This window comes from Heterocephalus glaber, unplaced genomic scaffold, assembly GCF_053883595.1.
Source record: "Heterocephalus glaber isolate CG9 unplaced genomic scaffold, H.glaber_assembly_v1.0 deba00001503, whole genome shotgun sequence".
In the NCBI taxonomy this organism is placed as follows: domain Eukaryota; kingdom Metazoa; phylum Chordata; class Mammalia; order Rodentia; family Bathyergidae; genus Heterocephalus; species Heterocephalus glaber.
Window position 1 is genome coordinate 145,093 of NW_028258323.1, and position 72,089 is coordinate 217,181.

Below are 72,089 nucleotides of genomic sequence, written 5' to 3' on the forward strand. Positions count from 1 at the left end.
ATCTGGAAATGGCCTTATTAGGAATTAAGCTGCAGCATAAGGAGAAACAGCACACAAATTGAACCCACTAAAGGTATGACACAGTTCCTTATTGAGGAAAAAAGGAGGACTTGTGTATACATGGTGTCAGACTTTCTGTTGGTTGTGGGTATAGGCAGGACCCCTTATGGACCTAATGGATGTGGACCGCAGAGGGGTAGAGTCATCCAGAAATGCTTTAGGTCAGATGCATCACAGGAATTTTAGGGTGGAGTCCTCTGGGGTGAGTCTGCATCTACAGCCTACTGCAGACAAAGCTAATATCTCCTGGAGTGGCCAAGGGCCACTTGTTATAACCATCCTGGCTGCAAGGCATCTGAAGCAGCTGCTGAAGAAAAATGAAAAAGTACTTCATGGGGATCCCTGGGCCCTTCTCTCCTATCTCACGGATTGCTATCTGCAGGACAGGCAAAATTGTGAGGTTTTAAATTTCTGTCCATGGCTCTGGTGTTTCAGTGTTATCTCCAGGGCACTTGGTCACTTGATGTACCTAAGTTCTGAATTGTTTTACTCTCTGCATCCACACTTCCATTACAAAAGATTCCCTGTTCCATGTCTTATCTTCCTGGGTCACTTTTCCCATTATCTAAAATAGCAGCTTCCTATTTGCTATCCATATCAAAAGAAGAGGCAAGTCTTCCTGACCTCCTCCTTTGGGGAACACAAAAACCCAAGGGAGTTGATTTGGAGTACTGTAGGAGAGGTACGGACTGGCAGTTTCTTTTTTTTTTCCCCCATTAAGTTTATTGGTACATTTTTGGTATAAAATACAGTTACATTCATCACTGGGATCTTGTACCATTACATGAGTTATCTTGGTTCTTTTTTTTTCCCCTTCCTTTACCCTCCCTTTGCCCTCCCTTCACCTCCTCCACCCTTCCCTATTTGCAAAGACTTTGCTTCCATTATTTTCCTTTTCTCATATTTTTTCTTTTCCCTTTTTTCCTTTCCCCTACCCCTCCCACTTCCCCTGCACCTTTAGACCTTATCTTCCTGTTACACAATATCAATTATACATTTTTAAAATTACAATATCTAGATCTAGGAGACATTACCACAGATTTTACAGAATTTAAAAGGATATAGAAAGCATATTTCAAAAATCTGCTTTGAAATAAATTTGACAACTTTTAAGAATTACCTTGGAAGACAAATTAATGAAGCTAACTCTGGAGGAAATATAAAATTTGAATAGCACCTATTAAAGAAAGTATATTCCTAGCTTGAAAACCTACCTATATGACAACAGCAGGCTCATATACATTTTAACTGATAAACTATATCAAACAATTAAAGCAGAAAAAAGAAGGAACACTTCTCCCCTCATTTTAGGAACTCAACATTGTGCTAATCCTAAAACTGGATAAAGATAATAGAAGAAAAAAGTATGAATATAGATAGAAATTTGTTTAACAAAACAAACTCTTAGAAGTCAGATCTGGCAGGATGTAGAAAGTGGTTTTGTTATAGGGAAGGCACTGTTGGCTCAGCATTGGAAGATCCACCCCCAAAAGTCATCATTTTAACAGAGGAAAGGAAAAAGCCATATGATCCTGTCACTAGTTGGAGAAAAAGTATTGGACTAAATTCCACAGCTGTTCATGGTAAAAGCTATCAGGAGACTAGAAGTAGAACAGAACTTTCTCAACAGAGTAAAGACACGCACTCCATACTTCCAGCAAGAACGCCTTATATGAATGGAAAAGATACAGTACTTTCTCCTTAAGGTAGGGAAAAAGGGCAGATATGCTCACTCTTTATCTGTCCATTAAACTTTGAAACCTAGGCTCCACCAAAATAGTCTGGCTATAAAATGACACAATTAGGATAGGATTGGCATGGCAGAAGCAAAATCTTTATATGTAGATGAAATGATCATCTACAGAGAAAGTACTAAGAAATCTCTAGGAGCCCCTAGAACTTGTATTTGAATTTAGCAGGATTAGAAAACACAAGGTATATATAAAAATTCAGGTCTGTGTATACTTGCTATAAATGAAGAATTGGATATTGAAATTTAAAAGTTATGTAGGAGTACAAAGGACCTGGAAAAGTTTTGAAAAAAAACCAAAAACAGTGTTGGAAGACATTTAGTACCTAATTTTAAGACTTCTTCTAAAGCTACAGTAATCAAGGCAGTGTTGGTGTAAGGAAAGACATATAGATCATTTGAATAAAACAGAATCTAGAAATAGAACCACACATATATGGTCCTCTGAGTTTTGAAAGATTATTTAACATTAGCATTTTATAGAATATAAACTCAATTCAAGAGCCGAGGAAGAGATAGTGTTTTCAGCAAATGGCACTAGAACACCTGGTATCCATATATAAAAAATTAACCTTAACCCTTTATTTCCATACATGAAAATAACTTGAAGGGATCTATGAACCTAAATAAGAAAGCCTAAAAGTATAAAACTTTAAGAAGAAATTATAAGGGAAAATGTGTATGAATTCAGGGTAGGCAAGAACTACCTAGGATACAAAAGACATGATGTATAAAAGAAAAAATTGATAAATGAGATTCCATCAAAACTTAGAGCTTTAAATGACATCATTAAAATGAAAAGTAGTCCTTAAACAGACCATATTTACAATGCATATAACCTATGACCAGAATATATAAAGAATTCTTAGAGCTCACTAATAGACAACCCAATTAGAAAGTAGACATAAGAAGAAGATAAATAGCCAGTACAGCACAAGGAAAGGTGTGCAACTCTAGAATCAGAAAAATACTAATCAGTACAATAACAAGATTGAATTATACACTCATTAGGGAGATGAAGTTAAAAGTTTTAAAAGCCTTGTCATGACTTTTTCTTTTTGTTGGATTCTCCCCCTTTGGGTTTAATTTGTCATGCCCAATGGATTCATTCAGCTGGGTTTCCTGGGGTTGTGATCCTCATTGTCTTTTCCTAGGGTATTGTCTAAAATTTTTTGGAGTGCTGGTTTGATATTCATGAAGTTTTTGAGGTGCTCTTTATCATGAAAGTATCTTATTTGTCCATCAATTTTGAAAGATAGTTTTGCAGGGTACATGAATCTGGGTTGGAGGCTGTTTTCCTTTAGGGCTTGAAATACATCACTCCAAGCTCTTCTTGCCTTGAGGGTTTGCATTGAGAAGTCTGCTGTGATTCTGATGGGCTTTCTTTTGTATGTGATTTGTTTCTTTTCTCTCACTGCTTGTAGAATTTTGTGCTTCTGTTGGATTTCTGGAATCCTAACTATTATATGGCTATGTGTAGATTTTTTTTTATCAAGGCTAGTTGGAGTCCTATATGCCTCACTTCTTTGTATGTCAAGTTCTTTTCCCCTGCTTGGGAAGTTTTCTGCCATCACTTCTGTGAACAGTTTTTTTATGTCATCTGCCCTCTCTCCTCTTTCTTCATTGACTCCAATCAGTCTTATGTTCTTCTTTGCATCATCTAGGAGCTGCTGGATTGATTTCTCGTGGTCCTTTACAATTTTAAAGCAATTTTTCTTTTCCTAGTCACTAATTGCAATCTTTTCTTCTATATCTGAAATTCTATCCTCACATTGGTTCATTCTGCTGCTCAGACTTTTGATGGAGTTTTTAATCTCCTGGAAATCTGTTTGCATCTGTTTTATGGATTCCATTTGTTTCCTGTGTTGGGATTCCATCATGTTCCTCAGATCCTCTATTTTTTTATCTGTGTCCTCTCTAGATTTATATCATGTCTTGCACCATGAGCAAAATCTTTGCTGTTATCTGAGTAATTATTTCTGATTTCATTTTTCCCAGATCCTCTTTTGTTGCCAGTTCAGAGAGTCCAAGTGGTTGAGTATCAGATTTTTCCATCTTGTTTCCCTTTGGGGTTGCTGTAGGTGATCTAGAAGTCTGTTTTTGAGGCTTGTTTACATGTCTTCTCATTTCCACAGGCGGGGAGGAGGTGCTTCTGGCACCTGCACGGCTCACCTTCTCTGCCCTAGGAGCTTGGGATCGCAGTGGGGGAGCTTCCTTCCGGTTGCTAGGACCGGCTCAGCTTTTCTGCCCTATGAGCTTGGGATTGTGGCGGGGGAGCTTCCTTCCGGGTTCTGGGACTGACTCACCTTCTCTGCCCTAGGAGCTTGGGATGGTGGTGGGGGAGATTCCTCCTGGCAGTTTCATATAGCTGATTGTCACTTTATGTATGACAGATGAACATATGCATTATACTTGATTTTTATTACAAAAATTAAGACCACCATCCTGACCTTAAAAACTAATTTTAAAATGACAAACCTATGACATACTCCTTTCACTTTTCTAATATAAGTGAGGAACAAAATATTATAAGTAGAAATACACATATGATAGATTTTATGTAATAATTAGGACTTCAGTTTTGTGAAATATTCTTTAGTACACTGGCAATCCTTTTTTTAATAACGTAATTTTTAAAATTTGGAAAAGAGCAATAATTATTTCTACCTGTTCCCAGATGTTTTAATCTGTACTGATTTATAAACTCAGACGTGATTCCTGACTCCTTATTTTGTTGCAGGCTCTGAGTTAGCATAGGAACCATGGAAACCTCTCATGAAGAGAAAAATTAAACTAATCTTTTGGAACCTATGAGTTGCTCACTAGTTATATAAATTTTACCTAATGAAATTTTGTTGAAATGAAAGATGGGCAAAAACAAGTGCAGTGCACACACAATAAACAACAATAGCCACAAAACAACCGTCAGCAAAAATGTAACTAGAGTGTGCAGTTATCAGCTTTCCAAACTCCAGAGCCCAAGCCAGTCCTCAGACAGACGCTTGCATCTGTTACATGACGTCCTTATTTACATTATCACCTTGTGGACCTCAAAGAACTGGTTATCTTAGTGTGCTCATCTTGCTCTCAGCCATCCTGCAAAGCAGATGGCACATTTGCATTTAACCCCACCCTAGAAAGCTCTTTTGTGGTTGTTATCCAGTCAGTGGTTTCATTTTATAAGACAGCACGGAGTGCCTATTAACTGCAGTGAAGTGTTAACCTAGATTAATTTTGGTCCTTATTGAGAAAGTTGATTCTGTTGCTTTAACCCACAACACGGTTTCAACTTCATGGATGCTTGTAATTGCAATACATAAATTCCTTGTTTTCTGTGTAATGGCATGTATAATGGCAATCTGTAAGAAATTCTTACATTAGTCATGTTTGCCTATTATCTCTATGGTTAAAATTCTGATTGAAGACCATGAGAATACAAATGGCAAAAGAAAGATGTCAGTCAACGTGGAATAAAATTAGGCTCAGTAGTATTAAAAATTACTTTCATACAATGTTTTCACCCTCTTCCTGGAGTCATCAATAGCTTTTTTCTTCTGAAACTTGTTTCCTTTGTGCTAATCATGCTATTCTAATGAACTGTTGTTTATGATCAGTTGAGAATTTTAATAGATAGGAGCAAACCTATGTTTTTTGTTTTTGTTTTCTTTGAGGCAGGGTCTCCCTTTGTAGTTCAGGCTGGCCCTGAACTCACTATGTAGCCCAGGCTGGCCTCCATCTTGCAGCGATCCTCCAGTTTCAGCCTCCTGAGTGCTGGGATTACAGGCATGTGCCACCATGCCCAGCTTGAGAAAACCTATGTTTGAAACCAAATTGTTTTAATTTTATTTGCCAACAGTATTAACAGTCATCTGTCCTCTATTATAGTGTTGGTCAGTGTGTGACTGTGAGGCATTAGTCATAAGCTTGTGTCCTTGGGACTACAAACTATTGTTTTACCAACTCATTGTTTTTATTTTTCTTTTTAATTCAGTTTGTGTATTTGGGGGCAATTATGTACTTTTCAGTTTTCCTATAAACCTCAGCAATCACTTTTATATACAGACTATTTGTTTTAAATGCATTGAAGTTTGTGGGACTAATGAATTCACAATAGGAAGCAAGAGGAAATGATCACCTGCTCCTTGTGAGAAGCACTGAGCCCTGCAACTGTTAAGAAAAGTGATTGTCGACCCTGGAAATCTTTGTGAGGCTGGAGGATCCACATCAAAGTTGAACATTTATCAGCTTAATGTACATTCAGAAGATAGCTAAGAGTCCGCTGGAGGAATTAAAAGCTAAACACCGCTAAAGTGGGGTAGATGATATTGCTGCTGTGAGTTACAGCTAGCTCTGTAGGTTCAAGGCCTGTTTGCATCTGCACAAAATCAAAGTGAAGAGGGAGGCTGCAAGTACCCATGATGTGCTTTCTCACAAGAAACAGAGTTCTTCATCCAATAAAGATGCCATTAATCTATTTTGGGCAAAAGATGCCACCAGAATGTATGAATAATGTATGAAAACTAAGAATCCTGTAGTTATATTTTGGTATTAAAACTTTGTGTTAAAATTTCTTTTGCATTTTAAAATTTGTGGTTAAATATACCTAACATAACATTTACCATTTTAACCATGTTGCAGTGTACAGTTCTGTGGCATTGAGGACATTCATATTGTGTGACTAGCTTCATGGTCCATCTCCAGAACTTGTCCAACTTTCCCTACAGAAACTCTACCTAGACACATAAACTCCTTATTCTTCATTCTCCCTCTCCCTGGCAAACCTTGTTTGACTTTCTTTTGCTCTGTATATGATTACTATAGGTGTTTCCGACATATTTGTTCTTTTGTAGATGGCTTATTTCATTTAGAATAATGTTTTCAAGGTTCATCCATTTAGCATGAGTCACAATTTTCATCCTTTTAAAGGTTGAATAATATTCCACTGTAAAGATATGTCAGATTTTGCTTATCTATTCATCAAGTTGATGACACTCGGGTTGTTTATACTTTTTGCTGATAATAGTGACTAATGCAGCAATGAACATGGTGTATCAATAATCTCTTCAATTCTTTGCTTCAGTTCTTCTGTGTATATTCGATTATAGAAGTGGAATTTCTGCATCATATGATTTTTTTAATTAATTTTATTGGTACATTTGATAACAATATAGTGACATTCATCATTGGAAATTTGTACCTTTACATAATCTACCTTGGTTCTTATTTTTCTTCCCCCTTTCCCTGCCCTCCCTTCATCCCCTCCACCCCTCCTGATTTACAAAGTCTTTGTTTCCATTTTTTTCATTTACTCATATTAATTCTATTTTTCTATTAATTCCCTTTTTCCTTTTCCCAATTCCTCCCATTTCCCCTTTCCCTTTGGACCTTATCTTCCTATTTCACAATATCAATTATGCCTCTTGATTCTTATTTACACTTTCAGTTTCTCACACCAGAGAAACTATTCGGTATTTACATGTATCCTATTTATTTCACTTAAGAGTATCACCTCAATGTGCATCCATTTAGCTATAAATGTCTCTAATTTCTCACTCTTTATGGCTGAGTAGTACTCTATTTTATTAAAAAAAACCCCACATTTTCTTTATCCAGCCTCCAGTTGATAGGCAATTGGGCTGTTTCCAAGTTTTAGCTATCACAAACTGTGCTGGTATGAACACGGGTGCACATATATCACTGTGGTATGATTCTTTTAATTTTGGGGGAAGATACCCAGTAGGAAATATCTGGGTCAAATGGGACCTCTAATTGTAGTTCTTTGATAGGGCCGGGATTTAGCTGAGTGGCGCTGCACCTGGCTCACAAGCACAAGGTTGAGAGATTGATCCCCCGTACCAAAAAAACAAAAAAAAAAAAGAAAAGAAACCTAGTTCTTTGAGGTATCTCCATACTGATTTCCACAGTGGTTGCACCAGTCTGCATTCCCACCAACAGTGGAGAAGGGTTCCTTTCTCCACACAGCCTGGCCAGCATTTGTTACTGGTTGATTCATAATAGCAACCATTCTTTCTGGGGTGAAGTGGAATCTCAGCATTATTTTCATTTGCATCTCTCGAATGACCAGTGATGTTGAACACTTTTTCGTATGTTTATTTGTTGCTTTTACTTCTTTGTCTGAGAAATGTCTGTTCATTTTTGATGCCCATTTTTGGATTGGATCTTTAAGTTCTGATTTGGAAGTTCTGATTTTTAAAGTTCTTTATATATTCTAGATAATAGTCCTTTGTCTGAGGAAGAGCTGGTATAAATTTTTTCCCACATTGTGCGTTGTCTCTTCATGCTGTTGGTGGTTTCTCTTGCTGTGCAGAAGCTTTTTAATAAGAAGAGATCCCACTTATTGATCGTTTGTGGTAGTTCATAGGCAACTGAGGTTTTGTTCATGAAATCTTTTCTACGCCATTGTATTGAAGAGTTCTACCTAGGCATGATCTTCTATTTTTAATATTTTCAAAGGCAATCATGTAATTTTATATAGTAGCTGTATTATTTCACATTTCCCCCAGCAATTCACAGGAACTTCAGTTTCAACACATCCCTATGAATGCTTGTTCTTTCCTGTTTTGTGATAATAGCTATCCTAGGGGGTGTGAAGTGATACTGTCTTGTAGTTTAGATTTGTATCTTCCTAATTATTATGTGATGTTGAACACTTTGTCATGTGCTCTTATTGGGTATTTGTATATCTTCATGGAGAAATGTTTGCTCTCATCCTTTGTCCATTTTTAAACAGGGTTCTTGTTTGTATTTATTGTAGAATTATAGGTATTCTACATTCTGAGTACAAATCCTTTATCAGACAGATGATTGTAGATATTTTCTATCATTCTGTAGGCCATCTTTTTGCTATTTTGATAGCGTCTTTTGATGCACAAACTTAATTTGATAAAGTTCATTTTTCTGTTTTAACCTCTGTTGTCCATACATTTGACATTGCTCAAGAAATTATTGCCAAATTTAATGATACAAAGATTTTTTTAAAATTTAATTTTATTGGTACATTTTATACAATATACAATATAATTTATACAATATATACAATATACAATTATACAATATACAATATAATTATACAATTATACAATTATATAATATAAGGCCATTCATCATTGGAAATTTGACCTTTACATAATCGCTCTTCTTTCTTATTTTTTCCCCGTTCCCCTGGCCTCCCTTCAAGCACTCATCCTCCCTATTTATAAAGGCTTTTTTTCCATTTTTTCATTTTCTCATATTAATTCCATTCCCTTCTTTCCTTTCCCCTATCCCTCCCACTTCCCCTTCCCTTTTGCTCCTTTTCTTCCTATTTCACATTATCTATTATACTCTTTAGTCCTTATTTACACTTTCAGTTTCTCACACTAGAGAAACTATTCGATATTTACACATATATGTCCTATTTATTTCACTTAAGAGTACCGCCTCAATGTGCATACATTTAGTGATAAATATCTTATTTTTTATGGCTCAGAAGTACTCCATTTTATAAAAAAACACATTTTCTTGAACCAGTCTTCAGTTGATGGGCATTTGGGCTGTTTCCAAGTTTTAGCCATTACAAACTGTGCTGCTATGAGCATGGGTGCACATATATCACTGTGGTATGATTCTTTCGAGTTCTTTGGGGAAGATACCCAGGAGAAGAATAGCTGGATCAAATGGGACTTCCAGTCCTAGTTCTTTGAGGAATCTCCATACTGATTTCCACAGTGCTTGCACCAGTCTACACTCCCACCAGCAGTGGAGCAGTGTTCCTCTCTCCCCACAGCCCTGCCAGCATTTGTTACTGGTTGATTTCATGATAGCAGCCATTCTTTCTGGGGTGAGGTGGAATCTCAGCATTGTTTTCATTTGCATCTCTCGAATGACCAGTGATGTTGAACATTTTTTCATATGTTTATTTGCTATTTCTACTTCTTTGTCTGAGAAATGTCTGTCATTTCAGATGTCCATTTTTGGATTGGGTCTTAAAATTTGGGAGGTCTGATTTTTTAAAGTTCTTTATAGATTCAAGATAGTAGACTTTTGTCTGATGAACAGCAGGTGAAACCTTTTTCCCACATTGTGGGTTGTCTCTTCACACTGCTGGTGGTTCCTCTTGCTGTGCAGAAGTTTTTAGTAAGAAAAGATCCCACTTTTTAATTGTGCTAATTCACAGGCAACTGAGGTTTTGTTCATAAAATCTTTTCCAACACCAGTGTCTTCAAGAGTTCTACCTGACCTCTGTTTCAGCTGGTTCAGCATTTCTGTTTTAATACTGAGATCTTTAATCCATTTTGATTTTAGTTTAGTCCATGGTGAGAGAACTAGGTATAGTTTTAATCTTTGGCAAGTTGAAACTCAATTTTTCCAGCACCATTTATTAATGGGGCTCTCTTTCCTCCAGTGAGGGTGTTTTGTTCCTTTGTTGAAGATGAGGTGGTTGAGTGTGTCTGGAGTTGTTTCTGCATGTTCTAATCTGTTCTACTGGTCCTCAGCTCTATTTCTTTGCCAGTACCATGCTGTTTTTTTTTTAAATCACAGTAGCTTTGTAGTATAGTTTCAAATTGGGGGTTGTAATATCCCCTGCCATATCTCTGTTACCTAGAATTGCTTTTGCTATTCTGGGTCTCTTCTTGCTCCAAATGAATTTTTGGATTGTTTTCTCAAGGTCCATGAAGTATGTTGCTGGAATTTCAATTGGGATTGCAATGAATCTATATATCAATTTTGGAAGTATGGCCATTTTCACTATGTTGATCTTTCCTACCCAGGAACAGGGGATGTCTTTCAGTTTTCTGAAATCATCTTCAATCTCTTTTCAGAGTGCTATAGTTTTCAGAGAAGAGTTCTTTGATTTCTTTTTTTAGATTGATTCCTAGGTATTTCAGTTTTTTGGATGCTATTGTGAAAGGAATTGTTTGCCGTATTTCTCTCTCAGTGACTCTGTTGTTCCTGTAGAGGAAAGTAATAGATTTTTGTGTGTTCACCTCATATCCAGGTACTTTACTGAATTTGGTTGTTAACTCTGGAAGACTTTTTTGGTGGAGTTCTTGGGGTCTTCTATATAGAGGATCAGGTCTTCTGCAAATAATGACAGTTTGACTTATTCATTTCCTATCTTTATTACTTTTATTTCTTTGTCTTGTTTAATTTCTGTGGGTAATGTTCCCAAGACTATATTGAACAGAGTGGTGATAGTGAGCATCCTTTTCTTGTTCCTGATTTTAGTGTGAAGGATTTCAGTTTTTGACCATTTAGTATGATATTGTCTGTTGGTTTTTCATAGATGGCTTTTATCAGATTGATGTAGAGACCGTGTATTCCAATATTTTGTAGGGTTTTTTTCATAAATGTGTGTAGGATTTTGTCAAATCCTTTTTCTGCATCTATTCAGATGGTCATACGGTTTTTGTACTTGGCTCCATTTGATAGTGTATTACATTTATTGATTTCTGTATGTAGAACAATCCTTGCATCCCTGGAATGAATACCACTTGGTCAGGGTGTATGATCTTCTTGATGATATTCTGCATTCTATTTGCCAGTATTCATTAGTGAGATTGGCCTATAGTTCTCTTTTTCGGTTGGGTCTTTCTCTGCTTTGTGGATCAAGGTAATGCTTGCTTCCAGGAATGAATTTGGAAGTATTGCTTCTCTTTCAGTTTCATTGAAGAGTTTAAACAGTAGTGGCAGTTGTTCTTCTCTAAATGTCTTCCAGAATTCAGCAGTGAAGCCATCAGGACCTGGGCTTTTCTTAGTTTTAAGGTTTTAATTACGCTTTCAATTTCATTGGTTGATATTGGATTATTTAGAATTTTTAGGTCTTCTTCATTCAAATTGGGTAATTCATATGTATCTAGGAATCTGTCTATTTATTCTGGGTTTTCCATCTTGTTGGGGTATAGGAAGTAGGTATTGATGATCCTCTGGATTTCTGCTGGGTCAGTTTAATTTCATCCTTTTCATTCCTAAGTGCATAGATTTGGCCCTTTGCTTTCCTTTTCCTGATAAGTTTGGCTAAGGGTTTGTCAATTTTGTTTATTATTTCGAAGAACCAACTCTTTGGCTTCACTGATTCTTTTGTGTCATTCTCTTAGCCTCCATTGCATTGATTTCTGCTCTGATTTTTATAATTTCCTCCCTTGTATGTGCTTTGGGTTTGTCCTGCTCTTCTTTTTCTAGAAGGTTGAGGTTAAGCATCAGGTTGCTTAATTGGGCTTGCTCTGTTTTCCTCATATGAGTACTCACTGCTATGAATTTCCCCCATAAGACTTTGTCCCATAGATTCTGATATGTTTTATTGTCATTTTCATTTAATTGAAGGAACTGTTTGATTACTTCTTTAATTTCCTCTGTGATCCATTGGTTATTCAGAAGTGTGTTGTTCAGTTTACATGCGTTTATGAAATTTTTGTAGTTTCTTTTGCTATTGATCTCCAATTTTACCACATTACGGCCGATAATATACGGGGGATAACTTGAATTCCTTTATACTTCCTTAAATATGTTCTGTGAGTGAGTTTGTGGTCTATTTTGGACAACAACCCATGTGCAGCTGAGAAGAATGTGTATTCTGATTTTGTGGGGTGGAACACTGTATAAACATCTATTAAGTTCATTTGTTCAAGTGTTTGATGGAGTTCTAGTATTTTGTCGCTTATTTTTTGCCTAGTTGATGTATCTGTTTGTGACGGTGGGGTATTGAGGTCCCCCACTACTATTATATTAGTGCTTATTCGGTTTTTCATGTCTGTTAGTATTTGTTTTATATAGTTGGGCATGCTAGTGTTTGGTTCATATATGTCTATGATTGTCATCTCTTCCTCTTGGATTGTTGCCTTTACAAGGATGTAGTGTCCTTCTTTGTCTCTCTTAATCAGTGTTGGTTTGAAATCCACTTGATCTGCAAAGAGGATAGCTACTCCTGCTTTTTTTCAGGTTCCTGTTGCATGGAGTATTGTTTTCCACCCTTTAAGTTTCAGTCTTTGAGTTTCTTTTTGAGTTAAGTGTGTTTCTTATATGCAGTATATTGTTGGATCTGGTGTCTTGACTCATTCTGCCAATCTATTTCTTTTGATTGGTGAATTGAGACCATTAACATTGATGATTATAACTCATACATATTGACTTATCATTGTCATGACTTTTTCTTTTTGTTGGATTCTCCTCCTTTACATTTGATTTCTTGTTGCGCCCAATGGGTTCATTCTGCTGTGCTTCCTGGGGTTGTGATCCTCATTGTCTTTACCTAGGATATTGTCTAAAATTCTTTGGAGTGCTGGTTTGGTATTCATGAAGTTTCTAAGGTGCTCTTTGTCATGAAAGTACCTTATTCTCCATCAATTTTGAAAGATCATTTTGGAGGTACATCAAGCTGCATTGGAGGCTGTTTTCCTTTAGGGCTTGGAATACATCAATCCAAGCTCTTCTTGCCTTGAGGGTTTGCATTGAGAAGTCTGCTGTGATTCTGATGGGCTTTCCTTTGTGTGTGATTTATTTCTTTTCTGTAACTGCTTGTAGAACTTTGTTCTTCTGTTGGGTTTCTGAAATCTGAACAATTATATGTCTATGTGTAGAGTTTTTTTTCATCAAGGTTAGTTGGAGTCCTATATGCCTCACTCATCTGTATGTCAAGTTCTTTTCCCCTGCTTGGGAAGTTTTCTGCCATCACTTCTGTGAACAGTTTTTTTATGTCATCTGCATACTGTCCTAGTTTCTTCATTGACTCCAATCAGTCTTATGTTATTCTTCTTTGCATCATCTACCAGCTGCTTGATTGATTTCTTGTGGTCCTTTACTATTTTAAAGAAATTTTTCTTTTCCCGATCACTAATTGCAATCTTATCTTCTATATCTGAAATTCTGTCCTGAAATTGGCTCATTCTGCTGTATAAACTTTCAGTGGAGTTTTTAATCTTCTGGAAATCTCTTTGTATCTGTTTAATGGATTTCATCTGTTTCCTATATTGGGATTCCCTCATGTTCCTCAGCTCCTCTATTTTTTATCTGCTTCCTCTCTAGAGTTATTAATCATGCACTATGGGCACAATCTCTCCTGTGATCTGAGAGATTACTTCTGATTTCATTTTTTCTAGATCCTCTTTTATTGCCAGTTCAGGAAGTCCAGGTGGTTGAGCATCAGAGTTTTCTTTTCGTTTCCCTTTGGGCTTCTTGTAGGTGGTCTGGAAGTCTGGTTTTGAGGCTTGTTTATGTGTCTTCTCATTTCAATGGGGGTGGTGGTGGGGTGCTGCTTGCAACCATGTGGCTCACCTCCTCTGTGCTGGGAGCAGTGGTATGGTGGCCTGAAAGCCTCCTCCTCTGCTGATACAAAGATTTTTCTGCATGCTTTCTTCTACGAGTTTTAGAGATTTCATTCCCATTTTTATATCATTATTTATTTTGAGATAATTTTTGTATATGGTAGAAGAAAAAGATTCAATTTCATTTTTTTGCATGTAGATATATAGTTTTTACAAGCTCATTTGTTGAATACTTCACTTTCTTTACTCAATTAATTTTATTTGTATATTATTGATGTAGATAATGATCACATCCATTATAAAGAATTTACAGCTATCCATGATATATTTTGATTCTTCCTTTTTTCCCAATCCCCTCCCCTCCCTCCCTTCAACCCTTCTTCTCCTCCTTATTTACAAAAGCTTTGTTTTCATTTTTTCTTTCTTTTCTCTTTTTTTCTTTTCTCCCTCCCCCCTCCTAGTTCCCCTTCTCATTTGAACATTTTCTTCCTATTTCACAATGTCTATTACACATTTTGGTCCTTATTTACACTTTATGTTTCTCTAAATACTCATTTTTAAAGAAAAATTTTGATCTATTTGTTTTTTGGCCACAATTAATGCTTGTTTATAGTTTATACTTTAATTGGAAAAAAACAGTGCATCCACTACTGGAAGGTCTGAATGAACACAGAAGGACACAGATACACACATCAGTAGACATAAAAAACCATAAAGTCTGTGTTTATACAAATGTTCAGTAGAGAAAATATAGCAAATAAAACATCACTGGACACACACACACATATATATGTACATATATATATGTATATACATATGTGTGTGCATATATAAATCATTGATTTTAGAGAAAAGCTTTTTTAATGTTTTGAAAATTGAGAAATTTACTTTAAGGTTAGAAAAAGCAAAGGTAAGCCTTAGTAGTATGGTTTAATTTCTAGTGTACTTTTTTGTGGCATCAGACAAACAATTATTTCTGAAATCAAAGTATTTTAAAAACATAATACAGTGGATCCCAGATTGCTATAATTTAATGCACAAGTCTATTTACCACCAACTCTATTATATTTTATAATTGAATATGAAATTTATTATACATAAATTAACGATAATTGTACTTTTGTCAGTTTTTATGAGTTTACAAATACTTTTAGATACTTTTAATTCACATTTTATTATGATGCTATAAGTTAACTATCAATGACTGCTTTGTAAAATTGAGTATTCTGTAAATATTTTATGAATATAAATTTGTAGTAAGGAACTTTGGCTCAAGTTTAATCACATTTACTATTTGTGACCGTTAATCTTGATTAACTGTGATTGGCTTGAATGATTTCAAATGATTAAAGTACATTCCTGGTTCTGTTTTGGTAGGTCATTGAGGCAGGAGCTTGGGATCTATATCTCGTTCATAGTCTCTCTCTCTCTTCCCCTGTGCTCTGCTTCACAGTCACCATGAGGTATGCTGCTTTGCTCCACTATGCTCTTCCTCCATGATATTCCTGCCTTAAAGCCAGCCATGGACTCAAACCTATTAAACCATGAGCCAGTATAATCTCCTACTTTAAGTTGTAGGTGTCAGGTATTTTTTTCACCAGGAATGGGAAAGCTGACCAATACACTATGATTATTCTTTCTTGTGGACAGCTGACACTTCTAGACTTCATCATTCATTTTAAATCCAATTTTATATAGCCATAATTTTGCTTCATAATTAAATATACTTAAAAAAATAAATTAATAAAAAATTATTTTTATGTGCCATAGCCACATAAAAGGAAAATTTCTCTTTTTCTTTATAACTAGAATTGTAGGCACTTTATTACTATTGCAATACAGATTAACAGTGCATGTTGAAACCAATAAAATGAAAAAAGTTATAAAGAGTGACCTTTATTGAGAGTCCATTTTTGGAAAAATAGAATAAATGCACATATTTCACAGTTTTAATTTTCAGGATTTGTGTCATTTTTCTCCATGTGTATAATTTGACATGAATAATAAAATATTTGAAAGAATAATGCAGAAATTTAAACCATTACAATACAATATTTAGCATGAATATTTGGGCAAAAAAGCCAAGCTAATCAAAGAATTCTAGAAAAATAGAATGAAAATTATTTGAGGATTTTTCACTAGCTTTTGCTATCAACTAGGATTCTTTGTTCTCAGCAGAAACTTACTGTACTGTTTCATTCAAATAGTATGTTGTTGATAATTTATAGCAGAAAGGAATATTCAAGCATTTTTAATAGAATTAGTCCATACTTGTTAAGTTTTAGACACATTTCTTCATAATTTCTTAACACATTAAAACATGTCTGTTTAATGTTTATTTTTTGTTATTTTTACAAAAGCTTATTGAATTATAATGGTTTCTAATCAAGGTTTTAAGCTCTTAAACTAAATGTAGAAATAAAACTTCTCACCAAATTTTAAGCTACTATAGGACTATGCCTAACAGGTACAAAGAAGTAATTCACATAATATCTATGTCAGTCACTGGGTTCAGTCCTTGGGATATGAAGATGATATTAGTCAGTGTAGGATGTTATAACAAATACTACAAAATGGAAGGCTCACACACGGACATTTACTCTCTTACAGTTCTAGGGATAGAAGTCTGAAATGCATTTGAATTTTCTATTGGAGCCTTCTTACCTTCTTGCAGACTATCACCTTCTATCTGTGTGCTCACATGACTTCCCTGGTAGTGTGGATTCGAGGAGAGTGGAGGAGACTGCTCGTGCTTTCTCCTTTTCTTTCAAGAACACTGAACCCATCGTGAAGGCACCATTCTCATGACCTCACTTAGCCCTAACTCCCTCCCACAGACCTCACCTCCAAATGCCATCACACTGCAGTAGGGCTTCAGTATGTGAATTTGGGAGGGCACAGGCATTCAGCCCATAACAATGGAAACTTGGACTCAAGTGATATTAACAACAAAAAAAGCAATTACAATATGGTGTATGTTATTAACAAAAAGAATTGAGATGTGTGAGGTACATGTACCAATTCCCTACAATGAATGTAATCATTATGTACTGCAAACCTGTACTAATAAAAATTAAAAATAAGTTCTTTTAGAAACTTTTTATTTAGAACGTTTTATACATCTTTTCATGTTTTGCCTAAAACTATATTCTTATCCATACATGTATTAAAAAGCAAAGAATAATTTCTGATTTTAAAACATTACACTCAAAATTTGCAAGGAGTTTTTTTTCCTATTCTTTATGAAATGACATATCTGTCCTTTAGGAAATGAGCTATGCTAGGCACCTGTATCTGTGGTCAGAAGAGGACAGAAGAAGGCCTATTGTTTGTAAGATGGTAGATTTTTGTAATGCATTCAAGCCCTGGTTTTAGTTAGCATTAAATCCTTCCTTTTTTGTACGTTTTTAGGAGAGTAAAGAAAAATGAAATAGACTGATGAATATTCCTTATACTTCCCAGTAATTGCAGAGCCAATATGTGTTTATCACTTAAAAAAGTAATTGAAGAATAAGTAAAGGGTCAATTAAATGTTTTATTTTCTTTAGAATATATGAATTAGCTCTAGGACTCCTTCATGTAAGAAAAGTAAGGATATAAAACAAAACTTTCAAAAATCCTAGAAAGTAATCCAATTCCTTGAAATGAGACATATATGAATTTTAAAAATTCAGAGCAATGAAAGAACGAACTAGTTCTTTTAGATCTTATTACTGAAGCCATGCAACAATGTAGAAGTTTGATTTTAAATTTAGAGATTTTTAAGTTTCTGGTTGTGCTGCAAGAAAATGGTGTGACTTTGTTATACCTTAGTTGCTGTTTATAATAAAAGTAAAAATACCCACTGGGCTGCTAAGAAATGAAAATAAATAGTAATCACTCCTTGATCTACTTGGGGAAATTTTCCTTTTCTCCTGTGTAGCTGTAAAATATTATTGATTAAACTAGTATATGAAATTATACATTGAGTAGAATAATGTTAAATATGCTACTTGGAGCTATACAGTGGATAATATTAGAGAGAATGGATCCAGGTTAGTTGCAGAACCCAAGTTACATTTTGTGCCTGTATAATATAGAGAGAATGCCTTTTGCCAGTTTTGTTAGCCTGAGAATTTATGCATTTAGTTTTTAAGATTTTAGGGATTATTCTTTATAACACATTTAATAAATTAAAAGTGATTCAATATCTCTATCCTTTTCCCATAAAGAAATTAAATGCTTTAACCCTGACCCTTCACCTTTTAGTTTCAATGCTCAGTGTATTAGGTACACCATGCTTTCTGACCCCCTATAGTCAGTGAGTATTAAGATTATTATTATTATTTTCATTAAGTTTATTGGTACATTTTAGGTATACAATACAGTTACATTCATCATTGGGAACTTGCACCTTTACATGATATATCTTGGTTCTTATTTTTTCCCCATTCCCCTGCCCTCCTTTCAACTCCTTCACTCCTCCATATTTACAAACACTTTGTTTCCACTTTTTCCTTTTCTCATATTTTTTCCTTTCTCTTCTTTCCTTTCCCCTACCCCTCCCACTTCCCCTACCCCTTTTGACCTTTTCTTCCTATTTCACATTATCAATTATACATTTTGGTCCTTATTTACACTTTTGGTTTCTCACACCAGAGAAACTATTTAGTATTTTTAACAGTTATTGTTTATTTAAATTTCCATAGCAGTTTCCTTGTTTATTCTTAATTCTTGTATCTCAAACTTTCCTTTTTGTTCAAATTTCCTTATTGCTGACGTACATATTTAGTAATTTTTTCAGCAAAGATATGAGTGATATGTGTATCTGATTTGTCATACAAGAAAATATTTTGATTTTATTCTTTTTCATAAATGATAGTTTATCTGGATATTGGCTAGCCCAAACCGCTTAATCTTTCAGTATTTCCCATGTATTTTCCCCTCTGTTTGCATATAAATCCATCCTATTCAATAACTTTTTTTCACTCATATCTAGTCAGCTCTTCAACCTATCCATTGAATTATTCATATCTATGAATTATTATTCACTTTGTGTTTGAAAATATTTCTTTCAAATCTTTTTCTCTTCTTACCTCCTGGCTTTTATTTCTACTTTTCATAGGTTGCTGTACTCATTTTGGGGCTGTGCATTCTGCCTTGCTTTAGCTGACTCTTTCAGTTTTGTCTTCCTGTGTTCTCTGCATCCTCGGTGAGCTTCTCTTACAAAGGATCTAGCTTCCTGGGAGCCAAGAGTGCTCTGCGTTATGAAAGGAAGGAAGAAAAGGTGGTCAGTTGTTTCCACTTTGCTTCTGCAGAGGCCTCAGCTACATTGTAGACAGGCAGAAAGACCCTATCATCTCCTTTCTTCTGTGTTCCTTTTCATGGTATCAGTTTGCCAGGCTTACCATAAGAAGGTACCCCAGGCTTAAACAACACCAATTTGTTTCTGTAGACCTGGAAGTTTAAAACAAGGTGTTGGCAGAGCTGGTTTACTCTGAGGTCTCTCCTCGGCCTGTGTCTTCACATGACCTTCCCTTGTGTATGTCTGTGTCCCAATCTCTTGTTATAAGGGCACTAGTCATATTGGATTAGGGCTCACCCTTTGACCTAATTTCAACTAATTACCTCCTAAAAATCTTTATCTCCAAAGTCCCTCACATATTGGGGTATAAGGCAGTAGGAGATCAATATATGAATTTTGGGAGGACAAAATGCAACCCATAACTGGCATCACTAATTTTTTAAGCATGAAATCTGAGCAGTGCCTTTCACTTCTCTTCCCTCGCTTCCAGTAGCACCATTATTTTACTTCCTAAACAGCTACCGAATGTATTCACTTCTGTGAATCTTTACTGCTATTTTCTAACTTTTGGCCATTGTGATATTTTCCCCCAGATAACAACAGTAACCTCCTTACTTGTCTCCTCCCCTCAATACTGTGTATCCCTACTCTTTCCCATGACATAAGAGTAATTATAAACACAATTCTCTTTCTTCTTTTGGTACCAGGAATCAAACTCGGGACCTTGTGTTTGCGAGGCAAGTGGCAGAACCACTGAGCTAAATCCCTGGCCCCACAATTCTCATGGTTATATTCTTGGCTATCCCTGCTGAAAACCCTTCAGAAGTCTATAGCCTTCCCCATTGTTTATGTAGTTTTGATTGAATGGTGCCTTCTTTTTATCTTCAATCTCATTTTTTGTCTCTTGCTTTTCACTAAATCACTTTCAACTTTCTGGGGAGGACATGTTCTCTCCAGTCTCTTGCCATTTGCATCTTTTTTTTTTTTTTTTTTTTTTAACTTGAAGCAGTCTCCTCCCTTCTTCATTTCTCAATTTTAATAAATCCTCTTTGTCTTTTAGATTTTGGCATAAACTTTAAATAATTATCATCATTTAAGTCAAGGAAGTGGCCATTTACAGTGTTTTATCTTTCGTATCTTATTGCAATTGCCTGTTAACTGGCTGTGTGGTCCTCTACAAAATAGGCACTATCACAAAAAGATTATTTGTATTTTTACAAAAGTTTTGTCAATAATGACTAACCCAATAAATATCAGTGTTTATCATACTCCATGATCATTTCATAATTTCATAATAGAGTGGATGAGAACTGAAGGCTCTATTTATATTTTTACAGGTTGGGGGATTGAAAGAATTTTTGTAAGTTAATTTCTTAGTGGCAGCTTCCATAGGACATATTTATGTTACTATATTTTGTACAATCTCTGTCCCCATGCCTGTGTATCATGGTGCTGGGAGAATTGGCACAATGAGTGATGAGAACATTCCTGGAAGCCATTCCTGAATTGGGTAGCTAGCAGTAGTTCCACTGTACATAGAAATGACTGTGACACTCAAATATATGTCCCACCAACCTAAATAAAATTATCTCCAGATTTCTCTGTAACCTCATCCCCTTAAAAGAGCCCATGGCCACTGCAATGCCTTCTGACATCAAAGGAGTATAATATAATAATGGAACAGAGCAGAGCAGCTCAGTGCTATAACCAAGTGTTACAGCTCAGAAGGCACAGCTGAGCTTTACAGCTCAGTGTGGCAGCTCTAGGTCACAACTCTCGAAATTTGAAAACTCTATGCTTGATCTTAGCCAAAAGGCAGAGAAGCGATGAAATTTGAAAACTCCAGAATCCGATGGTCACTTGAAGAGGTGGAGTAAAACCTTTATTACACCAGTGGGCTCAGAGGAATTTCTACTTGGAGTCTGAGTGATTTACCGAAAAGGAGAGACTCCTTATATAGGGATCTACAGCGTAGGCGACCATGCTCACTGAAGCACAGGGGCAGAGTTACAGAACATTCCTGTAGGGCGGAGCAGGTGAGCATGCTCACAGAGGCAAGGGGGTGGAGTTACAGAACATTCTTGTGAGGGGCAGAGTTTAAAGGCCACACAGTTCAAACAGTCACAGAACATTTTGATACATTGGGGTGGAGCCCAGCAGCAGAAACTGTTACATTTCTGGAACAAAACATTTTGTGGAAAAAAAAAAAGCATGGAGGCAAGGCAAGGGAAAGGCAGGAACCAATCTTATTGTGTAGTATTTCTCTATCAATGAGAGTTGTATTAATCAATTTCACATTACTGTCATGAAATAATAACAGAGGGAATTGACTTTTATTGTTTTTTTTTTATAAAATGGAGTACCACTCAGCCATAAAAAATGAGAAATTAGAGATATTTTTTGGCTAAATGGATGCACATTGAGGCGATACTCTTAAGTGAAATAAACAGGACACGTGTGTAGATACTGAATAGTTTTTCTAGTATGAGAAATTGAAAGTGTAAATAAGGACTAAAAGGTATAAGAGATAATGTGAAATTGGAAGAAAAGGGGCAAAGGGGATGGGGAAGTGGGAGGGGTAGGGGAAAGGAAAGAAGGGAATGGAATTAGTATGAGAAAATGAAAAAGGAAACAAAGTCTCTGTAAATAGGGAGGGACGGAGGGGTTGAAAGGAGGGCAGGGGAAGGGGGAAAAATAAGAACTGAGAGAATATGTAAGGTGCAAATTTCCAATGATGAATGTCATTATATTGTACACTTAAAATGTACTAATAAAATATGAAAATGTTAAAAAAAAAAAAAAAAGAGTAAGGGTTAGCCAGGCATGGTATTGCACACCCATAATCCCAGCACTTGGGAGCCTGAGGCAGGAGGATTGCTATGAGTTTGAGGCCAGCCTGAACTATAGAAAGACCTTGTCTCAAAAAACAAGGAGAGAATTTATTTTGCTCATGGTTTGGGAGGCTCCATTGCTTTATGCCCCAGCAAGGAGGCATAAGTAGGAGGAAGTGCATAGTAGAGTAAATTGCTTACTCCACAGGCGAGCAAGCAGAACAAAGAATAAGACCCCTGAGGCATGATCCCCTGAGGCATGAGACCCCATCACCTGAGGACATCCTATAGGACTCAACCCCCAAGATTCTGCCACTTCCCATTAGTGCCTCTGTGGGCACCAAGTCTTTAATACATTGTGCTAGTTAGCATTTTGCCACTGTATCCAAATACCCTGGAAAAACAAGAAGAGGAAAGGTTTATTTTGACTCAGTTTCAGAGGTTTCAGACCATAATCAGCCAGCTCTGCTTTTAGGTCTGAGGTGAGGCAGAAACATTGTGGCAGAAGAGGCTGGCAGCTTTCCTCAAACTGCTCACCAGGAAGCAGAGAGAAGAAAGAACCAGAGTACAAGTGGCCAGGAACAAGATACAGTCCCCAAGGTTACACCTACATGGCCCACTTCCTCTAATGAGGCCCCATGCCCTATGTTTTCATTTCCCCCAGTAATTCCATCAAATTGTGATCTCATCAGTGGACTAACCCAGTGATGACATTGTGCGACCAGAGTGACTCCATTTTGCCAAAATGCACTAGTTTCCTTTGTCCTCTCAAATTAATGATTAAAATATGCTTGATCTGGGACAAAAGACACAGTCTGTAACACAAGATTCCTAAGTTTATTACTCAGCCATCTGTTTACCCAGGAAATGAACATCCTGGGCCCACTATCTGTAAGAACAATCTGTTAATGTGCTGACTGTCAGTACTGGGTGGTCGTGACCATTAGTCACCGTGTCTGCTGGCCATCAATACGTGACAGTCGACCACTAACCTTTGTCCCTCTTTCCCTTCGTAAGACCTACATGTAACCACCCCTTACCCCCGATAAGTTTAGCCAATCAGAAATATACACTTCATGCATGTTAAGCGCTGACCAATCATTGTAACTGCTAAGTGGAAAATCTCCAAACCTTGCTGTAACCTCTATAAAAACCCTGCTAATTTAGAACTCGGGGCTCTCAATCTCGATCCGCTGTTTCGGTGACAATTGAGAGTCCCTGCCTAAGCTAGAATAAACAACCCTCATGTGCTTACACTGGAAACGGCCTCCTGGTGGTCTTTGGGACTTCGCAATCTGGGCACAACAACATTAGAGTTCTTGTGATCCAGTCATCTTCTGATAGCCACATCTTTGAACATGTGAGACTTTGGGGTGATATTTTAGATCTAAGCAATATGATACATAGAATTTGGGGAAAACTATTCATATTAAATCATAACAAAGGGTAAGTTAGAATGGAGAGACAGTGAACTTACCCAGTTGTGTTTATTTTTTTATTGCTTTTGCAAATTTTATAAAATTTTTGACCATGTGAATATATTGCTAAAGGTCTTGGAAGGATTATTGCAAGTAAGGGTCTTGAAGCTCAGTTTTAGTCCTTTTAAGGTAATTCTGCAACTGAAGGTAAATCTTCCTTGGCATGGATATTGAAGAAATCCATCTACCCAATCCCTCCCATTTGTAGGAAGACCTTAAGAATCCCCTGAGGTATCTCTGAGCAAGTTGAAAACAACTACCCTACCATTTTACTTTCTGTATCCTTTCCTTCATACCTTACGGGGACATTCATTTTTCAAGTATGGAGACAAAGCACAATTCCTTTCAGCACAAAAGCTCTTTCATGTTTTTAACAGTAGTCCTGTCATTTATTATCAAAAAAATTATTTGAATCTTTACTTCTGTTCTGGTGGAAAATGGCCAGAATTTCAAAATCATATCAAAACAAAGCAGCAAAGACCTTCTTTTGAAAGAAAAAATGATGAATTGGTACAGAGTGCTGCTGTGAAAGCATTGAGCAGTGGTGCAATCAGGATGTGATTATAGATGTAATACCTCTGGCTCCCAAGCCATCAGACCAGAAAGTAGTGATTAGATTGCACAATATAAATACTTGCCCATATGAGCACAATTTGGTAAGCAGTTCAGGAAAGTTTCCACCCATAGCCTAGTAATATTATCCAAGAGAGAATTGACATTGTAACAATTTTGTGTTTTCTAGTCCATTACCATAGATTATTTCTCAACTTATTTAGGTCTTCTTTATTTCAAGAATGTATAGTTTTCAATATATAAGTATACATATATTAAATATATCCCTAAGTAGTTTATTTTTGGGTTGTTATTATACATAATGTATTTAAATTTTCACTTTCCCAATTGTTCATTGCTAGTTTATAAAAATACAATTGAATTGCACATACTGACTTTTTGCCCTGACTCCTAGATAATTCATCAATTAGCTTTAATAGCTTTTTCTATATCTTCATTACATGTCTCACTAATTATGTTGTTTTTGCATAAACAAGTTTTAAATTTTTTCTTAATCTGCCATGCCTTTTTTTCTTCCACTATTTTTATTTGTGTTGATCAGAACCATCAGTGCAATGTGTAATGAGAAGAAAGAATCCTTACCTTGTTTCTGACCACTGGCAGACCACATTTAGTCTTTTGCCATTAAAAATAATGTAAGTTGTAGTTTGTTGTAAATACCCTTTACTAATTGAAAACATTTCTAACTCTTCCTAGTTCCCTGACAGTTTTTACCATGAATTGTGGTTGAATTTGCCAAATGTTCTTTCTGCATCTATTGAGATGATCATATGCATTTTCTCCCATATTCTTTTAATGTGGTGAATTAAACTGGTTTTCAGAGATTAAACCAATCTGGCGCTATTGTGGTAAATCTCACTTGGTCATGTTTGTATATGTTCTATTTTTAATTTTTATTTATTTTAATGTAGTTTTATTAATACATGTTTGCAGTACAGAATGAGTATATTTTTCATGGGGGTTTTCGACGTATTCATAACATCTTAATTCTTTTTTGACCTCCTTCCTCTCCCATGCCTCCCTAGTCACTCCAATTCTTAATCCCCTTCCCATTTGAAAAAGCTCTATTTGCATTTTTTTCTTTGATTTGCCTTTAGAAAAATCTCTTTCCTTTCCTCCTCCCCCTCTTTTTCACCTTCCCCTTTGTAAAAGATCTCTCTATTTTCTTTTAGCTATCCTTTATTTTGTTCTTTTTCATATTTTGGATTTCACATATAAGAGAAACATAAAATATTTAAACTTGTGTGCCTGATTTATTTTGTGTAACATTATGGTCTTGAAGTAATCCATTTACCTACAAATGACTCAAGTTTATTCTTCTTTATGGCAAAGTAATGCTCCATTGTGAATAAATGCCACATTTTCTTTATCCATTTATCTATTGAATGGATAGGCTGTTTCCAAGATGTAGATATTGAGAGCTGTGCTTGTATAAACATGGCTATGCATGTAACACTGCAGTAGGATGTCTTTAACTCTTTTGAAACAATGCCTAGAAGGGTCAAATAGAATTTCTAGTTGTAGCTTTTTGAGAAATCTCTATACTGATCTCCATGGTGGGTGTACTAGTTTACATTCCCACCAACATAGTCCTCTACTTACAAGACCCCAAAAATGCCACTAAAAGACTCCTAGCTATGTAGCAGAATACAAAATCAAAACACAAAAGTCAACAGGATTCCTATACACTAATAATGAATTCACTGAGAAAGAAATTAGGAAAATAATACTATTCACAGTAGCATCAAGAAAAAATAAATACTTAGGAATTAAGCTAAACAAGGAAGTGAAAGACCTGTACAATGAAAATAACATTACTCTGAAAACGCAAATTGAAGAGGACATCAGAAAGTGGAAAAATGTCCAATGATCCTGGATAGGGAGAACCAAAATAATCAAAGTGGCTGTGCTTCCAAAACTGACATATAGTTTTAATGCAATCCCAATTAAAATACCAACAGCATTACTCACAGATATAGATAAAACAATGCTAACATTTGTATGGAACCAGAAGAGACCCAGAATAGCAAAAGCAGTTTTAAGTAACAACAGCAAAGCAAAAGGCATCACAATCCCAGATTTGAATTTATATTGCACAGCTACAGTGATTTAAAACAGCATTGTACTGGCACAAAACCAGAAATGTGGATTAGTAGAATGAAATAAAGGAAGCAGAAATAACCCAAGACACATTCAACTATTTGATCTTCAACAAAGGGACCAAAAACATACTTTGGAGGATAACCTATTTAACAAATGGTGCTAGGAAAACGAGCACTATCCACATGAGAAGATTGAGTCTCTACCCAAATCTCTCACCATATACTAAACTAAAATAAAAGTAGATCAAATATCTGAATGTTAAAACAGAACCACTAAGCTCTTGGGTATATTGCTCAAACTCTCTACTCATCTGTAAGGTGATATTATCACTATAATTTATCTCATGGAATTGATATAAGGTTTAAATGTTCTAACATGTCTGGAAAGTAACTTGGCCTGTTTCCTCTTTATTCTCCTCCTCCTTTCCTCCTTATCACTTCCTCCTCTTCATTTTCTTTTTTGGTTTCCTTTCTTTCTATTTTGGCTATTATTGTCCTCCACACTGGAATGTGAGCTCTGGAAAGAAGAACTTTCTAAATTCTGTCTACATCTTTTGTTTTCTTTTCCCAGAATCTACAAAAGTAATCAGTACAAGAAAGTCTTTACTAGATAAAGTAAATGAAGTTATGTGTTAGACATAAAATATTGTCCATACAAGAACATGTATATCCACATTTGGATAGTGTCAAAACTGACCTATCTTTGAGAAAATGTCTAATAAAGTTGAGCGAATGTAATTACCAGAATATTGTTCAAATGAAGCCAAATGAATTATTTTTGTTGGAAAAGAACACAATAATTTATTTAACAAATATTAATTGAGTGCCAACTCTACGTGAGGTATTTATCCCCAGTAATTGGGAATGCATGGATGAAAGACAACCTCTGATTTCAAAGATTTAATTTAATGTAAAGAAGTTATATGGTCTTCAAAAATTGGATAATGAACTTGATACCCAAACTCCCTTAAATCTAACAGTTTGTGATAGTGTATGAAAGAATAAAAAGGTTTTCTATTCTGTAACTTTATTTTGTTTTGCAGTTAATAGGGTGGTCCTTTATTTTTTATTTCTTCCAAAAAATGTTAAATGACTTATTTCCTTACTTTTTCATACATTAAAAATGGAATTAAATGGATAGCTGGAGATCAACATTTTCTTTAGAGTGTCTGAAAACAACTCAGGGTGTTTGACACTGGCTTTAGCATTTCTTACATTAAATCGATATTTCACTGAATTTGGTTTAATTTTACTTAGAAGTAATGCAAGTTGTTTTACTGAAATTTGAACCCTGGATTCCTAGTTCTCCCCATAGATTTTACTCAGCTTTCTAGTACATAAAAGTTGCTCTAAAATAAACCCAGTGGTCTTGCGTTTATGTTGTGGTTCAAAAACAACTGTACCCATGAGTCTCTTTTTTAAATAAAGAAAGTCCTTTGATTTTTGTGTTGGAAAATGTTTTCTTGAGAGATATTGTTAGTTTTTCTTTCTTGAATATTTATTTATTTATTTATTTATTTATTTATTTATTTATTGGTACCAGAGATCGAACTCAGGTCCTTGCGCTTGTGCAGCAGGCAGTGAAACCACTGAGCTAAATCCCCGGCCCATTTATTTTTTATTTTAGTTCTCTATGTACTTTAATGTTACTCCCAAATGTTAGACACTATGATTTCTCCTATTTCAAGGGATAATTCTTTCAAAATAAGTTTTATGTACCAATCCTAATTATGAGGAAAGATTCCATCTCCTGGACATAGCTATCAAATCTGTTATCACTTATGATCTACCAGTTTTGCTTTCTTCCACTTATTTGACCATCTGGCCATATACTCCCACACCTTTAACATTTATGAATCATTGGCAATATTCACACTTGATTGTAATGACTCACTAGGAATCCTGGCCACAGTTCTCAGCATTTAAAAGATATTTTTCTATTTTACCGTCTCTCATTTTAGCAGGACAACTGACACATGTGCTTGATTTTACTGTAATTTCAAAAATGGGTGCCAGGTTAGCGATGTCCATATTAAAGTCACTTACACATGCAGCCGTTTGCTCTAGAATCACACAAATAAAGATGTCTTCTATAGCTGCTTTTGGCCAGCATGGATGTGAAATTTAAATGGAGTGAACTTTTAAAGCACTAGAGCAAATAAAAATTTATTTTAGTTCTGTAGGAAAGTTGTGCATGTTCATTATCTTTAGACAAATTATATTAGTACAACCTAGAGAAGATATTCCATAGCTTGAAACACTATTTCCACATCTGTAAATATTTATATCTATGAAGTTTCTCTCAGTAAAGAATTCATATTTTAAGATTTTATTGTGTTAAGAACATTTAGGATGAGATCTGCCCTCTTTTTAAGTGCATGATACATTCTTGTTGACTATGAGTACAATATTGTATAGCAGATCTCTAGAGCTTACTTGTCTCTATTGACCATTCCACTCTTTGCATCTATGAATTTGACCATATTAGATACTCCACATAAGTGGAATCAGGCAGTATTTGTCTTTCTGTGACTGGCTTATTTCATTTAATATAAGGTCCTCAAGCTTCATCCATGTTGTAGTTTATTGCAAACATCCTACTTTACAAAAGCCGAGTTGTATTCCATTGTATATATACAGTGGATTTATATACAACACATTTTCTGTTTCCACTTTCCTGAACATTTAGGTCCTGGAGATCTCAGGTATTATGAATGGTACTGCAACAAATATAGAAGTGCTAATATGTCTCTAGGATCCTGATTTCAATTCCTTTTTTTGGATACTGGGAATTGAACTCATGACCTTAGCACTGAATCTGAACTATATCTCCAGCCCCTCACCTTTTTTGACAAGGTATTGCAAGTCACCAAGCTTCTCAGGCTGTGCTGTAATTTGTGATATTCCTGCCTCAGCTTATGAATTTTGTTTATCTTCTCACAAAACAGCTCTTAATTTTATTAATTTAAAGATGTTGTTTCTTTTATGTAAGTTTATTTTCTAATCTTTGTTGTTTTCTTCTTTCTGTTAATTTTGAGCTTAAAATGTTCTTTTTCTACTTCCTTGGGGTATACATTTAGGCTGCCATTCTTTTTTTTTCATTAAGTTCATTGATGTATTTTAGGTATACAATATAATGATATTCATCATTGGGAATTTGTACCTTTGCATGATATATCTTGGTTCTTATTTTTTCCCCATCCCGCTGCCCTCCCTGCAACCCCTCCACCCATTCCTTTTTACAAAGGCTTTGTTTCCATTCTTTTCCTTTTCTCATATTTATTCCTTTCCCCTGCCCTGTCCCTTCCCCTTTGAACCTTTTCTTTCTATTTCAAATTATCTATTATATATTTTGATCCTTATTTACACTTTGTTTCTCACACCAGAGAACCTATTCAGTGTTTACACTTGTGTGTCCTATTTGTTTCACTTAACAGTATCACCTCCATGTGCATCCATTTACCTGTAAATGTCTCTAATTTCTCATTTTTTTTTGCGGGTGGGGAGGTGGGAATCGAACTCAGGACCTTGTGCTTGTGAGGGAGGCGGTGGCACCACTGAGCTAAATCCCAGGCCCCTAGTTTCTCATTCTTTATGGCTCCATTTTATAAAAAAAGTACTCCATTTTATAAAAAATGGCCACATCTTCTTTATCCGGTCTCCAGTTGATGGCCAATTGGCCTGTTTCCAAGTTTTAGCTATTACAAACTGTGCAGGTATGAACATGGGTACACATATATCGCTGCGGTGTGATTCTTTTAATTCTTTTGGGAAGATACCCAACAGGTGAATAGCTGGGTCAAATGAGACCTCTAATCCTAGATTTTTGAGGTATCTCTATACTGATTTTCACAGTGGTTGCACCAGTCTACACTCCCACCAACAGTAGAGAAGGGTTCCTTTTTCCCCACAGCCTGGATAGCATTTGTAATTGGTTGATTTCTTGACAGCAGCCATTCAGATGACATGGCACTCTATATAGAAGATCTCAAGAACTCCACCAAAAGTCTTCTAGACTCAATAACCAAATTCAGTAGGGTAGCTGGATACAAGGTCAACACGCAAAAATCAATAGCCTTCCTGTACATGAACAACAGACATTGAGAGAGGAAACAACTCCTTTCACAATAGCATCCAAAAAATGAAATACCTACTAGGAGCCAATCTAAGGAAAGAAATCAAAGACCTCTACTCTGAATAGTACAGCACTCTGAAAAAAGAGATCAAAGAGGATACCATAAAATGGAAAGACATCCCTTTTTCCTGAGTAGGAAGAACAAATACAGTGAAAATAGCCATACTTCCAATACTACTATATAGATTCAGTGCAATCTCAATTGAAATTCCAACAGCATACTTCACAGAACTTGAGAAAACGATCCAAAAACTCATTTGGAACCAAAAAAGACCTAGAATAGCAAAAGTAATTCTAGGCAAAAAAGACAAGGTGGGGGCTATCACAATTCCCAACTTGAAACTATACTGCAAAGCTATTGTGATGAAACATCATGGTACTACTGGCAAAGAAAGAGACCCGAGTATCAGTGGAACAGATTATAAGATGCAGAAACAACTACAGACACACTCAGCTCTCATCTTTGACAAAGGAGCCAAACACCCTCACTGGAGGAAAGATAGCATTTTTAATAAATGGTGCTGGAAGAATTGGATTTCAACTTGCCAAAGATTAAAACTAGACCTATATCTCTCACCATGCCATTCTTTTTTTAATGTAGGTGCTCACTGTAATAAATTTCCTTTGTAGTCTTTCTGGGGTCTGAATGTTTATTGCCTCCCTCCATTGATTGAAATTTAATCCCAAGTGTGATGGTATGAGAGGGTGAAGTCATAGGGGTGGAGACTTTGTGAGTGAGATTAGTGCCCTTACAAGGGCTGAGGACAACAGAGCTCTTCCTTTCCACCATGTGGAGATAGAGGGAGCAGGTAGAAACTATAGACCCATAAACAGGCTTTTATCAGATTCCAAATCTGCCAGTACCTTGACCTGGGATTTCGTAGCCTCAAGAGGTATGGGAAATAATTTTTTTTGTTTATAAGCCATTTAGTTTGCTCTTTTGTTATAGCAACTTAAGCAGAGTAATATAGTTCTACTTTTGTTGTACCCCATAATTTGGGGGATGTGATATTTTGTTTTCATTTGTCTGTAGGTATTTTTATAAGTTCCTTCTAGTTTCTTATTTCACTCAATGGTTAAGAGCATATTTTTTTTGATTTCCATATGATTGCAAACTTTTCTATTGATTTCCAGTTTCATTCTATTGTGGTCAATAGATGGTAGTATTTCAATCTTCTTAAATTCATTAAGACTTGTTTTGTGACCTAAAATGGGATCAATCCTGGAAAAAGTTCTGTGTGTGCTGAAGAAGAATATTTGTTCTGCTGTTTTTGACAATGTATGTCTCTTAGGTTAATTTAGACTCTAGTATTGTTCAATTTCTGTTCCCATTTTAATCTTCTGGCAAGATTATCCATTATCAAATGTGTATTCTTGCAGTTTGCAATTATTATTGTAATGCTGTTAATTTGTCCTTTCTGATGTGTCAATATTTACTTTATATACATAGCAGCTGCTATGCTTAGTGCAAACATATTTACAATTTTTATGTCTTCTGGGTCTATTGACCCTTTTATCAATAACTTCTTTGTCTATTATGACAAATTATGACTTAAAGCCCATTTGGTTTGATGTAAGTAAAGCTACCTCTGCTATACTTTTGTTGCTGTTTGCATGAAATATCTTTTTCTAGTCCTTTATTATCAGCCCATGTGTGTCATTAAGTCTAAAGTGCTTTACTTTTCAGAGAGAGCATAGAGTTAGGTTTTGTTCTTTTTTATTAATCCATTCAGCATTCTGCCTTTGATTGGGAAGTTTAATCCATTTATATTTATATTGGTTATAGGAAAGGTTTTACTATTCTGTCTTATTGTTTGTGTTAGCCTTGTAGCTCTTTTATCTTTCTTTGTCTTCTATTGAGTTTTATATTGATATGCTTTGATTTCTTCAGGTGTAACTTTTATAGAATTTTTTTGTGGTTGCCTTGGGGCTTACATAAACTGTTTTGTAGTTGTAATAGTCCACCATAAGCTAACAGCAGCTTAACTTCAACCTGATACACTCTACTTTATTATCTTTTTATGTTGTTGCAGGGTACACAATCTATTTTTATCTTTTTTCTCTTGACATATTTTTAGTTATAGCTATTTTTTGCTTTGCCTTTTAAATTTGTAATAAAACTAATTCTAATCTAATCTAATCTGATCTAGTGGCATTATAGTAATACATTATTGTTTTCATTTATATATTTACCTTTATCAAGAAATTTCAGTTTCTACACTATCATGTTGTCTGATGTTTTTTCTTTTTGACTTGAAGAACTCTAGTATTTCTTGTCAAGCAGGACTGACTCCACTAGATTTTGTGTATCTGCAAAAGTCTTTGTCACTCCTTCAATTTTAAAGTAAAATTTTGCTAGATGTAGTATTTTTTAAAAAATAAGCTTAACTTTTTAGATCAATTTCAGGTTCACAACAAAACTGAGCAAGAGTCCAGAGATTTTCCACATGCTTTCTGTCTCTACACATATGTAGCTTCTCTCATTACCAACATCCCCTACAGAGTAGTGCATTTGTTAAAATTTGAATTTCATTGACACAGCATTATCACTGAAAGCTCATGTAACATTAGGGTTCACTCTGTGTTGTACACTTATTCTGGGTACAGCTTTCTTGCTTGCCAGTTATTTCCTTCCAGATCTTTGAACATATTATTTTACTCCATACTGGCCTTTATGATATTTTGTAACAAATATGCTGAGAGCCTTATGGAGGTTTTCTTGCATGTGACCAGTCACATTTCTCTTGCTGTCCTCAAAATTCTTATTTTGACTTTGGTCAATTTGAAATGCCTCTCTGCATGGATTTCTTTGGGTACATACATCTTATTCGCTGTTCTCCAGGCTTTTTGGATTTGGATGTCTGCTTTCTTTTCCAGATTTACAAAGTTTGTTTTGTGCGTGCTTTACAGTTTCCTCTTTGTCTTATTTTTTGGTACAATTGTTATTTTTGTTTTTGATTTTGTGTAGATTCTCTAGTTTTCTGTTTTCTTCTGATGTTCTTGTAATTCATACATCAGTCTACTTGATGTTGTCCCATAAGTCTGCTCTGCTTCCTTCATTCATTTTTACTTTCTTTTTGCTCTTCTGAGTGAATTCTTTCTAATGACCTCTTTTCAAGGTCTCTGATGCTTTCTTCTGCTTGCTCTAGTCTATTGTTTAACCCCTTTTAGTGAATTTTTTAGTGCAGTTATCTATCTGTTGTCCAACTTCCAATTTTCGCTTTGCTCATGCATTATTTTTTTGACTTTGTAGTATCTCTATGAGAATTATTTTGAATTCTTTGTCAGGTGAGTAATGTTCTGTTCCATTTGGATCAATTTCTGAAGACTTGGCTTGTTTTTGTTTGGAATATCTTTTCCTGATTCTCCACTTTCCTTGACACTCCGCATTGGTGTCTGTGCAGGAACTTCTCTCAGCTTTCACTAACTCACCTCCAATGAGGCTGGCCAGCAATTCTGCAGGCCTCTAGCAACTCTTTCCTTATCCGGGAAGAGGCAAGTGGGTGTGGCTTCTGTCTGCTCATTGTGGAATGATCCAGGGAAGAAACTGTGACATCCTACAATCAAGCAATCATCCTTGCTGTCCTCTTGGTAACAAGATTGTGCTGGACCCTTCACAGCTCCAAGAGTGATGAGACCCTGCCAGTTCTTTGGGATTCCTGAGAAGTGGGTTTGTTGTTTGCACAGATCAATTCTTTCTCTCCCCAAGGGGTAGCTGAGGCTGGGGTTTTCATCTGCTCACTCAGTGCAGAACAAAGGAAAGGATACATGTGGTGTCTACATCCCAGCGGCCTTCTCCGTTGTCCAAGTAGCTAGAACAGATCAGTCTTGTCAAATCCCCAAGACCAGAAGCCAGCTCTCTGGGCAGCCTTCTCAGATTGGCTGGGGTTTGAGATGTATGAATAAATCTCCTTCTTCCTTGGGAGAAGCTGGGTGCTATAGGGGTTTATTCTTGATCACGTGACACCATGTTGGGCTTAGGGATCTTGGATACAGTGTGTCCCGAATATCCTTACTGGTTTGGCAAGTTCGGTTTCACATTCACCCAGGGTGCAGGACCCTTTCACTTAGTTTCTGGATTTTTCAACAAGGGAAACTGTGAATTTGTGTTGAATTGGTGTATTTGTTGGGAAGAAGAAGTGTTTGGGACTTTCTTATTCCACCATCTTCTGTAAGACATCTGTCTATGGAATTTGTTACCTGGAAAGTAAACTGAGTACCATTCTGGCCATTCTTTTTAGACTACTATTTCTTTTTGTTTTGTTTTTTGTTAGTGGGAATTGAACTCGGGACCTTGCGCTTGTGAGGCAGGTGGTGGTGCCACTAAGTCCCCTGCCCTGGCCATTATTTTCAGATTATGGTACACGATGTATTAACTATTTGTATTCTCTATTTTGTTATGAAATTTGGGGTTTTTTAAAAATAGAGTTAAGAAGAGTGCTTTTTAATATTTTCTTTATTAGCATCTACATGTATTACATTGAAATAAAAAGTAACCAAAAAGATGTTTATATAAAATATGGACATATGGAAATAAGATCTATGACTAATATATTTTTTCAGGTGTAAGAATATATGTATTACCTCATATTTCTTTGGGGGGGAGAAGAATGAGTAAAGCATTATTACCTTAATTATATGAAAAGAGATTTTAATTTAACAAGGAATAATATCCTATTAATATGCAAATGCTAAAGGTGTGAACAAAGAATTCCTGTCTACAATATAGATATAAAAATTATAATTTGATTGATAAAATGTTGACTTGCCACAATAATCAAAGAAACAACATAAATAATAAAAATACATTCTGTTTCAAAATTTGGTATAGATGTAAAATAATATGAAATGTTACCATTGCTTTAAAAAGTGGACATTCCTATACTTGCTAGTGGGACTGCCATTATATTATTTCTGTAGATCAAATTGGCATCCTATCTCAAACGTGTTAATATATTTCTAATACACCATGAATAGGAAATTTATTTCTAGAAATGTATTCTACATAACCAAAGTCCTACATATATATCTTATTATTTATGTAATGTTATTTATATTAACATGTTAATTGCATACTATCATTAACAGTGGACATTCAAAATAATATAAATCTCCATTAATAAGATATTAAGTACATTTATTATGTTACCAATTAAGCTGCTTCTTTCTGATTTTTCCCATTTCCCCATTTCAGTTAAAAGGAATCACTTGCTCAGGTAAAACACATAGGATTATTTTTTTTCTTCTCTTACCTTATGCCCCACATAAGGTCTTTCTTCCTTCCTTCTCTCTCTCTCTTTCTTTCTTTCTTTCTTTCTTTCTTTCTTTCTTTCTTTCTTTCTTTCTTTCTTTCTTTTATTCCCTCTCTCTCTCTCTCTCTCTCTTTCTTTTGCATTGGAGAGAATTGAACTCAGGGCCTTTGCATTGAGCTACATCCTCAGCCCCTTAATGTTTTTGTTTTTTTTTTTTTTGAGACAGGATCTTGCAAAAAGCAAATTGTGTAGGGTGGACTTGAATTTGTGATTCTACTTCCTCAGCTCCCAGGGATTATAGGTATGAGCTACCATGCCCAGCTCCCAAATCTAATCCTTCAAATTAATATCTTTTTTTATAACATAGTTCAGGGAAATACTGTTACTTAATATCAAAAACCTCACTAAATTTGGCATGAGAACACCTGAATTCAGCTATAGATATTTGACCAAGCTATTTGGTCAAATACACTACACTTCATTTTTCCACATCTAAAATCGAGACGTTATATCCATCTTACTGACTGCTGATACAGATAATGAATGTGAAAGTTGTGTGCAGTGTGTCTAGGCTTACCTTCTCCCTGCCTCTTTGTGTTGCAGGTCAGAGGGGCCAGGGTCTAGCAGGGCTGAGTGTTCCCACACAAGCACAGATTGCCTGGTGCCTTCTGTTTGTAGGCAAAAACTAAGATTCATTCCCTCAAGGGAAAGGGGGAAAATAGTAATGTGTTAAATATAGGTAATAAAGGACATAATGCATAACCTCCTCTAAGTCAATGAAATGATACAGCTAATAAAATGGTTAAATAGCTTCAAAACAGCTAAAATAAAGCCGTATGTCTACACTTGTGCACACAAAGGTGTGAGTTGGACATTGGCCCAGAGAGAAGAAATACAGAGCAGGGAGTTTGGATATAAACAACTTCTTTTTTGGTGTTCAACTAGTATAAGGAATTCTCTTTTCTAGTTTCCAGGGTTTTAAAAATACTGAATTTGAACTTTGGATCACAGAATCACTTTTACCTAAGTGAAAGTAGTTAGGAGAAACTTCTCTATATGAGGCAATAGCAAGATGGAGCTGTATGTAATAGACTTATCTCTGTCTGGAATGTTTACAACAATGCCTCACTTTGTCTTCATTACTTTGTTTCTGTTGTTGTTGTGTTAATATTTGAAGATATTTTGACCCATCTCATCAGATCTTTTCTTTAACAGCAACTGAAGACATGTAGCTCACCTTTTCTCTGTTGGCTATCCTGGCAAAGACTCCTTCAAGATAGTTTGGAATTTTTGTTGACAGAGTTTTCAATTCTGGTGAAATTAATTATCACTAATTACCAATATTTTTAAAAATTGGAAATATATAGTGGAACATGGTTAAGTGAAGCATTGAATAAATTCATTTAGTAAGATGGGAGGGCAGGGAGGAGAAGGGGAAGAAAAAAAGGATCTACCAGTACCTCACAATGAATATATTCATTATGAATCACAATATACTAATAAAAAATTTAAAAAAGAATCTGTATCTGTGTGTACATGTACATATACCCACATGCATAGAAAGACTTCAGCCACACTGCATGTGTGTGTTTGTCCCTCTGGGCTCCCTGAGTCTGCAATCCTGTTTCACTAAGCTCACATGAGATGTGGCTGCGGGCAGGAACATGACACCATTTGCTAGATGTGTTGTTTCAGCACAGTTGTCACCATGGCCTAACAGGTTTGATTAGCTTCATTAGCAGGAAAGCCCTATGGGGAACTTTAGATCAAAAACAATAAAAACCGGGATTGTCAACAAACTCCTTAGTCCTTGCTAGGCCCAGTAGCCAATTTAGAAATTGATTGTCTCCAGTAATTGGATTTACTGGGGTTACTGTTTCAGTATCACATTAGAATTTTGCTGCTTTCTCTTCAGTTGCACATAGCTGACTTTTGCTGTCTCCCTTACCACTGTTTTGAGAGAATAATCTGGATTCCCACTGAAAACATTGTTTGGTAATGTGAAAGAAGGCATTATGACACTGGATATGACTAATTATATTATTTTTAAATTTTATTATTAGCTGAATTGATGAAAAGTTCAAGGGAAAGGAGGGTATTGTGGGTTGTAACTAGATACCCCCAAAGCCTCATGCACTCATAGGTGGGGTTTTTCAGCAGTGGCTAGTTCTAGGGTGAGTGATACTGGGATTAAGGGTGTGTAGTACTTGATTTGCCCACTAATTGGTTTATCATAGTTCTGGGTGTGGATAATGGACCCAAGATGGATGTGAGTGGCATCACCCAAAAGGCTTGTAGCCTGGATGAGATAAAAAGGAAATGAAGGCTGCTGCTGCTATTTGCTGCCTCCTGCCTGCTGCTGGACTGTTTCTCCTCTGCCATGTCCCTCAGCCATGCCGCCCTGACTTGGACCCAGCCGACTTTGAACTGAAACTTCTACAAACTGTGAGCTGAAATAAACCTCTCTTCCTTTAATTTGTGGGTGAAGGTATTTTGTCTTAGCAACAAGAAAAGTAACTAAGACAGAGAAAATGAAATGGCTGCTTATAGTTAATGTAATATTGTGATTCTTATGTTATTTGCATTCCTTAAAAGTCCGTGCTTTCTAGGTTAATACTTTTTATAGAAGTGAGAAAGAACCATTTCATTCTATGTCTATTCTCAGGGAAACGTGTTCTAGACATTGCACAAGTCATAATCTCAGATTAACAAAGGTCTTTTAAAAAAATTATCTTCCCATAAAAATTCTATTTGATTTATGTTATCCTCTCCAGATTTAATTAGAGGTTTTTCTCTTGGTCTTGATGAAAAATCTGAATATTTTCTTTAGATTTCTCATTATTCTAGTGGCAATAATAACATTTTTCATAGATAGCTTGAATGGACTAAATTAAGTGTGTGTATGTTAATTATCTCAATACTTGAAACAGATATTCTCATTTATTAGTGTCTTTTTTCCTCTGGTTATTGAACCAGCTGTTCATTCAAGACAAAGCATCTTTTGTACCATAAATCCACAGTAATTTAAATTTTCAAGGTGGTCTTCGTTAATTTATATTATACTGTCAAAAATTTCCAAATAATTCATATAAATAGAAAATAAAGTTTCCCTTCTTTACTTATACTTCTTGCTTCCTTCCTTTTTTCTTTAAAAGAATAATGGCAGATTCGATGAACATGAGTATCCTTTTCAAAGTTCTGATAGCCTCTCTTGATTAGTAGTTCATATCTGATTAAATGTTCCTTGTCGGGGATACCATCAACTTGCCAGCTAGGAAAGAGAAATTTGCCTTATTTTAAAGGACAAGTTAGGCAAAATGTAGTGAACTTGCTCTTGTGCCATTTGTCTTAAATATAATAACCAAAAAGACAGGCAAGTTTCTTTATTGCATTCAGTCTGTGTTTTGCATCCTTTAAATGGGTCTGCTGTTAAAATTCTTGTCTTAATTTCCATTAGCCTGCTAGATATTTTCAGTCTTGTTATCAAAGTGTATGGTTTCAGTTCCCTACCATGTGAATTAGTTGGCTTCTGTGACCTAACTTGGGCCATTTCCCCACCTTAAATGTTGTAATTCCTTCTGCTTATTGATCCTGATCTTAGAGGTCCAAGGCAAATGCCTGATCCTATCAAAGTCATTTCAACACATACAAGAACCAAGGACTTTCCTCTGAGTCCCTGTGGCACTCAATGTTGCCACTTTTTGCCTCATGCTATGACTCCCTTGCATTGTAAATGTTGTTCTTAGGGTTGGAATTTATCATCTTTCATGCTGAATCTGTTCTTCCTTCAGGGCACCTATCAGGATAAGTGCCCTGCCATCCAAATAAATGTCCAGCCACAAAGAGGGGCATAATCTGTGGCTCCCCTATCCGTCCATCTTTTTCCATGGTATGCACGAAATCCTGTGCCATCCCAGTACCTCTGCCTTCTCCATTTAGTGACATTCAGTTCCTTAGCTCCAGTGCGATCATCTTTTTGCCTGGATAATCATTACAGTTTTCTTCAACTGGATGCATTCTAGTATTGCTGACATTTAATCCACGCTTCCTCTTGTGGCCAGAAAAATATTTGTTAAGATGCAGCTGTGACCTTTTGCTCAAAACTTTTCAAGGTTCTGAAATACCTTTAAGATAAAGTCAAAATTACCTGTCACAGCATACAAAATCCTGTATTGATCTTTCAGGCCTGTCAAGGCATAAATGTGGGAGTTTCCTATTGGCCAGGTGGATGCAGTGGAGGGAGTATCCAATGCCTGGGGATGTGAGGGGGATCCATCCCTATGCTCCAGATGAGGTGTAGCCCCAGAGGCAGAAGCTTGGAGGTGTAGCCCCAGGGGCAGGGGCAGGGGCAGGATGGGTGGTGGGGTGGAGTTGTCAAAGACCAGTGGAGGGGGTGTGTTGTCTGCATGAAACAAATGCAGTGCTGAGATCTCTGCAGAAGTCAGGTAAGGTCTCTAAAGGACACAGCAGCATCTCATGGAACAAGTAGACAGTAGTCGTGGAGAGTATGGTAACCAGTGGGAATCAACCAATAGAGACCTGCAAGCTCACTTGCCACACAGATCTCCACCCCTGCTTTCTAACCTCTTCCTTCCCTTATTCCCTCCATAGAGAACTAATCCATTACCTTAAAGTAATAGGGAGAAGACGGGCAGAAAGAGTTAAGAAAGGGACCAAGCTCTCTTCCCACTGCAGTCTAAATGGCTTGAGCTAGGGAGAGAAAGGTGGCTGGGAATGAAATGTGATTAACTCATTTCTTTAATGAACATATATTTTTGGCCTGGAACTGCTCTAGATACAGGAAACGTAAAAGTGAACAAAACACACAATGGTTTTTGCATTTATGGCCATTATTATCTAATAGAGGGGGAGAAATGAATGAAGTTCAATAGTAAAAGATATATGTAGAAGGTGATGTGTTGTGGAGAAAATATACAGTAAGAGAGAAGAGAGGACACATCAGAGGGTAGGGTATTAGATGTGCAAGAAACAAGAAATGTTTCCCAACTAATAAAGACAACTGGATATGCTGATGAATTGGATGTGGACTGTGAGAGTTGGGGATGCAAGCATGATTTTGGGCCTGAGCGTGGGAAGGCGAGAGCTATTAAGTGGGAAGGGCCTCACTGGAGGAGGAGCATGTGAGGGTGTGTCACCTTTGAGGAATCCATTACACTCCCTAGGGCAAATGACATGGAGGCCTTGGCGTCAAGGAGAGGGTTGGATCTGGAGCTAGAAATCGGGTACATGATCAGTGTGTGGATGTTATTTAAAGCTGTGAGATTGAGTGAGGCTAAAATTTTTATTCATATGGGGTGGAATTTTTGATATCTGAAAGTAAAATTACTTTTAGCACTGAAAATGACCTAAAGTGGTGGGTTTGGTCCAAGATGGTGTTAAGAGGCTGGGGGTAGAGAGGATCCAACAGAGCGTGTGAGGGTCAGAGACAGGAGAAAAATCTGCTTCCTGTTTGTGTCCCATCAAAGGTGGCAAACCACATCCACCCTGAGTCCACTTGCTCTCGCTAAACTTCCCACACTTGCATATGACGTTCCCAGCCTGGGATTTTCCTACAGTAATGTGAAGTTTTCTAATGGCCACTCCTGGTGAGCATTTATTTATTCTCAGATGACTGAATCTGTTCTCTTCCTATGAGGTCACAGGTCCTTTTCTAACTGTAGGATTCCTTGAGGTCAGGGACTCTGTCTTATTGGCCTCCTTCTCTAGTGCAGGGCACATGCATACTACATGCCCAGTGAAAAATTACATGTTAGCAAGCAAGTTAAGTGCAAAGACCATGTTTTTTTGCTTTGCATTTCCTGTGGTGCTTGGGTAACAGGTGCCACACTTAGGAGTTAAGTCTCAGACACTTGATATTGAACAGGTAGACTTGAGTCCCTATTAATCTTGGTGAGTTTCTCTCCTTTTTTCTGCTTTTGGTGCTAAGGTCTGAATTCAGGGTCTGGAGATTGATGAACATATACTTGAATATTGAGCTACACTTCCCCTGGTGACTTTCTTTATTTCTAAACTTTCAGAAGGTTTTAAAAAAAGTATTTGTTGAGAATGACGGAACTTACATTCTAGAACAAAAAATACATAATTTACTACATGTTTATTTTACATATAAATGTATAATGGGTTGCTTTTTTATTGATTTTATTGGTACATTTTAGGTATGCAATATAATGACATTCATCATTGGAAATCTGCACCTCTACATAATCTCTCTTGTTTCCTATTTTTTCCCCATTCCCCTGCCTCCCTGAGAATGTGGATTGTCTCTTCACACTGTTGGTGGTTTCTCTGGCTGTACAAAAGCTTTTTAATAAGAAGAGATCTGACTTGTTGATTGTTTGTGCTAGTTCACGGGCAACTGAGGTTTTGTTCATAAAATCTTTTCTTACACCAATGTCTACAAGAGTTCTATGTAACCTCTGTTTCAGCCGGTTCAGTGTTTCTGTTTGTTTTTTTTAAATTTTATTTTATTGGTACATTTTAGGTATGCAATATAATGACATTTATCATTGGAAATTTGCACCTTTACATAATCACTCTTGGTTCTTAATTTCCCCCCTTTCCCTGCCCTCCCTTAAACCTCTCCATCCCTCCCTATTACCAAGACTTTGCTTCCATTTTTTCATTTTCTCATATTAATTCCATTCCCTTCTTTCCTTTCCCCTAACCCTCCCACTTCCCCTTCCCATTTGCCCCTTTTCTTCCTATTTCACATTATCTATTGTACCTTTTAGTCCTTATTTACACTTTCAGTTTCTCAAACTAGAGAAACTATTTGGTATTTACACGTGTGTCCTGTTTATTTCACTTAAGAGTATTGCCTCAATGTGCATCCATTTAGCTAGAAATGTCTCTAACTTCTTATTTTTTTATGTCTGAGTAGTACTCCATTTTATTAAAAAAAACCCACATTTTCTTTATCCAGTCTCTAGTTGATGGGCATTTGGGCTGTTTCCAAGTTTTAGCTATTACAAATTGTGCTGCTATGAACATGGGTACACATATATCACTGTGGTATGGTTCTTTTAGTTCTTTGGGGAAGATACCAAGCTGGGAAATAGCTGGGTCAAATGGGACTTCCAGTCCTAGCTCTTTGAGGTATCTCCATACTGATTTCCACAGTGGTTGCACCAGTTGACACTCCCACCACCAGTGGAGCAGTGCTCCTCTTTCCCCACAGCCCCATCACCATTTGTTATTGGTTGATTTCATGATAGCAGCCATTCTTTCTGGAGTGAGGTGGAATCTCAGCATTGTTTTCATTTGCATCTCTCGAATGACAAGTGATATTGAACACTTTTCATACATTTATTTGCTATTTCTACTTCTTTGAGAAAAGTCTGTTCATTTCAGATGCCCATTTTTGGATTGGGTCTTTAAATTTGGGAGGTCTGATTTTTTAAAGTTCTTTATAGATTCTAGACAGTAGACGTTGTCTGAGGAATAGCAGGTGAAGATTTTTTCCCACATTGTGGGTTGTCTCTTCATACTGTTGGTGGTTCCTCTTGCTGTGCAGAAGCTTTTTAATAAGAAGGGATCCCACTTGTTGATTGTTCGTGCTAGTTCATGGGCAACTGAGGTTTGGTTCATGAAATCTTTTCCTACACCAATGCCTTCAAGAGTTCTACCTAACCTCTGTTCCAGGTGATTCATCGTTTCTATTTTAATATTTAGATCCTTAATACATTTCAATTTTAGTTTAGTGCATGGTGAGAGACATAGATCTAGTTTTAATGTTTGGCAAGTTGAAACCCAATATTTCCAGCACCATTTATTAAAGAGGCTATCTTTCCTCCAGTGAGGGCGTTTGGCTCCTTTGTCGAAGATGAGGTGGCTCAGTGTATCTGGAGTTGTTTCTGTTTCTTCTAATCTGTTCCACTAGTCCTCAGGTCTGGTCTGTTTCTTTGCCAGTACCATACTGTTTTTATCACAGTAGCTTTGTAAAATGGTTTCAAGCTGGCGGTTGTGATACCCAATGCCATGTCTCTGTTGCCTAGAATTGCTTTTGCTATTCCAGGTCTCTTCTTTTTCCAAATGAATTTTTGGATTATTTTCTCAAGGTTCATGAAGTATGCTGCTGGAATTCCAATTGGGATTGCATTGAATCTATATAGCAGTTTGGGAAGTATGGCCATTTTCACTATGTTGATCCTTCCTACCCAGGAACAGGGGATGTCTTTACATTTTCTGATATCATCTGCAATCTCTCTTTTCAGAGTGCTATAGTCTTCAGAGTACAGGTCTTTGATTTCTTTTGTTAGGTTGATTCCTAGGTATTTCAGTTTTTTGAATGCTATTGTGAAAGGAATTGTTTGCCCTATTTCTCTCTCAGTGAGTCTGTTGTTCATGTAGAACAAACCTATTGATTTTTGTGTGTTGACCTTGTATCTAGCTACTTCACTGAATTTGGTTATTAAGTCTGGAAGACTACTGGTGGAACTCTTGGGGTCTTCTATATAGAGTATCATGTCATCTGTAAATAATGACAATTTGACTTCTTCATTTCCTATCTTTATTACTTTTATTTCTTTGTCTTGTTTAATTTCTGTGGGTAATGTTTCCAAAACTATATTGACAGGAGTGGTGATAGAGGGCATCCTTGTCTTGTTCCTGATTTTAGCATGAAGGATTTCAGTTTTTGACCATTTAGTATGACATTAGCTGTTGGCTTTTCATAGATGGCTTTGATCAGATTGATGTAGAGACTGTCTATTCCTATTTTTTTAGGGTTTTATCATAAATAGGTGTTGGATTTTGTCAAATGTTTTTTCTGCATCTATATAGATGATCATATGGTTTTTTTCCTTGGCTCTATTCATATAGTGTGTTACATTTATTGATTTCCATATGTTGAACCATCCCTGCATCCCTAGGATGAATCCCACTTGGTCAGGGTGTATGATCTTCTTGATGATCTTCGCTTTCTATTTGCCAGTATCTTAATTAAGGATTTTTGCATCTATGTTCATTAGTGAGATTGGCCTATAGTTCTCTTTTTCAGTTGAGTCTTTCTCTGCTTTGGCGATCAAGGTGATGCTTGCTTTCAGGAATGAATTCAAGGGTATTGCTTCCCTTTCAATTTCATTGAAGAGTTTAAACAAGAAAGGCAGTAATTCCTCTCTAAATGTCTTGCAGAATTCAGCAGTGAAGCCATCAGGACCTGGGCTTTTCTTAGTTTTAGGGTTTTAATTATGTTTTCAATTTTATTGATTGACATTGGGTTGTTTAGAATTTTTAGTCTTCTTTGTTCAACTTTGGTAATTCATATGTATCTAGGAATCTGTCCATTTCTTCTGTGTTTTCCATCTTATTGGCAGATAGGTTCTGGAAGTAGGTATTGATGATCCTCTGGATTTCTGCTGGGTCCATTGTAATTTCATCCTTTTCATTCTAATTGGATGGATTTGGTCTTTTTCTTTCCTTTTTCTGATAAGGTTGGGTAAGAGTTTGTCAATTTTGTTTATTCTTTCTAAGAACCAACTGATGGCTTCATTGATTTTTTTGTATCATTCTCTTAGTCTCTTTTACATTGATTTCTGCCCTGATCTTTATAATTTCCTCCCTTGTATGAGCTTTGGGTTTGTCCTGCTCTTCTTTTTCTAGAAGCTTGAGGTTCAGCATCAGGTTGTTATTTGGGCTCACTCTGTTTTTCTCATATGAGTATTCACTGCTGTGAATTTCCCTCGTAAGTCTGCTTTCATTGTGTTTCATAGATTCTGTTATGTTATATTGTCATTGTTATTTAATTGAAGGTTCTGTCTGATTTCTTCTTAAATTTCCTCTGTGACCCATTGGTTATTCAGAAGAGTGTTGTTCAATTTCCATGTATTTATGAAATTATTGCTGTTTCTTTTGCTATTGATCTCCAGTTTCATCACGCTATGGTCTGATAATATACAGGGGATAAGTTCCATTCCTTTGCACTTACTTAAATATGTTCTATGAGTGAGTGTGTAGCCTGTTTTGGAGAATGATGTGTGTGCAGCTGAAAAGAATGTGTATTGTGATTTTGTGGGGTGGAAAACTCTTTAAACATCTGTTAAGTTCATTTGTTCAAGAGTTTGATTGATTTCTAGTATTTCGTTGCTTGTTTTTTGTCTAATTGATCTATCTATTTGTGACAGTGGGGTATTGTGGTCCCCCACTACTATTGTATTAGTCCTTATATGATTTTTAATGTCCACCTGTATTTGTTTTATATTTTGGGGCTCACTAGTGTTTGGTGCATAGATATTTATGATTGTCATCTCTTTCTGTTGGATTGTTCTCTTTACAAGGATGTAGTGTTGTTTGTCTCTTAATTAGTGTTGGTTTGAAATCCACTTGATCTGCAAAGAGGATAGGTACTCCTGCTTTTTTGGGGGTTCCTGTCACATGGAGTATTATTTTCCACCCTTTAAGTTTCAGTCTATAAGTTTATTTTTGAATTAAGTGTGTTTCTTGTATGCAGCATATTGTTGGATCTTGCTTCTTGACCCATTCTACCAGTCCATTTCGTTTGATTGGTGAATTGAGACCATTAATATGGGTGGTTATAACTGATACATATTGACTTATCATTGTTATGACTTTTTTGTTGTTGTTTTCTCCTTCTTAACTTTAATTTCTTATCATTCCTGATGAATATATTCTGCTTGAATTCAGGGGGTTGTGGTCCTCATCATCTTTTCCTAGGTTATTGTCTAAAATTTTTTGGAGTGTTGGTTTTGTATTCATGCAATACCTAAGGTGCACTTTGTCCTAAAAGTGTCTTATTTCTCCATCAATTTTGAAAGATAATTTTGCAGAGTACATCAATCTGGGTTGGAGGCTGTCTTCCTTTAGGGCTTGGAATATGTCACTCCAAGCACTTCTTGCCTTGAGGGTTTGCATTGAGAAGTCTGCTGTGATTCTGATGGGCTTTCCTTTGTATGTGATTTGTTTCTTTTCTCTCACTGCTTGTAGAATTTTGTGCTTCTGTTGGATTTCTGGAATCCTAACTATTATATGCCTATGTGTAGATTTTTTTGATCAAGGCTAGTTGGAGTCCTATATGCCTCACTCATCTGTATGTCAAGTTCTTTTCCCCTGCTTGGGAAGTTTTCTGCCATCACTTCTGTGAACAGTGTTTTTTCTTTTATGTCATCTGCACTCTCACCTGTTTCTTCCTTGACTCCGATCTGCCTTATGTTATTCTTCTTTGGGTCGTCTAACAGTTGCTACCTTGATCTTTTGTGGTCCTTAGTATTTTGAAGCAATTTTTCTTTTCCTAGTCACTAATTGCAATCTTATCTTCTATATGTGAAATTCTGCTCTCACATTGGCTCATTCTGCCGTGTAGACTTTCAGTGGAGTTTTTAATCTCCTCGAAATCTGTTTGCATCTCTTATATGGATTCCATTTGTTTCCTATGTTGGGATTCCATCATGTTCCTCAGCTCCTCTATTTTTTATCAGTGTCCTCTCTAGATTTATTAATCATGTGTTGCACTTTTGGCCCAATCTCTGCTGTTATCTGAGAAATTATTTCTGCTTTCATTTTTTCCAGTTCCTCTTTTGTTGCCAGTTCAGGGAGTCCAGGAGGTCAAGTATCAGATTTTTTCATCTTGTTTCCCTTTGGGGTTGCTTTAGGTGATCTGGGAGTCTGGTTTTGAGACATGTTTATGTGTCTCATTTCAAGGAGGGTGGGGTGGAGGGGTATGTTTGCTGCTGGAACATGGCTCAGCTCCTATGTACTGGGGCTGGTTTTACAATGGCCCGGAAGGTTCCCTTCCTCTGCACTGAGGGCGGCTCTGCTCAGTGGCTTGCTTTTGTACTAGTGAGCTTCCTCATCACTGAGACACAATACCTAACACCCACAGCTTAAATGAGAAGAGGGTTTTATCCCATGATCAGCTGACTCCTTGGCAGAGACATCATGATGGAAAGGCTTGGCTGATCAAAGCTGCTGAGTCCCTAGCTGTCAGGAAGCAGAGCAAGGAACGAATGCACGCAAAAGGAGCGGGCCAGTAGAGAACACAGGCCTCAAACCCTATCTTGTGAACCATGAGGCACACCCAGAAGAGCACTCCACCAGTGTCCAGAGTGGATCCCAAAGCCAGTCAACCTGAAACTCTACCGTAACCCACACAGCTCTAAATGTGTACTTAGACATTTCTTGGTGACAACAATATCTATCAAGACAACAGATTTGTTTCTCAGCTCTTTGCTCTTTTCCCAATTATGCTGATGTTCACCTGTGTGCCTTCCAACATTACTCTCCTATGGGGTCTGTGCTGAGATTGCTGTTGTTATATTGTAGGATTCAGTGGGCTGAATGTTACAGAAAACCTAAAATAGCAGTCATTTAAAATGCAAAGTAAAAAGCATGGTCCTTGCACTTGTTTGCTAATGCGTAATTTTTCACTGGACATGTACTATGCATGTACCCTCTGTCAAATAGCATGGATGTCTATTTCCATTGCAAAAGGAATACACATCTATAGTCACATGTATTCATATATATATGTATATATATATATGTATGTATATATATATGTATGTATGTGTATATATATATATATATATATATATATATATAGAAAGAGAGAGAGAAGACAATGAGTGCACAGGGTAGATTTGAGGGCTTCAGGCTTTTACTCAATTTCTGCATGTTTCTCCATTTCAAGGTTACTTAGAATCTGGAAAAAGTTTCGAACTTACAGCCATCTTGTCCAAATTATAGGCCCCAGGAAAGAAGAAAAGGAAAACCAAGAAAGACTTTTCTTCCAACAGAGTCAGCCACCTTTTCTCAGCCTTGCACAGAGTTTAGCTGGATGCCTCTGCTTCGTCTTTCTGATCAGATGCAGTCACATGACAACTGCCTGCTCTAAGGGCAGCCAGGGAAGTGATTTAGCCCAAGCTGGGGTTTATTGCCTACAAAAAAGAAATCTGTAATAACTGCCTGGTTTTGCCATGGCTGTATTTTTGGAATAGGGTTTACTACTTACCACGTTGTGGCTGATTTCACTCCATGTTGCCCTTAAATATGAAGTATATATCTATTGATTTTCACAGTATGCCACATTTCTCTCTTATCTGTTCTGAAACTCTAACCTGACTGCTTTGTTGTTCTCAGAGGAATGGTTCTATTTGTTTGCTTGGCCTTACTGCTCTTTTTCTAACCTCAGTGCCTGTGTCGTACATCACAGTTCCCGCTGCCATCTACATTCTTCTTGGAGGGTGAGACACAGGGCAGGATTTTATTTTGCCTCTTTTCAGTTAAAATAGTCATTTTTTTGGTCAGAAGATTGGCTGAAAAATCAGGCTATTTTGAGACTTCCTGGCCAAACGATGGGTGGCTGGAGGGTCCTGAAAGTGCCCTGATGTGTGCAGCAGATGGAGTCTCATTGGTATCAGCTGCTCTTCTTTGCTGCTTCCATTTCCTTGCATGGCCACCTCCCCCCGCTCCAATTCCCTTTAGTCCTTGCTGCTGCCTTTGTGAAGTACCCTGAGCATTGGAAGTCCTTGATGGTCCCCACAAATGTCACAGACAGCTCTATGGTTTTATGAGACATTACTCAAAGACTGGAAAACTGTACCAAAGTGTGATGTAGATGGAAGAGGAAAATTAGGTGAAGAACAGGATTTTTCTGTGGCCCAAACAGAGCCACTTGAGATGCTCAGTCTTTCCAAGGTTGCCATTCTGTCTTGTTGCTGTATATTAAGTTCTTTCTGTGTGGCAATAGAAACCTCCTCCTGGAACCATAGGCACCAGTTCTACTCCCACCTGACTCCCCCTGCATTTTGTTTCCCTATGTTCTTTGCAGGAGAATGACATCCAAGAGGGTATATAGTCACTGTATACTTTATAGTCCTGCAGAAGGATCCAAGTAGCTATTTTGTTGATTGTCTAGCATATGACTGTTCTCTCTCTTCTAGACGTATGCAACACACACACACACTCCTCCTCCACCAAAGGGAGGGCAGGTGCTCTCTCTTCATTCTGATTCTGGGTAGCTGTTTCCATAGTGAGCAGCACTGGATGGAATTTAGTGATGTGCTGCCTCTGCCCAGCCAGTTGTGTCTTTTGTTAATTTTATGGAGAACTCGCTTAGAAGTGAGGACCTCAGAATCAGAAAGCTAGACTACTCTTGAAAGAAAGTGTGTTGGAAGCTTTTGGGTTTTTTTACAGCTTAGAATGTAAAGACCCCAATTGGGAAAGGTTGACTGGAATTGTCATACACAGTTTTGCCATCCTATGAGTTTGTTTGCATTGTTGGAGGTCCAAAGTGTTCCCCCAGATTCTTGTGTGGGGAGGGTGATTGCATCTTGGAGTGCTGCAGCTTATTTGCTATCAGGAGGTGGGGCCTGGTTGGAGTTGCTCTTTGGAGATGTGACCTGGAATAATGGGTCTCCCTCACCAGCTCCTCCCCACTCTGTCTGCTTCCTGGCCAACATGGGGTGAACAGCTGCTCTCCACCAAGCCCTTCCAGCAAGCCATTTCTGCCTGGTTGGAGCCAGCCAACTAAGGATTGAAACATGAGCCAAAATAAACCTCTCCTCCTTGAGTGGGCATCAGGTATTGTGTCCAGCAATGGAAAGTGACTAAGAAGAGGCCATTTTATCCATTATAGAAAGTAACTTTGTGAGAGAAAACTTGATATTTTGGTTAACTTCTCTTTTTCTAAATAATGCTACAGGATCCAAGGGCTACTGTTCTCTGCTCTCTGCAGTTTAGTGAGTTGAGGCAAAGAAGGTGACTTTATTTAAAAAGTCGGCTAGACCAGAAGATGGAGGACCCTCTCACAAAGTCCCTCTGGCTGGGAAGCTGATCTCGTGGTGGTTTACTCAGGTGGCTGGTGGGTGTCCAGACTAGTGGGCTCCTTCATATCAGTGGGCCACATGATGTGCATCTGATCCCAATCGTCTAGTCAAGAGGTGCTTTTCAGTTCTGGAAATCTCAAAAACAAAAACAAACATCATTATTTCCTTGGAATATTTATTTATTAATAAATTTTGAAACAGAGTCTAAGACTCTAAATTGCCCACTCTGGGCTTGAATTTGGAATCCTCCTGCCTCAGCTTCTCAGCGTGCTGGAATTACTATTGTCCGTGATAAGTGTGTCTATGTGCCATTCATGGCATATCACACAATGGGGAGACTTGTCAGGGGAGGGGTGGATAGCCACCCCGGGACCCTCTAGCTGGTGACCAAACTTTTGGTAGTGAAAGAAAAAATTCCTCACCTGATTATTGTGGAAAACAAGAGTCAGGTGAGATTAAGTAGGGAGTCAGGTATGAGATCTGGTCTCAATGCTCAGCTTCAATAGGATTTATTTTTAGAGTTTTACATTCACAGTAAAATTGAGTGGAAAGTGCAGATTTCCCATGTATACTTTATATGGTTGACTTTTAAAGTGAAATATTAATTTATGTTCTTGCCACCAAATTATAACAAATTTCACATTACTGTTGGAATTTATTACCCATTCAGTACCCACTGACAATTGAGGATAATCATTTTATTGCACAGAATTAAGCATAACAGTATTTACATCCCCAATACTATGTATTATTTGCTAACCCAGAAGCTGTTTTTAGATACACACAGAACATGCAAGAAAAAAGTTTCACTCAAATGTAGTTCTTTTATCTAGCTGATGAGTGAGTCAAGTGAAAGTAATTTAGTTATCTGCAAATCCTTATGCCTCAAATTAAATAATTAGGTATACAACAGATGGGAATATGAGACTGCGATTGTGGAACCCACCTGTTGCCTGGGTTACTCTTGAAGCAGTAACTATAGCCTGTGTACTTTTCTCTTTATCAAAAAGAAGCCCAATAGTTCTGTTTCTGTAAAATCTTATGCAGATGAGTTTTTGAAGGATGCTCTAGTACAGTGATGGCGAACCTTTTAGAGACCAAGTGTCCAAATTACAACTCAAAACTCACTTATTTATCACAAAGTGCCAACTTGCAATTAAACCTCAGCATCCGATGCTGGGCTGATGAGGCGATTTGGTTCGCATCCCGACAGAGAGGGCTCTGCGTGCCTGCTGAGGCACACGTGCCATAGGATCACCACCTCTGCTCTAGAGGTTCCATTTATCACTGGGAAGTTGATGTTGGAAGCAGGCTTCTTAGTGAGTTCCGAACCCTACATCAAGAGCTTGGCATTCCCATTCCACCATTTTCTTATGTATGTACTTAGGTTTCTCTCTAGGGGACAGTTTTTAATCCAATAGGGTAGCAGCTTACATCTTTCATATTTCCCCCTCAAACTCTCCAATTCTCTTGCTATTTGTGTTTGTGTGGCTGAAGTGAATAAAGATTTCCTATTGGCATCTTCTTAGAATAAATAAAACTGGCTTAAACTGTGAGATAAATATCTCATAAATCTTTACCTGGAGTGGAGAATACTTTGCAATGTCTAAGAATTTTGCCGAACTTGGTAGGCGCATGGTTTGTATTCCTTCATGCCACAGTTCTCCTTCCGTGTCCACACTGAATGAGTTTGCCAGTCTCTGTTCTCAGTACTGATAAGGTGGAGTGAGGGCTCTATTGCTCTACCAGACCCACCACTTGCAGACTATGGGGGGGAATTTGTCACTTATTACAGCCTAGTGAAATAATTTCAAAATAAGGTGTGTAGGAGTAATAGGGCAAGTAGGAGTTAGCTTGATACAGGAAGGAAAAAGGAAAAGGCATATGAGTGAAGGGAACTCTGAAATAGTGTAGATATCTAAAGAATTATAAATCCATTGATGTGGAACTAATGGAAAAAGGTATTCAGAGAAGTGATGGGAGAAGGGAAATGATATTTACATATTAGGAGCATCATTCTGGCAATAAGTGGAAGAAATGGAAGCAGGCCACACTTAAGGAAAGCCATCTAATTATGATGGTACTGCAATATCTAGGGGAGAAGTGTTAAGACAGGAGTGCGGGGAGTAGAGGGGAAGGGACAGATTACCAGGACATGAAAGTGATGGCTCTAGTATGTCTCCTACATCCCTGGATGAATGAGTTGGTTTGTTGTACTAGGCCGCAGGGTAGGAAATACAGAGCAAAACATGGGGGAAAGGTTTCTGCTTTGTTTTGGTCATGTTCAGATAAGAGTGAGTGGCAATGGCTTATCCACTGAGGAGGCATCCACTCCAAAGGTAATATGACTGAGGTCAGAGGCTTCTGAGCTGGACTTTTGAGGGACTCATCAGTCCTTTTGTGGAAATTCAAGTTTTTGGTGTCAATGCAGAAATAAAACCTTTGGAAAATCCTGACATTGACAAGTGTGGAGAAGATAAACTCATGCAAGAGTGAAAGTGAACAGCCTCCAGCATGTATTTTTGTCATCCACATCAACTTTATAAACTTAAAAATAGTAACTTCTAAGTAGTTTTATTTCCATTTTTATTGTGGAATAGCATACATAACTTAAAATTTGCCCTCCTAACCATTTTTAGAGTACAATTCAGTAATATTAAATATGTTAATAATGTTGTGTAGCTATCAGCACTAGCCATTTTAATCCTATAAAACTGAAAGTCCATTAAAGAGGAATTTCCTATTCTTTCCTGCCCCTGTCCCTTGGAAATCATTGTATTTTTTGTCTCTGTAATGTTGACTAAGTACCTCGTATGAATGGAGTCTCATATTATTTGTTTTGATGTAACTGGCTAATTTCATTGAGCAGTGTTCTCCAAATTCATCCATGTTGTATCATGTGTCAGAACTTCCTTCTTCCTTCCTTCCTTCCTTTCTTCCTTTCTTTTCTCTCTTTCTTTCTTTCTTTTCCTTCTCTTCGCTCCTCTCCTCTCCTCTCCTCTCTTCTTTTCTTTCTTTACCGGGGATCGAACTCAGGACCATTGCGTTTGTGAGGCAGGCGACAGAACCACTGAGCTAAATCCCCGGCCCTTCTTTCTTTTTTTTAGAATATTTCTTTTTAAAGTCTCAATAATATTCCCGCGCGCGTGCGTGTGTGTGTGTGTGTGTGCGTGTGTGTGTGTGCGCGCGCGCGGGCGCATGCTTGCTTATGTTAATCCATTAGTGCACATTTTCTGGGTTGCTTTAACTTTTTATCTATTGTGATAATGCTGCTGTGAATATTTCTTCAAGAACCTGCTTTCAGTTCTTTTAAGTATTTACCAAGAAGTTGAACTGCTGTATCTTACATTAATTTTATTTATTTTCTATGGACCCAGCATACCATTTTCTATTTTTAGCAAAACATTAGTGTATAAGGGTTACAGTTTCTGCAGATCTTGGCCAACAATTGTTATTCTGCTCCTCTTCCTCCTCTTCCTCCTCCTCCTTATCCCTCCCTCCCTCCTTCCTTCGCCTCCTCCTTTCCTCCTCCTCTTCTCCATCTTCTTTCTTCTTCCCCTTGCACTCCTTCCTCCTCCCCCTCCCCATTGCCCTTCTTCTTCTTCCTCTTCCTCTCCTTCTTCTCCTTCTTTCTCCTCCTTCTCCTTCTCCTCCTTCTCCTTCTTCCTCACCTCCTCCCCTTTCCCCTTCTCCTTCTTCTTTTTCTCCTTCTCCTTCCTCTTCTTCTTTGATGGTAGCCATCTTAATGGGAGTGAGGTGGTACTGAATTGTAGTTTTGATATGTATTTCCTTTATTAGTGATGTTGAACATCTTTTCATGTGATTATTGGATATTTGTATATCTCTTACAGAGAAATGTCTATTCAAGTCCTCTGTGTATTTATGGATCAGTTTTATTGTTGTTGAATTTTTCAGCTGCTCTGTGTATACTGGATACTAATTCCTTAGCAGATATGTGATTTACAAAATATTTTTTCCTATTCTGTGAGTAGCCTTTTTATCCAGGTGATATCAAATTTTGATGCACAAAGTTTAAATATTTTCATGATCCCCATTTGTCTGTTTCTTTCACTGCCTGTGCTTTTAGTATTGGATTCAAGAAACCTTTGCCACTGGGCATGGTAGTGCATGCTTGTAATCCCAGCACTCTAGGAGGCTGAGTCAGGAGTACTGCAAGTTCAAATTCAGCTCAGTCAACTTAGTGCAAATATGTCTCAAAGTAAAAGATAAAAAAGGGCTGAGAATATGGCTCGGTGCAAAGGCCCTGGGTTCATTCTCTAGCTATACACACATGAAAGAAAGAAACCCTTGTCAAATATAATGTTATTAATCTTTTGTCTCATGTTTTATTCTGAGAGTTTTATTGCTTTAGGTCTTGGTTTTAGATATAAGTCCAACTTTATTTTTTGCATGTGTATATACAGTTTTCTCATCGCCATTTGTTGTAAAGATTATCCTTCTCTCTCTCTCTCTCTCTCCCTCCTTCTCTCCCTCTCTCCCTCCCTCCCTCCTCCCTCTCTCCCTCTCTCCCTCTCTCCCTCCCTCTCTCCCTCTCTTTTTCCCCAGTACTGGGGATGGAACTCAGAATCTTTCACTTGCAAGGCAGACCTGGTGCCACTGAGCTAAATCCCCAGCCCTATCCTTTTCTCATTAAATGATTTGGGCACCTGTTTCAAAGAGTATTTGCCCATACTCATGAAGGCTTGTTTCTGGGTGCTGTTCTTCCCCACCAGCCCACATGGCTGTCTTTATGCCAGTGCTATATTACTTTGAGATCTGTGTTATGTTTCAAAATCAGGAAATGTGAAGTCTCTGGCTTTGTTCTTCATTTTCAGGATTGTTTTGCCTGCTAAGTGACCCTTGGGATTCTATACACATTTTAGGGTGCATTTTTTTCTTTTTTTGCAACAGGTGCCATTAATATTTTGATGGGGAGTGTATCAAATCTTTAGATGGCTTTGGGTAGCCTGGATATTTTAACATTGTTAAGTCCTCCAATTCATGAACTTGGATGTGTTTTTATTAATTTATGTTTTGTGATTTACTTTTGTACAAGCCTTTCACCTCTTTAAGTTAATTTATCATTTGTGTGTGTGTGTGTGTGTGTGTGTGTGTGTGTAGAGCTGCGTATCAAATTCAGGATTTTGCACATGCTAAACAAGTGCTTTACCACTGACCTACACCCCCCACTCATATTTTTTCCTTTTGATGCTATTACAAATGGAATTGTTTATGTAATTTCCTTTGCAGACTGTTCTTTCTTAGTATATATAATTTCAAATGATTTTATATCTTGGGATTTTATTAAATTCATTTATTAGTTTTAACCAATTTCTATGGATAAAAACAGTTTGAGTGGAAAAGTAGGGGAAGGAGGTGCAGAAGGCATAAAGGTTGGATAACAATTGGTAATTTTAGAATTGAATATTTTCTGAAGCTATGAAACCATAGGGGCATAGCATAACATCTTGGATCTTCTTAAAAAATAAATATTGAGATCAAATCTGCTTTTATTTTAGGAGAATTCAAAAGTATTCCAAATTATCTCCATTCTATACTTCAAGAATAATTTTTCATGGTGTTCCCAAGAAAATATTTTAAGGTAAGCTTTTGGCCAGATATACACTCTTGAAAATGTCCAGGTGCCCAGGGCCATTGGGAATCATCTGAATTTTCAGAATTATCTGCTTATTGGTCCAATTAAGTATAAATTTGTAACCTGATTATTGATCAGGAAGTATGATCCTAAAGAAGCAAAAGGACAGGGTGCTGTTAATGCCATAATATTCCTAGTAGCCCTACCAGACCTCTGTAGTGACTCATTCAGGGCTTTGTGTATTAGGGAAGAATACATGGAGGAAATCCAATTCAAAGCAGGTGAGAATGTTAATGCCTGTCTTCTTGTCGACAGAAGCCACATGCTGGAGCAACAAAAATGCAAATATGAGAGTTTATCCTAAATAACCCATTGTTTTTGCCTCTCCCTACCCTTTTTAATTTATAAGGTTGTCTTCAGCTCTCAGCCGACCCCCTTTTACTTTGCTTGCACCTTGTTTTTATGACTCTTCATGTCCTTAAAGATGTACAGTCCATCTGTAATTATTACTTGCTGAAGAGATTCTTGTCATGTTTCTAACTTGAGTCAAATAATGCATAATCTAAACTCTTTCGAGATGCTGTGTAGATCCATCACTTTTTAGTAGATTTATCAAGATTTTTTTTGTTTCTAACATTTATAAATAGCTCAAAAAACTTTAAGCTTTCTCTTAGCAAAATTATAAGAAGGATTAGCCAGCCACTGCTAAAATGAGCTTCCTTAATAAGAACTAGCAAAAAATGAGCTAAATAATAGCTATGGCTTTAAACAAGATAATGGAGAAGAGGGAGGCAGGAGGTGGAAATGGTTCAGTGAAAGCAGAATTTTGAGACTGGTAAATGGAAAGTGCTGTTCACTTCTTATTCTGAAGCTGATCTCGTCAGACAGCCTCCTGTGCACACTGTCCACAGAACTGTCTGCGACACACTTTCACCAGGCGACATTTGCTTCCTTTTTATGATTAGCAGATGGAATGCTCAATTAACTGTAGATCTAATATTGTAGAAAGAGATTGTCCAAAGAGCAGAGGACTCCTTTTCACCCTAATAAGAAATCATTGATAGGTGGCCAGGCAGCATACACAGCCCAAGTTCTTTCTAATAGTGTTTATTAATGGAAACTCAAAAGATAAAGGAGCAGTATGGAGACCGAGTGGCTCTGCTCCCTCTTCATTTTGGGGGCAAAAACCAAATCAAAACAGAAAAATAGATCTAGCAGTATCAGACAGTAGACTCCAAGAGAAGTGTCACCAGTTGGGGCCCAAGGAGACCCCCCAAAAGAAGGGGGACCTCAGATCTCCCCACTCATGTGCTAGGTTGTAGGTCCTTGACTTATGTCACAGGAAAGAGTTTGAGGACACATCATTGAGTGGCAAAGAAAGGTTGATTAAGCAAAAAGAAGTACATAGCCAGCATAGTTTATGTGTTCACAAGAGTGATGCACACTGTGGCCTCGGGTTGTGGATTTTATGGAATTTTGTGTTGTGCTCAAGACGGATGATCTAGGATGTGCATTGTTACTGTCTGTTATGTTGGTTGCTATAATAGACTATATTAGTGAGCTATATTAGAATGAAAACCATTTGCATATGTTTGAAGATTAGAGATGTGCCACCTGTTCATAGTGCTGCTTCCCTGAGGATGGAAGTCTGGGGGAGGAAATATATGCACCCAGTTTATGAACTTACAGGCTTATTTTATTTTTAAGAGCTGGGAATTTTGGAAATGAATTTCCTGGAAAGAAAAAGTCATGGTAATTTTGAATGAATTTGATTATGTCTGGAAGCTGCAATTTTCTTAAAACTACAATTTTAAAATTATGATTGTCCTTGTGTCCTTTCTGCCTGTCTTTATTTTTCTATTTACCTCAGGAGGGATCCTGGCCCTGTAGTGAATGAAGGGCCTGTCTCAGGAGAATCAGCTCCTGAGCTGGCCCAACCAAAGGCATAAGAGAGGATTGCGGTTGTAGATCTCTGGTTCTGGCCTTGTTTTTTCCTTGGTAGCAGTTTTTGCCCCTGTTTTTCTACCTCAGTAGAAGGTTGGAAGAGAACCAACCTTTGGTAGGTCTAAACAAGGCTGGGACTCCAGCATAGTGGGGATAGCTCTACACTACTGGTCCCTGGGCTGATCCATTGCTACAGCTTTCTACTGAGATCTTTGACTTTCTCTTGAGCAGTCAGACTGAAGCAATCAATCTCGGGCAAATTCACCCTTCTCTCTATGCCCTATCCTATAACCTCTATAATTGCCCAAGCAACTATATGACAGGAACTGAGAAGGAGGAATCTTAGGAACAACATGGTCCCGACCACACGAGGGAGCCTTGTAATATAAGACAAACTCAGGACCAGGGATTTACCTCAGTGGCACCATGCCTGCCTCACAAGTGCAAGGTCTTGATTTCCATGCCCAATACCAAAAAAAAAAAAGACAAACTTGATTTTTTAAAAAAAATTTATATATACATATATACATATATATATATGTATATGTATATATGTACATTTTAGGTATAAAATACATTTACATTTATCATTTTCTTTTTAAAATTTATATATATATATATTTATTGGTACATTTTAGGTATAAAATACATTTACATTTATCATTGGGTGTTTGTACCTGAACATGATGTATCTTAGTTCTTATTTTTTCTCCCATTACCTGTGCCCCCTTCACCCCCTCCACCCTTCCCTATTTACACAGACTTTGATTCCATTTTTTTTCTTTCTCATAATTTTTCCTTTCCCCTCTCCTCTTCCTTTTCCCCTTCCCCTCCTGCCATCCCCAAACCCTTGGACCTTATCCTATTTCAAATTATCAATTATTTATTTTAATAATTTTCATCCTTATTTACACTTTCAATTTCTCACACTAGAGAAACTATTTGGTATTTACACATGTGTGTCTTATTTATTTCACTTAAGAGTATGGCCTCGATATGCATCCATTTGGCTAGAAATGTTTCTAGTTTCTCATTCTTTATGGCTGAGTAGTACTCCATTTTATTTAAAAAACCACATCTTCTTTATCCAGTTTCCAGTCGATGGGCACTTGGGCTGTTTCCAAGCTTTAGCTATTATAAACTGTGCCTCTATAAACATAGGTGCACATATATTACTGTGGTATGATTCTTTAATTCAATACCGATTGAAATTCCAACAATATACTTCACAGAACTAGAGAAAACAATCCAAAAATTCATTTGGAAGCAGAAGAAACCTAGAATAGCAAAAGCAATTCTAGGCAACAGAGACATGGCTGGGGGTATCACAATCCCCAACTTAAAACTATACTACAAAGCTACTGTGATAAAAACAGCATGGTCCTGGCAAAGAAACAGACCTGAAGATCAGTGGAATAGATTAGAAGATGCAGAAACAACTCCAGACATACTCAGCCACCTCATCTTTGACAAAGGAGCCAACTACCCTCATTGGAGGAAAGATAGCCTATTTAATAAATGGTGTTGGAAAAACTGGATTTCAACCTGCCAAAGATTAACACTAGACGCATACCTATCACTGCACACTAAACTAATATCGAAATGGATTAAAGATCCAAATATTAAGAAAGAAACACTAAACTTTCTGGAAGATAAGTTAGGTAGAACTCTTGATGACATTTGCATAGGGAAAGACTTTATGAACAAATCTTCAGTAGCACAGGAGCTAGCACAAAGAATCAACAACTGGAATCTCATCATATTAAAAAGCTTCTACACTGTAAGAGAAACTACCAACAGAGCTAAGAGACAACCTACAATGTGGGAAGAAATTTTTAGCAGCTGTACCTCAGACAAAGGTCTACTATAGAGAATATATAAAGAACTGAAAAAAATCAGACCCCCTAAATTCAAAGACCCAATTCAAAAATGGGCATCTGAAATGAACAGACATTTCTCAGACAAAGAAGTAAAAACAGCAATTAAATATATGAAAAAAATGTTCAACATTACTGGTCATTCAAGAGATGCAGATGAAAACAACACTGAGATTCCACCTCACCCCAGAAAGAATGGCTGCTATCAAGAAATCAACCAATAACAAATACTGGCAGGGGTGTGGAGAGAAGGGAACCCTTCTCCATTGTTGGTGGGAATGTAGATTGGTGCAACCACTGTGGAAGTCAGTATGGAGATACCTCAGAGAACTAGGACTACAGGTCCCATTTGACCCAGCTATTCCCCTACTCGGAATCTTCCCCAAAGAATTAAAAGAATCAAACTTGATTTTCAAAGAAATTTCATGTTAAAGTCTTATTTGATACAGTGTTTGTATGGTTTTTTTTGTAATAGTAGCTCTCTGAGAGTCCTAGGTCTCAGTAAACCTATTGGCTGAGAAGTTTAAAGTTCATATAACTGAAGTTAACAGGTGTTTATGAAATACTAGGACACAATGGGCATCACCATTGTGTTTTTGTTGCATATAATAAAATGAAGCCTCTGAACAATTAACCAATGACTCTGGGTAACATAGCCAATAAGTGGTCAAGTGGGAGTTCAACGCCAAGTTGATATACCTGAATCTAAAGCTTGCTGAAATCACAAAGCTCATGCCTAGATTATGCTAATCTTCATGGGTCTTTTATTGCAATGACTTCTTACCTCCTGAATCCCTGCCACATGATAGCTCATATTGACTGAGATATGAAATTCGTATTTTTGGTTTTCCCCAAAAATTGACACAAAGCAGTGACTAGTAAATAGAATTTACTGAGGATTTCAGAGGAGTCAGAGGCTGGGTTTACATTACTGTGACACAAATGAGTTTTAATGGTCACTGTAGCTGTTCTCATTTTTACAATGCCCGTATTTTACTTTGTTGCTGTGGAGAATTTCTATCCTTCTTAGCCTTTCTCACCTTAACAACCTGCCCTTTCTTCTATTCTTCGCTATTCTCTGCAAGTCTCTTTTAGAAGCCTGAAAACAAGAAAGAAAAACAACTAATGATAAAGCAAACTTATTTTTGTCCTTTAAAATTTTTTAAACAAAGCAACTTTCCTCTTTCTCTGAAGCTTTGGTATCAGTCCAAGTCAAGGACCTCAAAATCTCACCTTCTATCTTAGGTACTTATGAGTGTAGCTGCTCCCTTCCTCATAATCAGGAAACATTCAGGCTGTAAGAGGAATACAAACTTTCTTTTTCCCATGATAAATAGAGGGCACAGTGTGACCAGTGTGCTCTGTTACCCTACAGCAAGCTTCAGCTCTGCATGGGTGGGTGTTTTTTCTGCTCCATTGCAACCTTTTAGGCCAGAAAATGCAGGAAGGGAAAGAGGACAAAGCTGGGGAAGAGAAGGGAAGAGAAAGGGAATGGAAGCAGAAGGGGCATTTTTAAATCATTTTTTGAGGGCTTGCTTTTCATTTGAACTTTGGAAGTGCAAATTCTAAGTTTTTTAATTGTCTGTTTTCATGTGCTGTCTTTAAACTGCTTGTCTCCACATGCTTTACTTTTGCTTAACTCAGATAATGACCTTGAAAAATCAATCAGCAGAAATATGTGTTGGAGGAGGATATTTGAGTGTAGCGTTAAATGCTTTCCTTTAGCCATATGCTATAGCTTAGAGAATTATAGAAGACATATTTTCTTAGAACTTTTTTGGGAATAGTGGAAGAAGTTTAAATATCTAGTACTCATATGTTGCCAGTATTTTTCTAAAAAGGTGATTATTTTAATTACTAGAAAAATAAGTTTAGATTATTAGTCTATAAAACTTACTCCTAGCCTATAGTAGGTCATGATCTGAGGCGATATCTAAAGATACATTAGGTGGTGATTGTAACATTAGCCATATTCATCCTCACATTCATTTGTCAGTTGATGTGGTAGTCAGCTTTGTGTTATTTTATTTATTTATTTATTTATTTAGGTACCGGGGATCGAACTCCGGTCCTTCCACTTAGGAGGCAGACACCAGAACCACTGAGTTAAATCCCAGGCCTAGCTTTGTGTTATTTTAACAAAACATTTGAGGCAACTAGCTTAAGAAGAAAGGTTAAACTGAAGATGTAGTGCAGTAGCACTGCACCTGCTTCGAAAGCACAAGGTCCTGAGTTCAATCCTTGGTACCAGAAAAACCAACCAACTGATCAACCAAACAAACAAAAAAAAGACAAAGAAGAAAAGTTTATATTATCTCATGGTTTCAAACCATTGTTGAGTGGCCCCATTGCTTTTGAGCCTGTGATGAAGGAGCACATCATGGCCTTGAGCCTGTGGTGGAGTGAGGTGATCATCTCATAATGGTTGGAGGTGAAAGGGAGAGAGGAAGAGAATGAAGGAAAAGTCTCATTAGGGACATGGCTGCTTGACTCAACTTCTCCTCCTTAGGCCTCTTGAAGTCTCCAGCATTTCCCACTGGTGCCACAGGTCAGCAACCAAGCCTTTAATACAGAGGCCCCTGGGCAACAAGTGTCCAAACCACAGTCGGTATAAATGGATTAATTTGGATTTGAGTGAATTTGTTTCCTTTAGAGTAAATTGTTAGTAGATAGGCTAAAAAATCTGTTTGTCCTATATAAGTAAAATTTGTTATTTAACACAATTAGATAATGAGGAATTTGTAGTTAATCCAATGTTTTAACTAATCCTTGCACATATAAGAGATTTCTGATTTTCTCAGAGCTATGGTGACTTTAAAAACATTAATTTCCAATTAATTTAATTTCTATAATAATGTGCTTACTGTGCTATCTGCTGTAGATTCCTAAATGAATATCAACTGTGCTGGGCAGTTCATGCACATAGGATGCTCACAACTTGAGGGAAGCACATGGCTGCTCTCACCTGCATGTGCGCTGGCACAGAAAACTCTCAAAGACAGCGAGGACTGGGCCTTCATTCGGCTTGAATGATTTTGAGAGGCAATGGTGCTGACCTGGAGAGATGAGTATGATTGTGTTGACACCAGTGCAGGTCGGAGGTGAGAACTTGGTGGCCCATAGTCTAGTGTGGCTGGAGTGTAATTTTGCTGGGGCTGCTACCGAGTGTGAGGCAGGAAAGGCAAAGCTAGCCAAATTGCAAGGTAAGGAAGCACAGGGTACAATGGTAGACTGTTGGCACTTAACTGTGAAAGCCAGTGTTCTACTGAATACCACGTTTGATAGACCTTGACGTTCCTCCCCCAAAATACTGTGATCCAAAGCAAGATGGTTTGGGAAATGTGCGTAGCTCCTCCTCTCAAGCATGCCCAGAATGGGGTGGCGCATGAAAGGATGAGAAAAGTCTTGCACTAAAGACCCATTTTATCTTGTTTATCATAGTGTTTCCCAGATGTTTTTAACCATAGAATCTTCTCCCAGGGCTCTTTGAAACCATTAAAGAAAACCTGTGTTTCGTGGAAAATAGCTTGGGAAAACTTCCACTACTGCACCAGGCAAGGAATTAGAATAAAAGAATGTTTACTTAGGGTAGCTGCATGATTAGATCTATATTTTAGGAAAAAGAATATGGCTTTTCTTTGATTTGGATTATTCATGTATTTCAGGTTATTGTAGCACATTGGAGCCACCATTTTTTATAATAATTATTGTTTTGAGGCTGGGGATTTAGCTCAGTGGAGTCACTGCCTGCCCTGCAAGTGCAAGGATCAGAGTTCGATCTCAGGTATCAAAAATAATAATAATAATAATAATTGTTTTGGATATGTTCTGGAGGGTGTATTAATAAATATTTGTGATTAATAATATAAAAGATAATAGAATTCAATATATATATGACTTCTGTGCATCTTTAATCATTAATTTTATTAAATTTTAAATCATTATTACACATTTTTAATTCTATTTGGTAAAGTATGAAGTATGTATACTGTAGTTGTCTGGAGAAGAATTACTTATATTCGAGGTATGAGCTTAGCCAGACACTTTTATTCATAGAACATGTTAAGAGAAAAACTGATGATAAAGCTAAGGTTGTCCAGAGTTGGGCTTTTGATGGCTATAATCTTGAAACATTAATGAAGGAGAATTGTTACTTAAAAAAAAAATTAACTGATCATATTTGGTGCTAATGATAAAACTTGAGCTTTAAAGCAAAAATTAGAATTAGAAAACTTCAATTTACTACCACAAGCTTGATGGCTTTCTAAGACTTCAAGGGTTTTCTGATGAGATTGGTGGTAAAATTGAAAATGTAGTTTTGAAAAATATTGCATAATAAAATGTGCCAACATTTAAGACATCTATAAAACTAAGTGAATCACTATTTTTAAATGATTGATCTATAAATTTACAGAATCATCTAAGAGAGACCTCAATATTTTCAATTTACTAGCTATTTTGTTAGCTTTATCAAGTCCTCTTAGGAGCCTGCCTGTTCAATTCTTTATTTCTGATACTATTTTTTTTAAAAAAATTCTAACATTTTCATTGATTTTTCCTTATGGTTTTGAACATTCTGGTAAATTTTATGTATTCATGCATTTTAATACCTTTGCACTAGATTATTTTGCATTTTAATCAGAGTGATTTTAAATCATTGTCCGACAGTTCTAATATCTGGAATATCAGAGACTTGTTCTATTAATTGTTTTATTACTCCTTTTAAGTTGTGGTAAAACACATATCATGAGTTCTGCCCTCTTAAAAAGTTTTAAGTATGCACTGCAGTTTTGTTACCTATACCATCATGTTAGACGGCAGATCATGAGTTTTTGTCCTGCATGCCTAAACTTTCATTGATTAGAAACTTTCTCTTCCCCTTTCTCCAAGACCTTGGAATCCACCATTCTACTCTCTACTTCTATCAGCTTAAGTGAATTAGATATCACATGTGAGAGGAATTATGCAATATCTGTTCTGACCTTGGCTTATTTCACTTAGTGTAATATCCTCAAAGTCCACACATGTTGCAACATGTGACCAGATTTTCTTCTTTACAGCTGAATAAAATCTCATTGTACGTACTTACCACATTTTAAAAATCTATTTCCATTAATTGATGGACATTTAGGATGTTTCTACCTTTAGTTATTTCTGAGTAATGCTGAAATAAACATATAAGTGCCTGTACTTTTGGATAAATACTCAGAAGTGAGATTGCTCAATCATATGACAAATGTATTTTTGATTTATTGGTGAATCTTCATACTATTTTCATAGGTGGTTGTAGCACTTTATATTCTTTCCAAGAGTGCACAAGGGGTCAATTTTTCTTCCATATCCTCAACAACACTTGTTATTTTTCATTTATTTATTTTATAATGGGCATCATAACAGGGGTGAGTTATTACCTCATTGTGGTGATTTACATTTCCATGATGATTAGTAATGTTGATCATCTTTTCGTATAGCTGTTGGCCACTTATACTTCTTTTCCTTTTTTTGAGAAATGTCTATTGAAATCTTTTGCATATTTAAAAATAAAATTACATATGTTTTTGTAATTGAGTTGTAGGCACTCCTTATATATTATGTGTAATAATTCATTATCAGATATGGTTTGAATATATCTTCTTCCAATCCATAGGTTAATTTTTCACTTTCTATTGTTTTTTTGCTATCAAAAGCTTTTCAGTTTGGTGTAATCTCACTTGTCTGTCTTTGCTTTTCAATGTACTTTTGATTCCTAAGAAGTAACTGCCAAGAATAGTGTCAGTGATTTTTCTGTTTTCTTCTAGGTATTTTTGTAGTTTTACTTTGTATGTTTAAATCTTTAACCAATTTTGAGTTGACTCTTTTGTATACTGTATAAGATCAGGAATAATTTCATTCTTTTGTATGTTGGTATCCAGTTTTCCCAGCATCATTTTTTTTTCCAGCATCATTTTTTTGAAAGACTCTCTTTTCTCCCTGTCAAAGAACCCTGTTGAAGATCAGTTGACCGTATATACATGATTTATTTATTTTATTAGTTTATATGTTTTTCTTTATGCCAGCACCATACTCTTGACTATTGTTGCATTATAATATGCTTTACAATCAGAGAGTGAAATGCTTCTGATTTTCTTCTTTCTCAAAATTATTTATTTATTTTTATTAATTACATTGGTACTTTTAAGGCATACAATATAATGACGTTCATCATTTGGAATTTGCACCTTTACATAATCCATCTTGGTTCTTATTTTTTCCCCATTCCCCTGCCCTCCTGTCAACCCCTCCACCCCTTCCTGTCTAAAAAGACTTTGTTTCCATTTTTTCTTTTTCACATATTTATTCTTCAAAAATATTTTTGACTATTAGGAATCTTTTGCAGCTCCAAATGAATTTTAGGACTGCTTTTTCTATTTCCATAAGCACATTATCATTGAGATTTTAACAGGAATTACATCCAATCTTTAGATTTCTTTGGGTAGTATGGACATTTAAAAATATTAGATCCTCTGGTCTATGTACATGATAAGTTTATGTTTCTTCTTTAATTTCTACTACTTTGTAATTTTCAGGTGCAAGTCTTTTGTATTCTTGATTAAATCATAAGTATTTTATTGTTTTTGATGTTATTATAAATGGGTTTGTTTTTATAATTTTCAGTTACAGTTAGTGTATTGAAACACAACATTATATCGTAAGGTAATTTTGTACTGTGCAGCTTTACTAAATTTGTTTATTAGCTCCAACAAAGATCTTTTTTGTGGATTTTGTAGTGTGTCTACATATAATGTCATGCCTTACACAAATAGAGATAATTTTGTCTATATATTTATTTATTTATTTAATTGCCTAATTACCCTGGCTAACATTTCAAGTACTATGATGAATAGAGGTAGCAAGAGTAGTTATTCTCTTGTTTTTGATCTTAGAAGAAAGACAGTGTATTTCCTATTAGATAATTGAGTATATTATTAGCTATAGGTTTTTATATATGGCTTCTATTAAGTTGAGGTGATTATCTTTTTATTACTAGTTTATTGAATTTTTTTGTCATGCAGAGGTGTTGAATTTTTTTTGCATCTATTCAAATCATCATGCAATTTTTATTCTTTGTTCTCTTAATAATGGTGTATCTTAAAACTGTTTTTTACTTGGAGTCTTTCATATAAGTTTGGCCATTTCTGCTCTCTTTTGGTTACTGTGATAGTTAATCTTGATTTAAACTTGATTGGATTGAGAAATCCTAGGAAAATGGTAAAGCATACTTCTGGAGGTATCCGTGAGAGTGTTTCCAGAGAGGACTGGCCTGTGGGACAGCAAACTGATTGAAGTGATCCACCTTGGATGAGGGTGGCACTCTCCACTGGGTGGGAGCCTGAATGGAAAAGCAGGAAGACCCACTGCAGCAGGCAGCATGGACATTCTGTCTCTCTCTACCCCCCTGCCTTCCCTCTCTCTCCCTTTTTTTCTCCTTCCCTGCTTCTCTCCCTCTCAATGTTCTCTGGCTGTCACAAAGTAAGAGGTTTCTTCTACTATGCCATTCTATCATCATGTTTCTACCTTATCACAGGCCTAAGAAAAAAGGAGCCAGCTGACCATGGCCTGAAATCCCTGAAACTATGAGGCACATAAACTTTTTTCCTTTAGTTGTTATTCTTAGGTCCTTTGTCACAGTGATGGAAAGATGACTAACAATTACAGTTGGTATAAAATATCTTGCCTTTTTATACTTACACTTTCAGACAATTTGGACCTTAAACCTAAAGTGAGTAGTTTATATTGTGGAGAGGATAAATTTGGATCTTGTTTTTGTTGCTTTAAAAAAATCCATTCAGCCTGTGCACATTCCGAATGTTGTTAATCCATTAACATTTAAAGAAGTTACTGTAAGCAAAGACTTACTGCTGCCATTTTGTTAATCAATTTCAGTTGTCTTGTAGCTCTCTTGCATGTGATTTTTCTCTTTGTGTTTGATTTTTTTTGTAGTGACATGGATTTTTTTTTTCATTTCTTTGTGTGCCTTCTACAAGTATTTTGTTTGTGGTTACCATGGGGTTTACACAAAGCCTACATGCATTGATTGACAGTTTTTTCTTTCAGAACTTTGAATATATAATTCCACTCCCTTTTGGCTTCCAAAAGGTCTATTGAGAAATCTGTTGATACTCTGCTGGAGGTTCCCTTGCATGTCACAAGTCATTTTTTTTGTTGGTGCTTTCAAACTTCTCTATTTTGCTTTGACAATTTGATTATGATAAATATGTGTAAACTTTTAAAGTTTATATTACTTAGGATTCATTTGGCTTTTTTAATATGGATATCCCTTTTTCCCCAAGGTTGGGAAATGTTCAGCCATTGTTTCTTTAGATAAGCTTTCTGCTCTTCTGACATCCCTATAATGCAGTTATTGGTTTTTTGATACCTTGCATAATTCTTTCAATCTTTCCTTATGCTTTTAATTCCTTTTCCTTCTCATTTCTCTTTGAGTGGATAATTTCAAATAAAGTATTTTTAAGTTTGCTGAATATTTCTTCTGCAGATTTGGTCTGTTGTTGAACTCTGTTAGTAAGTTCTCAGTTTAGTTATTGCACTCTTCAGCTTCAAAATGTATGTGTTGTTCTTTTTTTACCTTTTATATTCTTTGGTGAAATTCTCATTTTGTTCATGCATAGATTTTCTGAGCTCATTGAGCATCCTCTTGGCAGTTATTTTCAATATTTTGTCTGGTAATGTTTCTACTTCCCTTTCTTTTAGGATCAGTTTCTCTAGACTTATTTAGTTCCTTTTATTGGGGCATTTCCCTCTTTCTTTGTTTTTCCTGTAATTTTGTGATGGTATTCCTCACTGGTCTTTACAGCCTGATTTCATGCAAGGAAAATCCTTTTCCAATCACCTTTGTTAGAGATTCTGGTATCTCTCAAATCCTTTTTTGTGAATATGTCCGCCTTCTACTGCGTGTATGTGTGCGTGTGTGTGTGTGCATGAGTGAATTCTTTGTTAGAGCTATTCGCCAGTTTTTTCTTTTTTTAAAAAGAAGTTTATAGTCTTTTGCTCCCCTTGTTGTTTGTCTGTTATACCATAATTCCTTTAAAAGAGCAGTATGCTACTTCTCTTTTGTTCTCAGTGACATAAGGCATCTAGCATCTATAGTATGCCAAGTTCCATCTTTGTTCTGAAATAGATATGACAAAAACCAGTTCCTTCATGATCATAAGGAAAGGAAAAAATATGAGAAAAGGAAAAAATGAAAACAAAGTCTTTGTAAATAGGGAGGGGTGGAAGGGTTGAAGGGAGGGCAGGGGAATTGGAAAAAATTAAGAACCAAGATACGTCATGTAAAGGTACACGATCCCAATGATGAATATAATTGTATTGTATACCTAAAATGTACCAATAAACTTAACAAATAAAAAGAAAAACAGTTCCGTGGGCAACCTCCTGTAAGCTGTAATGTTATACACATATTCTATTCTACTCCAAGGGAGAAATCACTGTGCTGACTTCTGTTTGCTGTAGGACAGGTCCTCCAGAGGAGCAAGAAGTCACAGAGCTCTCTTTTGTTCTTAGATATACAAGGCATCTCGAATATGCTGGGTCCTGTTAATGCTCCATGACAGGTGAGACAAAAGCCAATACCTCAGGGAAACCTCCTCCAAAATAGAACATTAGAAGTATGGTCCAGGTTTCTATTTTTTTCTCCAGGGAGAAGATGAGAACTGAGAGTTCCTCTTGGTCATGTGATAACTGTGCTGGGGAAAGGTCTATGTTGAAAGAATGCTGTAGATTTTTCTGCTGGCTTTGATGTAGTCACTTTTGTCCTCTCATGGAGTGCAGGAAACACTTATCTAGATGCTGAATTTCTCACGAGGAGAGATTGTTGTTGAGCTAGTGACTTCATGAGATGATAGAGGGCTGGGGTTTTCTGTCCACGATCTTGCTGATATCACTTCTCACCTCTTGAAAGAATGTTTTTCACTTGTGTTTGTGTATATTGCGATTTTTATTTAAATGCTAGACACTATACATAGAACAGTAAAGACTAAAATAAGTAGCATCTGTGCCTAGAAATATTCATGCTGTTTTTTCTCTGAACTCTCAATGTGAGGGTTTGAATGTCGTTAGAAGTTTAAATGACTGATCGGTTTGTTATGCTGTTGTTAACTTGGTGTATCACAGGATTCAGATTTCTCTAGTATTAGGCAACTTTTGCTTTGGCTTAGTGTTGGGCTGGGATTTCAAAGAACTTTTCTGTTTGTGCTCCCCCTTCAACTTTCAGATGTCCTTGCATGCTTGTACCACATAAGAGTTCTTCCCAAGCACTTGTTGGTTGTGTACTCCAGGTTTGTGTTGGTGATAATGGGATTTTCTATTGTCCAAGTTCACCCTCAGTCTTAGGTAGGGCTTGTGTGCTTGTGTGTTAGTTTTATGTCATGGTGACAAAATATCTGAGAAAATCAGCTTTAAGGAGGAAAGATTACTTTTGGTTCATGGTTTCAGAAGTTTCCATATTTAGCTGGTTCCATTGCTATAGGCCTGGGTTGAGGGAGAGCATCATAGTATGGTATGGAAGAGTATGGTAGAGGGAAACTGCTTACCTCATAGCAGTCAGTCGGAGGGGAGGGGGCTGGAAACCAAACATAGTCCTCAACATCATCCCCCATGACCCACATGATCCATTCCCTTTATCTGCATTCTCTACCTCCTGTTTCCATCATCTCTCAGTAATGCCATCAAGTCATAATCTCAATGTGGATCAGTCCTTGGGATCCAGTTTCTTCCCCAAAGCCTACTAGAAGCCAAGCCTTTCATACAGCATGCCTTGTCAGGGAAGTATTATGTCCAAACCATAACATTTTACATACCTGATCTTAGAGGTGGGATTAATTCAGCGTTTCTTCTTTTTTTTTTTGGTACCGGGGATTGAACTTGGGTCCTTGCACTTGTGCAGCAGGCAGCAGAACCACAGAGCTAAATTCCCGGCCCTCTTCAGCGTTTCTGTCCCTCTCTCTGTGATAGTTAACCATCATCTAGATCTGTGGTTTGTATTGTGTGCTTTCCCTCTCTCATCCTCATCAGTAGCAGACTCCACTTGGTATTTATACAGATTCCTGGAAGCAGGAGAGTTTCCAGCCCTTTTCTGGGGCAGAGTGCTTTACGGAGACACAGTGAGTCACTGATTGCCCTCTGCTTGCTGCAGTGATCGCTCCCCCATCCTATCTGAAAATACTTTTGCTTCTTAGACAAGAAAAACCCAGGGGAGCAGGAAGAAGTTTATGTCTTCGTTTCCCCAGAAGCATTTGACCGTATCCTGAAGTCCCAAGCCATTGAGGTCAGTTCTTCCTGGTCATCAGCCTTGCCCTTTCTGGTGAGCAACCAAAGGGAGTCCAAGAGAAAGGACTTACAAATCAGTACCAACTCTCCAGCTCTTTCAGGCTGATGTGCTAGCTCCCACTCAGTTTTCAATAATTCAACCTTGAGTTGATTTCTTTTTACTCATTTGTTTAGTGGCCACCTCTTTTTTCCATTCTCTGTCACAGGTGAAATAACTTTGTGTATTTTGTCTTGAAGAGACTAGATTGCTTTTGGAATTCACTTTATTGGGTTGTCTTGTGAGTTTGGCTATCTAATAAGATCAGAAGAGTTATGATTTTGTAGATTATCTGGCTTTTTCTTATTGCTAAATTCACGGTAACTTTTCACTGCACTTTTCTCTATGCTGAGACCAGTGGATTTCTTTTTTTTAACCAGGGATCGAACTCAGGACCTTGCGCTTGTGAGGCAGGTGGCGGAACCACTGAGCTAAATCCCCGGCCCGAGACCAGTGGATTTCAATGTAAGAGATTATTAAAATTATTGATATGATTAAAAATTTCACATTGTAGCTAACCTTTAAGGCCCTACAATTTGTTGAATTTTGAGAATATTTACAGTTATTTGATGAAGCTGTTCAAACTTTACATTTCTGACTACTTACCTATGTCAGACTGAATTTTCTTCCTCCCTCCCTTCCTCCTCTTTCTCCTCCCCGCCGCCCTCCCATACTCCAGCCTTGCCATGTAGTTGCTATATAACTCAGGCTGGCTTGAAACTCATGATCCTCCTACTACAGCTGGAATCAAGTAAATTCTGCATTATTCTCAGGTATGCTCTCT